Below are 72089 nucleotides of genomic sequence, written 5' to 3' on the forward strand. Positions count from 1 at the left end.
CACTCCTAGACCAAAGAAAGAGAAGTTGAAAATGAAAATGGCCGAGGAAGGTCTTGGGGAATATAATCTTAGCCAACTCTTTTGTGTTGGACAATTACTCACCTCCTCTAGAACTCATGGAAAACCTCAAAATTTGCTTCAAGAAACATAGGCCAAGCAAGCATGCACTTTTGTGCAATTCATCCCTGGTAAGAGTTAGGAGGAGGAAACCATGGATGAGGACCTGGCAGAATGGATCTACAAAGACCCTATCAACACAGAAAGCCCAAAGGCTAAGCTTCCCATTGATAAATATGGAAAAGGCCTCACTATCATGCAAAGAATGGGCTATGATTGCCAGAGTGCTTTAGGACATTGAAAACAAGGATGACACGAGCCCTTACAACCTGAGTTGAAACCCAAAGATAAAAATGGAGTAGGTTTTCAAAAGGAATCTCTTCCTAAGCTTATATTCAAAGGAAAACCTAGCAAACCCATGTATCAGTCAGCTACTCCAAGGAGGCCATCCTTGATTATATTTGCAACACCAACAACACCAACTACACCAACAAAATTGATAATCCCATCAGTATCATCAAATCCATCAGTAACATCAACAACACCGATAATCCCATCAGTAGCGTCAGTAGCACCAACTGCACCAATAACACCGATACTCCCAGCAATTGTACCAACCACACCCACAAAATTGATAATCCCATCAGTAGGATAAAAAACATTAGTAGAAAACCAATTGCAAACACTAGATATGGATGTTACAAAATCAAATTAGAAAGAATCACATTCATATCTATTATAGAAAAAAATCTATGCTATATAGAGTGAGTATCAGTCTTAAAAAATGTCATTTTTTGAAAAAAAACTAGTTTTTGAGGGAGATATAAAAATGGAAGCAAATTGACTCGAAAAATTATCAAAAAAATATTTTTAGAATCTACATAGAAAATGACACAAATCACTAGTTCACATCATCTACAAATTCCTTAGGGTTTAGAAGTAATAGGTGTCTGAATTTGAAGATTTTTCTGAAAATGATTATTGCAGTGTCAAAGTTGGCAAAAAAGTGTAACCCACTATTGTGGGTTCACCCGATTATAAGTGTGTTATAAATTTTGAAGGCCAACTATGATATTGGGTTGATCCACAACCCATTTGTTGATGATCTATCATGTTTGGAGCTAAATTGTGCCTTGTCACACATTTTACCTACTAGGTTCTATTAAGCCAACCTACTTGATATTTTGGGATGTAGAGATAGATATATATATAAGGAGGAATAAAAAATTTGTGGTGTGAGAAAATAATTAGTTTGATGGAGATGTGAGAGTTGACATGAAGTTTCATATTTTGAAAAATAAGACAATAAGATATCAAAGTTGTATGAAGTGTGCCAAATCAGAATGATGGACTAATTGTGGGCTATAAAGAGAATTGCATTATCAAAATTTCTGAGATGTTTCTTCTATAATAGTTCATCATATGATGCTCATTGTTATGGTACTGCATCTTACCTCGAAGAAGTAATCTTCAGTCTGTAAGTCATTGACAATGCACTTTAGTTTGCAAGTCTAGGTGACAATGAGCTTCCTTGGTAGCATGCCTAAAACTAACATTTTTATACTTATGTTATAGATTGTGAGTTAATCCTCACCATGGTTTTTCGCTCATTGGGTTTTCCATGTAAAAATCTTGGTGTTTTTGTGTAATGAATGCTCTATTCTATTCTTAATTTCTGCAAATTTGAATTTAATGTTCTTGGAGTTAATGAATGGATAAATTTTAGTTTATGTTTATTCAACACCCCCCTCTCAACATCTGGTGTGTGTTCAACAACCTATGTTAGTGTAGGTTTTTTTTTTCCTTATGTTAGGGGGTATTTATTTTTCCTATACATATATTATTAAGCTTGCTTAGGTTATTAGGAGTGGTTAATATGAGGACAAGTGGCGAAATACTTTAGCTACATGTGTAACTCTCCAACTCACATGGGTAGTCTAGTTACACACCCTTTTTTGGCTTGTTTTTCCACCTCTCATAACCAATATTTTTTCATTTCCTAAGTGGGTTATGGGGTAGTTGGTTTTTCTCAACCTCTTTCAGCTTACGTGCCACCTTTTATAACTCACTTTTTGTTTCATATTGGCATCACTCCCGCCTAACTATAATTCCCTCTCTCCCGCTATAACTGTAGTTGAGGACTAGACCGAGGGGGCTGGAACTAATCAACTAATTCCCCTATATGCAGGGGATGGAGAGTAGATGGAGACACCCCCAATAGTTGAAGGCAAGGGCTTGCCTATGGGAGGATTAAGACTTAACCATGGGTGGAGGACAATACTTGGATCTGGTGATGGAGCTCTATAGCCTCTAAAATAGAAGAAAATTTGGAATACATAGATAAATTCTCATCCTTACTCGTTCTTTAAATAAATATCAAAGATATGCCCCTCTATTAATAAAAATAACATATTCTAATAAATACGTAATAACCAAAATTCCAACTGTGATGCTCCATGCCCCTACCCAAGAACTTCGATCTCAAGTGGCGTCTTGGCCTTTTTCTACATGGGGTTTGGATCTTGTTGGTAAAATATATCCTCCTTCATCTCAAGGACATACCTTCATCATAACTACCACTAATTACTTTACGAAGTGGGTGGAAGCTATTCCACTTCGATCCACTATTGCTGAAGTAATTTGTCAATTCATTTTGGAAAACATTATTTCCCGATTTGGGATACCTTCCGCCTTAGTTTCAGTTAATGGAACGTCATTCAAAAATAAGGATGTGAATAATTTTCTTGAGAAATATTATATTCAACATAAATTTTCTACACCTTATTATCCTCAATTAAATGGTCAAGCTGAGTCTTCTAATAAGATAATTGAATAAATTCCTCGAAAGACTGTAAACAATCATGGTAAGGATTGGCATAATCAATTAACCTATGCTCTATGGGCCTATCGCATGAGTGTACACATTTCTACGGGATATACTCCTTATAATCTTGTTTATGGTGCTGATGCCATTATGTCTTTGGAGTTAGAAATTCCTTCTTTGAGAGTTTCTCTTAGGGGTATAGTGGATGATGATTCCTATAGAGAGAAAAGACTTCAACAACTTGAGATTCTCTATGAACGACGTATAAATGCCCTCGAGCATATTCAAGCGTATCATAAAACTTTCCAATGAAGATACAATGATAAAGTTATTCAATGTTCCTTCTCAGTAGGTGATTTAGTCCTTTACGAGAATCAACGTAACGTGAATACCTTACCTTAGGAGAAAGAAAAATTCAGCCCTAATTGGCTTTGACCATACATTGTTGTCGAGGCTTATGGATCAACTTCTTACAAGATAGCATGTGTGGAAGGTACGTCTCTCAAGGAACCCATAAATACTATGTACCTTCGTAGATACTATGTGTAGTTCTTTTTTTCTCTCTATTTTTCTCTCTTGTTAGTCTTCTTTATGTTCTTTCTCTATATCTTTTATTTCTTCAAAATTGGGTAATATGTTAGCGTGTTCTATTACTTTATTGTTTGTCTTGGATTCTTTTATGTAAATTATAATAGATTTACATTTCATATTGTAATGGTGGGAAAATGGTGAATGATAAATCAAGAAGGAAACTACCCTTTCCCTGAAAGAGAGATGAGAGTTTCGCTATCGATTACCATTCAAGCAGTTTTCACCATTACATTAGAAAGAGGAGAGGATAATTCACTAGATTCAATCTCTTGACACAAAGATGGTAGATTGAATTTTGAATGAATGGAGAATGCTAAGTTGATCCCCTCTTTCTTGTTTCATTTGGAAAGGAATTTGATTGAATTATGTAATGCAAAAGTGACAAAGAATTGATTATAACTTGAGATCAAAATATGGGATGAAGTTGTGCACCTAGATCTTGTAGTAATATGTCGAGACAAAGTCGCCCTATGAATTTGAGGAAAAGTTTCCTGGACTATGGCGGGAATGTACACGGCCCTTTGAAAAATCTGCGAAATGAAAAGGATTTTTCCGCCTCTGCAAAAGGAGCCCGAATTTGAAAGTACAGCTGCGCACCTGCAACCTACACACAAAAAAGAGAGGAAAATGGGTTGGGATTGGGGGTTTGGCTTTAGGTCAAACCCCAATTTTGGAATTAACCAAGTAATGAAAGAAAGTACTTGCAAGTAGATGTAAATGAAAGGCTGAATTGTAAATCACCTCAAGGGAGGTTGTAGTAGCAATGTTGATAGAAATGCTTGTGTGGAATTGAATGTTGGAATCAATCTCATCTTCAAAGGTTGAATCCTTGACTTGAATGCAATAGTTAGCCTTGAAGGTAGACTTGAGAATGCTTAATGCTGGAAAAGAATGCTTGAATGCTTGAATGCTCTTGAATGCTTGATCGCTTGTGAATTTCCTCCTCATCCCACTTATGAAAATGAGAGGATGACTGCCTCCTTAAATACATGTTGGTGGATTTGAATTTCATCATAGGCTGACATCAGGGGAGTTTCCCGCCCGAGGCACAACCGATAATGCAACCCTAGGAAGGTTCCTAGCCCAAAATAGGGCAAGGACATGATGGAGGACAAGGGAACCATACCCCTATCCAAGGGGGGACAATGGCGCCACGCCCCTATCCTACCCCTTTCTTCAGGGCATAGTGCAGACTGGGTGATGCAGAGGCCAAGGGAGAAGCTATTTCTACAAGCCAAGCAATCTTGGGTCTCCGATCAGGCTAGAGGATTCAAGTTCACATGTGTGAGGACCCTAATGCAGTTGAAAATTGCTAGGGTCGCAATTTTATTACACTGCATTTAGCCCCAATTTAGAGGGAGTATAAGCGTACACCAATACTATCGGTAAAGTAGAAGGAAACATTATTGAAAGACTTTTAACATGTCAAGGAGGCAAGAGGCGCCAAGCCCCCAGTGGACTTAGGATCTTACTACTTTGATTGAAAAAGTAAAAGGGAATATCAAGAAGGGGAGAACCATGACTGCAAGTAGCAAAGTTCCCTTCACTATGAGTCATGAAAGAAAGGATACAAAAGATTACAAAGCAAAGCAAGGTTCACTAAGTAATTCTAAGTATCACAAGAAGGAAAATATGAGCGGAGTGTATGCCCCCATGTTAAAGAGATCGCATGCACCTTATCGGGAGTGGTTGCTTTAAGTTAGGATACACCCAAATGAGAGAGAAAAGAGGGAGCATGTTATCACAAGGATTTAGCCCCCAATCAAGGAATAAACCTAAGGATAATGAACACAAAACATGAGGTAGTGTCACTTTCCTCGGGGTCAGTATGCTGTTTGATATCTCATGTATATCATGTATGTATATGCATATAATAATCGTCATTCCCCAAAGAAGGACACTACCTTAGAGGAAAGGGAAGAGAGGATGTCTTTTGAGTCAACATGAAAGAGACCAATAAAAGATCTCAATGCTTTGCATCTGCCCCAAGTAGACATTAAAAGAACAATAGAAGAACATGGATACACATAGAAGAATGGTCAAAAAAGAGCAAGAAAGGAGAGAGAGAGAGAAATATCTATAGTGCTAATATTTCTAATCTAGCATGACATCCGCCTCTTGATCTTGCTGATCACGACTTTGAGAAGGCGAGAAACATGCCAGAGGAGCGACATTGAGTGCAACAGATGGAGCTATCACAAGATCCAAACAAGGACTGTGCTCATGTTGTAAGTCACTTTGTTTGATTCGAGGAGCTAGGATTAGGGTTTGTGAAAACTCATTCGATAAATGCTTGTCCACATCAACATATTCATACTCACTATCAGAGGCATTAGGAGTTGTATTGCCATTCTGAATAACATTTTCACCCATTTCTTCATCAAAGTTTAGAGAAAGAGGAGCAAGAACATGAATAGGAGTACAATCATCACATTTTTTATGCAACTTATGATTTGGAGATGTTGGTTGAACATCTTTCTTAGGAGAAAAGGGAATCATGTCAACTATTGGAGTCTGAGGAGAATGAATATTTTGAGGGATAGCTTCACGAGCTCGAACACGGTGTCTTCGTCGACGTTCTCTAGCACAATGATTCCGTCGAGTCTTAGTGGAAGGCTGAGAATGAGGAGGAACACTTGAAAAAGTAGGAATGTTTCTCTCCTTGATAGTGGAAGGTTTAGGTTGAGGTCTTTTTGGTTGAACAATAGGAGAAGAAGGCCTCTTCTCTCGATAAGAGGAAGGAGGTGGAACTGCCCCATAGAATGGAGGAATATTAGGTGTAGGAAGGAGACCAGGTCCATCATGAGGAGGGGGTATAGCTATAACCTTACAAAGAATATTGGTGTTCTCCTTAAGAGAAGTTAAAGTCACATCCATAGGAGTAGGTGGACAATTTTCCTTTGGAGGGATATTAGTTCTATCCGAGAGGGGAAGAACCTCATCTTGAAGAATAATAGGAATATCAAGTGTTGGCGATCTAGGTTGACTTAAGGATAAGATCATATCATTCTTCCATTTTTGATAAGATTGAAAAAGAGAACTGCTCCTTGATGGAAGAGACTGAAATTGTTTAGGCCCAAAGAGATCAATAGGAACATCGAGGCTTCTTTCGGATGGACGAAATAAGCTATGGTGCACAGTTATGATTTTTCCATTATGAGGAAATTTAAGACACTTGTGGATTGGAGAAAAAATAGCCTTCATGGAAGATAACCAAGGATAGCCCAACTTCACACGGAATTGCTCAGAAGAAGGTATGATAACAAATTCAACATCCATGGACTTAGCATGGAATTCAATAGGAAGAGTGATAGAACCAATGGTAGGACAAGAGAAGCCATGAAATAAATTCACAACCACATTAGAAGTGTCATAAAGTCATTTATGCAATTGTAAAGTGAAAAGATACTCTTCAGTTATGACATTAACCATGCAAGACGGATCAATCAAGGCACCACTACAAGGGATATCCTTAACCTTTACAACTATGTATAAAGGGCCAGCGGGTGCTCTAATGGTGTCACTAGGGTCAAATGTACTATAAGGATCCTTAGGCATATCTTGTGTTTCTACCATATCAACCAAGTTTGGAGCCATAGAGGTGAATTCTTCAGAAGTGAGAGAATTAGGCACAATCTCAATAATGTTAGAGGTATGAGATGGCAAGGGATCAGTGAAAATATTAAGATTTTGATTAGGAGGAGCAATTTATTTATTCCCTTTATCATTCACACTTGCCACAAATATAGTATTATTATCAATCAAGTCTTGAACCTTATTTTTCAATGAAAAACATTTCTCGGTATCATGACCAGGTTGACCATGAAATTGGCAAAATGAATTGTTACCAAAATAAGGAGATGCAAGTTGGGAAGGATCAATTTGTTTTATAGGAGGAAGTTTGATAACATTTCTGTGCAACAAATGAGACATAATACTATGTAAATATTCATTCAAAGGAGTAAACTGTCTTTCTCTTCGAAAAAAAATAGAAATAGAAGGCACACCTATTGTAGCATTCACATGGTTGTTGTGGATTGGATCATCGAACTTGATGAAGATGTTTGTTGGTTTGAACTTCCCAAACGGTTGTTGAACACTCCCCCCCTTATCACTCAGAGCCATAGGAGTGGATTGCACCATTTGACTCACAACCAGTTGATAATTATGGAGTGTTGCGCACAACTGCGTAAAGGAAGTAAACTCAGACAAAAGAATATTTTCCCTGATATATTTTTGTAAATTAGAAATAAAAATTCTTTGAATATCATTATTAGGTACATGAAAAGAAATTTGAGCACACAAATGCTTATATCTTCCAATGAAATTAGTCACTTTTTCTTTAACACCTTGTTTACAATGCATTGAATCAGTCAAAGTGATTTTAAGACTAATATTGTTTTGAAATTGTTGGATGAAAGCATTTTCTATTAGACACAATGCACCACTGAGAGGGGGGGGGGGGTGTGAATCAGTGGTTCTCAAACTGTTTCCTTTTAACTGACTTATGTGAGTATACCGTGATAAGTTGAGACTTTGTCATGTTTTTATCATCAAAATTCTTAGGTTTTTGACTTATTCTGGTTTGCATAGTAGTAGTGAAGTATTGTAAATTGACTATATGTATTCCATGTGTTAAACCTGAACTTATGAAATCATGTTTGAACTTTGCTAGTCTATTCCTGCAGCCATGCCATTTATTCCTCCAGCCAAGTGATTTGTTCCTGTTGCTATGCGGATTATTTAGGGTAATATCATATGTAAATTAATGAATGTATTAATTAAATAAAATACGTATGCATGTCCTTGTATGTTGTTTTTGTTGTAGTGCAGATAATAATTGATGCTGTAGTGGATATTCTCCTTTCGCGCCTGAAGAAGGAAGAACCAAGTAAGAAATAATTGGAGATCAAATTGAAGAGGAGTCGAGCAAGCGCAAGGTATGGCATGAGCGGAGCAGCTAGGTAGCACTACGGAAGTTTAACTCTAGTGGTCATTGAATTCGCAAAATATCGCTACAACATACAAAGACTGTGGTTCGGTTTAGATCCACGTTTCCTGCAGCCAAGCTCCAGTTATCTTCTTCATCAGTCAATCATCCACCTCTTCTTCTGGGCATGATTTGAGTTGTCCATTGTAGTTGATCTTTGATTTTTAATAAGCTCTTCCTTTTTTCTTAGAGGGTAGACAAAATAGATAGGAATAGAGCAGAGAATTTTGATAAGCATTCTGGAGTTTTTCTTTTAAAACATGTAATCATTTTGAGGAAGCAATGAATAAAAGATATGTTGTTCTGAACTGCTAAAATTATTTTTATGGAAGCTTGATATCACTCATCCAAGGGGGCCCACTTGGTGAGTGATCCTATGTTTATGCTCATTGAAATTAGTTCTTCTTTAGTTGCAGTAGAAGGTCGTGCCTTGACTGTTCCTGCAGCCAAACCAGAATAGAGTGATTTATGTTATTTATATTAGATCATTCCAGCATTGTTTTTATAAGTTTTCCTGTAGCCTTCTATAATTTCCATTCTTGCCTTTCCTTTCTGCATAATGTTAGTTATTGCAACAATGCAAAATAGCCATTGAAGGAGCTTAGTGCATATATAGTGCAAACCCATTTCAAGTTTTACGTCCCTAGATTGATAACTAAATGAACACTAGCCATGAAAATAGTAACTTTACCAGATGAATGTCCAAACTTCGGGTTGAGATTTCAATTAGAGTTATTATTATTATAGTTGGAGTAGACATACTGGTTATTAGATCTAACTCAGAACAAACTTACCGGTTAGTGGGGAGATCAACACAAATGCAATCACACAAGGGGACATAACATAACACCAACATATATGAGGAAAACCCAAGATGGTAAAAACCTCGGTGAGCAATGCTGCTAGAGTCTACTGCTCCAATCCAGCCTCATAATCAAAACTATTACAATGTTTAGGGCACCAACCCAAGGAGCACCAACCCCTAATTTAGGGCACCGACCTAAGGAGCACCAAGCCCTAACTAATTTATGGGATACAACCCAAAGGATCTACAACCCCTGCACTGAGCTACAACTCAATGATCACAGTGAAAATGTTAATTACAAAAGTAGTTATCTTATTACAAGTGAATCTTGTAACCATTTCATATGCCTTACTCTGCCGGTGAGATACTTTCTCTACTACACCGGTACACTTCTCTTGCTACTCTCATCTGTTGCTTCACTGCTGGTAAACTCTACCGGTTCACCTCTACTCTCCTTCTTCTTTGCTGGATCTCCTCCTCATTGTTCTTCTCTTAACCAGTACTACACTCTACTGGTTCTATGTCTGCCTACTCTATAACGTCCTTCATTTTTTCTCTGCTGGTATGGACACTACCAAATCTGCACTGCTACCGGTTGAACACTTCAACCTGGTTCTCCCTCACACTTAGTCTCTTCTCAGATATTAGTTGAGCACTTGACTGATTTTCTATCACATGTAGAAGTGACACTTAATCACTTTGCAACAACACTATCTTCTTCTCTATAGTAGCCCTACTCTCTCATCGAGCAGAAACCATTTCTGATTTTGGCTTGCATTTTTAAAGACTGTTTTCCCACCAAAAACAAATTCAAACTTTGGGCGGTTAGGGTTTCCTCAGTTACCTAGAGGCAAACCAAATCCAATAAGATCTTGTCCAATCTGATCAACCAGACAACATACTGTACATTTCCGCCATTGTCACACCTTCCAATACACGTTTTCCAAATATAGAAAACACGACCCTTTTTCTTGACCCGTATCTGTCAAACTTCCATTAATACCTTTGATGTTTCCTTCTTGAGGTCTTCTCACAAACTGAATTTCTTTCTTTGATCCAGGCGCCACCAACTCCCTGATTTGTCTCTATTGCTCATTCATCCTTGAGCCACACTCTTCTGATCTGATCCACATATCACGGGATCCATATTGAATGCACAACAATAGAGACATCTATCTCTACATGGCACTCCAACGACCTTTGCATTCTCACCACCTAATCTCTTCGTGGCATCCAAGTCAGCATCCACCTCTGCTTGAGCCACTATGTTAGTATGAATTGGATCACTGACCAATTCCATTACTGAGTTTATCTACTAGTATATTAACCTTGTCGATTAAACCCTCAAACCAGTCTATCATCAACCTGGCACTCTTCTTCTCTTCTGGTGGACTACTCAATCAGTCAACACTCTTGCTAACTTGCCTTAAGCACAACTTCATTAGATGGAGAGTCTTCTTCATCTGCACCTTGTCCATATTACCGGTGAACATTCATACTGGTAAAACCTCATGATGACATCATGTCATCAACCCTCAACAAACTCTATCTTCAATCAAGCCATTGTCCTCTATCAACATCTTCTCAGCCTTGCCTTCTCCCTAATCAGCTTGGACCATATCACAACCAGTTTGTCAAAGTGACAAACACATCACTCTTCATCTATACCGACATCTCAACATGCCTTCTCAATCAGTCCAGTGCATATCCCTGATTTCATGCACTTGAGGCATTCCTTTGATTCACTGTTAGATCCGGTGTGAGACTTCAAACACTTGCCTTTACCTCTTCTTCCTTATCTCATAGAACTATAATGACCATTATGCATAATAGGAGATAAGTTCCACTTACCAGTGGAGTAACACCTTATCTTCTGCATCCTGTAATGCACTCATGTGACTGCATCTTCATCTAGTGGGATTCTTGCTTTTCTGCAACCTCACAACGTAACTAAAACTCCTTGACCATCTTGCTTGTACACTGGTCATGAGATTTTTCATGCTGACAACCACTCACTTGGTTGATCTGATTTCTCCATGTCAACACATCACTTACCAATTGACATCCTTTCCTTAACGTTGATCTGCAACACAAGGTGATATCAATTATATCTCATCTTGTACTCCTGCATGACAGTGTTGCACATACATCTCTCATACCGGTAGTCATCCCATATCGCTTGACATCAATGACAACACAATGCCAACAATCTCCCCCTTTGGCATTGCTGTCAACTCATGTAGTGTCTGACATACTACATAATCTCTCTCCCCCTTTCTTTAATCCATGGATTCAGATTCTCAACACATGTAGTATGCTGTGTACTAAAGACTCCTCCCCCTTTGACAATAATGGCAAAGGGCATTATCAGGATATCATTCCTCCCTGTATTTACTGGTCACTGACATAATTTTTTCTCCCCCTTTGTCTTTACCAGATGTCTCTCCTTGTTTGATACCAATTGTTGCATTTTGTTACATTTTCTCAACTCACAACACTTGAGATGGAGGACTCAACCATCAACTGACACCAATCGAGCATGCAAGTTTTATACCATTTGTTAAACTACCGAATTGTAGAGGGATGTGCCAATGAGCACTACTCACCCGCCAGTCAACCAACATCACCTCCTATTTGATCCCAAATTTCTTTAGGAATCAAATGTGATTGTACTACCAATACAACCAACCAACCAACTGACAAGTAGGAATCAATTGTGATTGTACTATGAATACAACCAAACAAATGACAAGTAGATGCCCCTTACAATGAAATTTTCTTGGGTATTCCTACTGTAACTTCCATCATCTGTAGTTTGGGAAATCAGTGCACTTAAACTTTCAAGTTCAAGCATGCCGGCTCTACATCATGAACACTTGAATTCCCCCTGAGTCATACATCTCAACCTCTCAAATCCAATTAGGTCTAATATTGGGGGCTCCAATCTTCTCCATATACCAGTTGAGCTGCATCTATGTGATCATCTGATGATTCTTCACCTCCATTGTTTCCACCACAACCTATGACATGATCCTAGATCTACACAATGCCATACAATGTCATACAATGTCATCATCAATCCATAAATCTAACCAGTTAGCCCATAAACATGCATGCCTACATGGTCAACCACTAGGCCAAGAAATGTCATTTAGGTCTTTTCCAATACCACCCGATACATGAAATCCACATTCCATGCTACCAGTTCTATTGTAATGATTTCCAACTTCATTGTCTTACATATCCTGCAAGTACCTATTTAGCATTCATGTCGATAACATCCTGTACATACCGGTTTCCTGTACTAGTCCACTATTACTACTGGAACACCTTCCCATGACTCCTGACCTTTGTCAACACTATATCTAATTCCAATTGTTATCTTGTCATATATTGATACAGCTGTAGTGATCCAATCTTTTATACCAGGAACAACATGTTCTTCCATGTTGCCTTCATCACTGAGGGGATGACTGATAGATTCAATGTGCTACTCCCCTTGAGGTCCTGCATCTCCTCTAAGCCTTAGAATATATCACCTGTACATTGAATGCACAGTGCCGGTCCATGATCTTCTTCCTCCATACCTGCTTAGTCTTATTCTTCTTCCCATTTTCAGTCTTGGGAGCAGGTCTTTCGTTCTTCTACTAATGGGTCCTTTCATTTTCAGATTCTGCATCACACACAAAAGTAGTTCTATAGTAGCACACAACATTCATCCCAACTTAATGATTGGGGAACCTCTTAACATACCGGTTTGACCATCTTCTCTTGGTCATGTTGTTGTGTCTAGCAACTGAAACTAGTGGACCTCTTGCTCCTGCACGAACATTTCTCCTTTGGTTCCATGCAGGTCTCTGACTTTCATATGCTCTGTATCCACCTTTTTGAAGAGCATATTTGTTATATTGACCTCCTTGTGACTGTAGGTTCCTCTTCCTACATTCAAACTCTCTATGGCCATATCCATTGAAGTTATAACATACAACATTCACTTTATTAGGAACAACAAATGGATTCTTTCTAGCATAACCGAGAGAGGGGGTATGCATGTATCTACTCCTGGATACATTTTGCTCATGTGCATGATTTCTATGAGATACTAGATTATTCCTTCTAGATCTCTTTCTACATTTTTCTGCCCAATGGCCATAAGCATTACATGCAAAGGAATAACCCGAGAAGGATGGCATATGACTTAGAAATTTATTTTTCCATCTATGGGGAGATCTTATTGGTTTAACATCCCCACTTTTCCTTCCTTGAGAATGGATCCTTGGTTGTCCATTCTGGGAAGCTCTTCCATCTGGTCTCTTCTTCTCCCACACTTGCTTTGCCCTATGGGTGGTAGCATTTCTATGTCCTCTGCCTATAGGAGGTCTTCTTTGCTGCTTTCTCATTTTCCTGCTTTGGGTGAAGTTGCCTTCTTCCATCTTCCCTTTACCTTTGGGATCTCTATTGTTCCTTCTTCTTGCAATACCACTCTTCCTTTTTGTCTGCAAGTCCTCACCAGTTGTTTTTAGATCAACCTTCTTCCGGGGAGCATTTGTCAACGTGAAGGTTTGGCCTTTGTTTTTTCCATTTGAGGAGACAAACAAAATATCATTGTGGGGGACATTCTTGCTAGTGGAGCATTCACTGGCACCACTTCCTAATCCTTCAGTGTCCTTGGCATGCTTTTTCTTTTTCAACATTTTGTCCAAAGCATCACTACTACCATCAAACTAGATTCTTACCTTGAGCTCATCCTAACACTTCTCAAGGTCATTTCGGAGAATCTCCATTTCTCCGACTAGCTGTAGATATTCTCCATTTTTTACTTCTAGCCTTGATGCTAGATCTTCACACTGAAATCCCTTGGTGCCTTCTTCTTGAGTCTTCAACTCTAAGATGCATTTCTCATATTCTTCAAGGCATTTGATTAACCAGTTCTGCTCCACTATAGCAACATTCTTGAATAGCTTGTATTCCTTTCTTACTCTATTGAGTTCTTCAAGTGCATTTACAAGCTCTCCTTCAAGATCAACTTTTGCTTCCTCTTCTTCTTCACCTTCACTATCACTCCCAATCACATCTTGTCGGTAGGAGTGTTTTGCATGATCATTTTTAGAAGTGTTCCTTTCATCTTCTAATTCTTGAGCCATGAAGATGTGGGTTCCTTCATCATCATTGCTATAGCTGCTAGCAAACCCGCCTTCATCATCTGCAGCTTCATGAGATGCATTTCTCATACTGTCTTCACAAGATGATCCTACAGTAGTAGGCTCATTTCTATAGATCTTCTTCAATCTCTCCCATAAGATTTTTGCTATTTTGCATTTATCCACCTGTGAGGAGACATCACTGGTGAGCCCACTGAATATAGCCTTCATGGCTTCTTCATTGCACAAGCAACTTATTTCTTCTTCAGATCCGATGGGAGGACTAACATTCCTAGGGAGACTATTAATAATCGCCGTCCAAACATCATAACCTAGGGAGGACAGGTAGACTTCCATTCTGCAACTCCAAATGGCATAGTTTGATCCATTAAGCACTGGAGTAAGGATTGACACTAAATAGACCATTGTGTTCTTAAGCTAGAATCTACCCAAGCTGGAGAAAGCTTGTCTAACTGGGAAACTACGCTTTGATACCAATTGTTAGACACAATGCACCACTGAGAGGGGGGGGGGGGTGAATCAGTGGTTCTCAAACTGTTTCCCTTTAATTGACTTATGTGAGTATACTGGTTATTAGATCTAACTCAGAACATACTTACCGGTTAGTGGGGAGATCAACACAAATGAAATCACACAAGGGGACATCACATAACATCAACATATACGAGGAAACCCCAAGATGGGAAAAACCTTGGTGAGCAATGCTGCTGGAGTCTACTGCTCCAATCCAGCCTCACAATCAAAATTGTTACAATGTTTAGGGCACCAACCCAAGGAGCACCAACCCAAAGAGCACCAACCCCTAACTAATTTATGAGCTACAACCCAAAGGAGTTACAACCGCTACACTGAGCTACAATTCAGTGATCACAATGAAAACATTAATTACAAAAGTACTTATCTTGTTACAAGTGAATCTTGTAACCATTTCATATGCCTTACTCTGTCGGTGAGATACCTTCTTTGCTACACCGGTACACTTGTCCTGCTGCTCTCATCTACTGCTTCATTGCCGGTAAACTCTACCAGTTCACCTCTACTCTCCTTCTACTTTGCTGGATCTCCTCCTCACTATTATTCTCTTCACCGGTACTACACTCTGTCGGTTCTATGTCTATCTACTCTACAACGTCCTTCACTTTTTCTCTGCCGGTATGGACACTATCGGTTCTGTACTACCACCGGTTGAACACTTCAACCTGGTTCTCCCTCACACTCAGTCTCTTTTCAGATATTCGTTGATCACTTGACTATCTTAATCACCTCATAGCAACACTATCTTCTTCTCTATAACAACCCTACTCTCTCATCCAGCGGCAACCATTTTTTATTTTGGCTTGCATCTTTATAAATTGATTTTCCTGCCAAAACCCAATTCAAACTTTGGGCGATTAGGGTTTCCTCACTTACCTTGAGGCAAACCAAGTCCAATCAGATCTTGTCCGATCTGATCTACCAGACAACCAACTGTACATTTCTGCCATTGTCACGCCTTCCAATACACATTTTCCAAATATAGAAAACACAACCCTTTTTCTCGAACTACATATGTCAAACTGCCATTAATACCTCTGTTGTTTCCTTCTTGAGGTCTTCTCACAAATTAAATTTATTGCTTTGATCTAGGCACCACCAACTCCCTGATTTGTCTCTTATGATCCATATTGAATGCACAACAGTAGAGACATCTATCTCTACACGACACTCCACGAACCTCTACATGCTCACCACCTCATCTCTTTGTGGCATCCATGTTGGCATCCACCTCTTCTTGAGCCACTATGTTGGTATGGATTGTATCACCGACATATTCCATTACCGAGTTTATCTGCTGGTATATTAACCCTTCTAGTTAAACCCTCAAACTGGTTTGTCATCAACCTGGCACTCTGCTTCTCTTCCACTGGACTACTCAATTAGTTAGCACTCTTGATAACCTGCCTTAAGCACAACTTCATCAAATGGGGAGTCTTGTTCATCTGCACCTTGCCCATATTATCAGTGAACATTCATACTGGTAAAAGCTCATGATGACATCATGTCATCAACCCTCGACAAACTCTATCTTCAATTAGGTTATTATCCTCTATCTACATCTACTCAACCTTTCCTTCTCCTTGATCAGCTCAGACCACATCACAACCAATTTGTCAATGTGACAAGCACATCACTCTTCATCTGTATCGACATCTCAACATGCCTTCTCAATCAGTCCAGTGCATATCCCTGATTTCATGCACTTGAGACACTCCTTTGATTCACCGGTAGATCCGGTGTGAGCCTTCAAACACTTGCCTTTACCTCTTCTTCCTTATCTCACATAACTATAATGACCATTATGCATAATAGGAGTTAAGTTCTACTTACCGGTGGAGTAGCACCTTATCTTCTGCATCCTGCAATTCACTCATGTGACTCCATCTTCATCAAGTGGGAGTCCTGCTGTTCTGCAACCTGACAGCATACCAGTGACCTGTTCATTCTTCTCCTCCGGTACTGATGTGATTCAGGTAACATTCTGCCTCTTCATCATAAACAACAACTCAAACACCTTGACCATCCTTCTTGTACAATGGTCATGAGCTTTTCAGGTTGACAACCACTCACTTGGTTGATATGAATTCTCCATGTCAACATATCACTTACCAGTTGACATCCTTTCCTTACCGGTGATCTGCAACACAAGGTGATATCAAGGATATCTCATCTTGTACTCTTGCATGACAATGTTGCACATGCATCTCTCATACCAGTAGTCATCCCATATCGGTTGACATCAATGACAACACAATGCCAAAATTTGTTAGTTGTTGAAAGGAAGTGATAGAATAAGAAGGTGGATAGCAATACCATTGTAAGGCCTTATCTCTTAGTGTTCTTGTAAACAATTTTGCAACCAATCGTTGATCATAAGAAAAATCAATACACAAGGTTTGAAATGTTTTGACATGCATAATAGGATCACCTTTTCCATTATAGAGTTCTAATTGAGGGATCTCCAAATGTTTGGGTGGAACAGATTTAACAATATCAAGAGAAAGTGGGCTCGCAACATTAAAGGTGGGCACAATAAATTTGGATTGACTCATGGAAGCAATTTGTTGTTACAAGGAAGACATGATTTGAGCAAGATTGTTGATTGTCATTTCCGTGGAAGAATTGACGTTAGACATAGGTGATTGAGAAGGTGGTGTGATGTTGTTGAAAGAAGGCATGGACTGAGAATAAGGTGGTGGGACATTATGATAAGTAGGAATTGGTTTTGACTGGGTAGGAAAAGGGACACTTAAAGGAGGAATAAAGTTGTTGAAAGAATTGCCCCCTTGTGTCACACTGATTGGTTGAGGAATAATAGGAACACTCATGGAAGACATGGGTAAAGATGGAGGATTAAATGAAGAAGAGGGATTTCCCACATGACTTATGGTTGTAGGATTGACTTTTTGAATTGAAGTAGCCATGATGTTAGATGTGAAAGTAGGAATACTAGTCATAGGATTAGTCAAAGGAATAGAGGAATTGACTTGTGTTGAAGGTTATGAATAACCTAGGGTTTCAGCACAACTCTAGATAGGCATGACTTTAGAATCAAGAATATGTGCAATATTACGCAATATATCAATTCCATTCTTATCACTTTGAAGCATGCATTTAAGACCTTCAATTAATGGAAGAGATTCACTATTAGGGTATTCTTGGGACATCCATTGTTGAAATCTGTCAAATTGATTGTCCAATGTAGAAAGTTGATCTAAAGAAACCATAGTTAAAGCTTCTTCTTCATCATGGGATTCATCAATGTGGTGAATAGGCACATGATTAGGATGAGAAGAATTAGCATGATCCTCATTAAAGAAGTCACCCAAATTAGGCTCCATCTCCTCGGTAATTAAATCTTGGGAAGCCTTAATTCTAATGCTTCATCTAACGGGGATAGGATAGGTAGGACTAATAGTGGCAAAACTCATGCACTAGAGGAAAAATTTGACTTTTGAATTTTGAACAAAGCTTACAAAATTGATTAATGCAAAATTTAAGAAAATAATGATTACACAATTTGAACTTTGTTGGGGGAAGAGGATGACACAATTTCCAAAAATGAAAGGAAATTAAAATTTTAAAATTAGGGCCAAGGAAATACCACTTAATTTTAAAATTAGAATTTTTATAATCAGGGTAGACAATAATTAACATCTGAATTTTAAATTTTTTCTTGAAAGTTGAAATGTTGAATTTTGAAGGTATTTCTAATTCTAGATGGATTAAAAATTGATAAAATTAGCCAATCTTCTGGATTTAGGCTATTAAATATAGTCATAATAGTCTCTCGAAATTTTGGGAAAAAGCCAAGGACCATGGTAGGAATGCACATGGTCCAACTAAATTTTCTCAAAATTTTCAGGGATGGATATTACAATGATTTTAAAGCTAACCCCAAAAAATTGACGAATTTTATGATCTTTAGATGGGTGAAATGAAGGCACAAATGTGAAAATAGGACCCTATTAGGGTTTTGAAGAAAAAGATTGCAATTTTGAAAATGGTCACCTTGGAAAATGTTTAGAACACTGAATGTAAATAAAATTGATTTGAAATTCACACAAAATCTAATTAATTTTAAAATTAGGATTTGATGACCTAACCACTTAATTTTGAAATTTGAATTTTAGGAAAAAAGGGGGGGAAATTGAAAATTTGAATTGTAGGATTGAAGAAAAATCTGAGAACAATCAGAAATCTGAAAATTAAATTGAAATCCATATTTTGCACAAGTTCAAGATGATATTTGAAAATTAGGGTATTAACAAGTAACCTCTTAATTTTGTAAATTTTAATTGAAAATTGAACAAGACAATGAGGAAATTGAATTTGACAAACAAAACAATTTTCAGATCTAAGATAACTACAAGCAATTTTTACAAATCACAAGTTCAATTTTAAATTTAAAAATTAGGGTTTTGAATGATTTAACCACTAAGTTTGCAGAAAGTTGAAACTTGTAAATGAAAAATATGCAATTTTGTTCAAAGGAAAGCATGCAAGATGTAGGGTTCATGAAAATGTAATGGTGGGAAAATGGCGAATGATAGATCAAGAAGGAAACTACCCTTTCCCTCAAAGAGAGATGAGAGTTTTGCCATCGATTACCATTCAAGCACTTTTCACCATTACATTAAAAAGAGGAGAGGATAATTCACTAGATTCAATCTCTCCACACAAAGATGGTAGATTGAATTCTGAATGAATGGGGAATGCTAAGTTGGTCCCCTCTTTCTTACTTGATTTGGAAAAGAATTTGATTGAATTATGTAGTGCAAAAGTGACAAAGAATTGATTATGACTTGAGATCGGAATATGGGATGAAGCCGTGCACTTGGATCTGGCAGTAATATGTTGAGACGAAGTCGCCCTGCGAATTTGAGGAAACGTTGCCCAGACCATGGCGGGAATGTACACAATCCTTCAAAAAAATCCATGAAATGAAAAGTGTTTTATTTCATCTACAAATGGAGCCCAAATTTGAAAGTACAGTTGCGCACTTGCAACCTACATACCAAAAAAAGAGGAAAATGGGTTGGGATTGGGGGTTTGCCTTTAGGTCAAACCCTAGTTTTGGAATTAACCAAGTAATGAAAGAAAGTACTTGCAAGTAGATGTAAATGAAAGACTGAATTGTAAATCACCTCAAGGGAGGTTGTAGTAGTAATGTTGATAGAAATGCTTGTGTGGAATTGAATATTGGAACCAATCTCCTCTTCAATGGTTGAATCCATGACTTGAATGCAACACCTAGCCTTGAAGGGAGACTTGAGAATACTCAATGCTAGAAAATAATGATTGAATGCTTGAATGCTCTTGAATGCTTGATCGCTTGTGAATTTCCCCCTCATCCCACTTATGCAAATGAGAGGACGAATTCCCCCTTAAATACATGTTGGTGGATTTGAATTTCATCATGGGCCAACATCAGCGGAGTTTCTCGCCCGAGGCACAACCGACAATACAACCCTAGGAAGGGTCCTACCCCAAAATAGGGCAGGGACAGGGGCGCCACGCCCCTGTATAAGGGGGCACAGTGGTGCAACGCCCCTATCCTACCCCTTTCTCCAAGGAAGAGTGTGGATGGGGTGATGTAGAGGCCAAGGAAGAAGCTGTTTCTGCAAGCCAATCAATCTCTGATCTCCGATCAGGCTAGAGGATTGGAGTTCGCATGCATGAGGACCCTAATGCAGTAAAAAATTGCTAAGGTCGCAATTTTATGACACTACACATGTGCTAGCATGTTATATAATTTCTTGTGTTAAGTAGAATTATATCATGTTGCATTTAATTAGTGTTAATTAAATCACATTAGTCATATAGTTCCTAGGCTTAATACATTCTTCTTTTACATTGTCAAAGTTGCATTTAATTAAATACTTAGTTATTTAATTAAATCACACATGTATTAATTTAGTCATGAAGCATTGAGAAATCAATCACACAGAAATTAAATTAGACATACATGTTAATCATTCAATATTTTATTTCTAATCTAAGCAATAAATATATTGTTTAAGCATTAAAATAACATATCAATGAGTATCATAATATATACATCAATACATCAAGATCATCTCCTATCCCTAGGACTAGTAGCAAGAGGATGGTGGCTATATGCCCCCTCCTGATTTGGTCTGGGGGTGGCCCCATGGGGGTGTATCGCGATATGGACCGCAAACTCCGCGAGGAGCTCCTGCGATCCCTCTCCATCATAATCCCACAGTATGTGGCTGCCTCTATCTGTGACACTGCTAGGTCATGCTCTATTTGTCTTAATCTCTCTTGTAGGACCTCCATCTTTGTCTGAATAGGGGAGAAAATGTCCTCGTGTCATCCTACATTCCTTTGGGATCTATACAATATCTGTGAGGAACTAGGAATGTGTGCAGTCATGATGAGGTCTGTCACTGCATTCTGAATAAGAGAACGCCACTCTTGGATGGTAGCTGCAAGAAAGAGAAATTTTTTATCAGTAACATTGTATATCATCAAATGTAAACAAGTAAGATGCATAAATTAATCAATAATAGGACACCTTACCTGGATCTCCATCTCACCAGTAGGGATCGTGGAAACCGATCGCCTAAGACTGGGACCCGCTAGGCTCTCTGTGCTCGTACTGTCTCTGTACAGTGGGTGTGGGCCGAGGGGGACTAGGATCAGGACCCCTTATAGGGTCCTTCTCCACCTCTAATGGGAGACTCGGTGGATCTAGGGCTATGGTATCCTCCCCGGAGTGATGAGGAACTGCATCTGACTTGTCCTCCTCCTTAATCTCCTCATCCTCCTTGTCCTCCTCCTCGTTGTACTTCTTTTTGTCATCGTCGTCGTCCTCCTCTCTATCCTCCTCATAATCTCAATCCTGATCTCCCTCTCTAGTGTCAGGATCATCTCCATCTCCGCCTGCCTCCTGCTCTCCTGTATCGTTAGCTTGATTATCTGAGCCCTCCTTGGATGTATCAGATCCCTCTCTGTTGTCGGACTGTCTCCATGGTTCAGGGTTCCCTCGAGGGAAATATGCTAGGAAGATGGCTTCAGGGTATGTCCTCCCCTACCATGTGATATACCATTGGTGCGTGCCCAAATCATCTCTGTAGTCTATCACAATGTCCTCATTTGACCTGTCCAAATGTGTGATGTTGATCTCATCACTGGTAGGCCTAGGAATGGCTCCTAGCCTCGGCATCACACGTGAGTGTGAGATGTACACGGGCACATCAATAGGAACACACTGCTCAAACCCAAAATGCCACCGGACTTGGTCAAAGTAGAAGGGAACGACTATGTGGCTGTATCGCCCCTCTAGTAGATGGTTCCTCTACATGCTGGACAACTGCCTATGTATCCCTACCTACATGTACATCCTGAGGTAGGGTCTCCATATGACTCTGCTTGCTATCAATCTATCTAAGCTCAACCTCCAATGCAAGAGATTGCTGAATTGCCACTCGCGGTTAAGTGGATAAGAAAATACCCTAGGTTGCTCTGGAACCAAGTCTATAGGGTCTCTAGTAGGCCTAGTGCAGGTAATATGCTCAAACATCCACACCTATAGTAGTGTGCATGTCATCAGGTTGCATCCTTGTCCGAAAAAATACTCCCCAAGGGCATGATAGAGATGCACAAGCATGCTCCAACCCCAAGAGTATACCCTTCTATGTCTCTCCATCGCCCAAATACTATAGATGAGTCCTCCATGCATATGTGTGTCGTGCCCATTAGGGCACATGACTAATGCAAAGGTAGCAATAATGAGTTGCCTCACTAATGAAACCTCGCCGGTAGGGTGTAGGAGCCAACTGACCATGATACGGCCCGTCATCTCGTCGAGTATCACTCTCCCCACATCATATACCTTCTCTCTCTTGTAATCCTCCTCTATCTGGTCTGATTGATATCTCACAGTCTCCCCCCTAATGGGAAGGCACAGAGTGCGGTATACATCCTCAAGGGTGACTGTCATCTCCCCCATAGGTAACGAGAACGTCAAGGTGTCTGCATCCCACCTCTCCATCAATGCCATCAACATCACATAATGGAATCTGATGGTCGACATAGTCATCACATCCCACAAGTCCACTGCATGTAGCAACTCCCTCTCTCTCGCTGTTAGCCTTGGGATCTATTCTCAAAGGCTCTGGAAGGTGGGACCGATGGTATGCACATGGATGTATGATAGTGTCTGCAAAACACAAAACATTCTATCATCAACACTCAATCATCATTATCATCCAATCAATGCAATCATGCTATCTATTTTAACATTCATCGCCTGATCCCATGTCACTGTTGGTCACCCCGAACATGGACCAAGGTTCCCTGAGTGGACCAAGGTGCCCTACTAGGACTAGGGCACCTAGATAGGTGCCCCTTGGGACCATGGCACCCTAGGGGGACTAGGGTGCCCTAGGACCCCTAGGTACCCAAAGAGGGGGCCTGGATTGGTCTTGGCAATGACATCATCATTCCTAAATACTATGAAAGCATGAAAAAGTCAAATGGATTCAACAAAAGGTCAACTCACCTCGTCAAGTGGTTGGCCAACGAGTATGGATTGGTGCAGGATCTCCATTTGCGTAGGTCGCTCAGGTCAGCGTCGAGGCATGATGACTAATATTTGGGATCCCTTGTAGTGAATAGTGCCAAAAAGTGAGAAAGTGACAAATGAAGGTGTCATTTCATATTTATGTGTTATGACCTTTTTCACTTTATGTTTTTTAGTTAAAACCCTAATTTCTACACTTTTTCTTCAATCCATCATATCTTGAGCTAGGAAGCTTTGATTCTTGCACTATCAGCGGCATTGGAATCGTGAGTTTTCCCTCTTTCTTTGCATTAGTTCCATAACATTATTGGATATGTAATCAAGCCTTGTTGCGAACTTTCTTCATCAAAATCTTTATTACAATTCACTGTGGTAAACCTGATACCCTATTTCACCTCACTAATAAGCAAGTCGAAACAGGGGGGGCATATAGCTACTTGTGAATTTCATCATCCTCCTTAGTAAGCATTAGGTAAATTTGTGATGTAACATGTGGTTTTGTAGGGTGTGGTTCTTAATTGTGTACTGCAGATACCACTGGGGGCTTCGTCCGCCAACTTATGGATATATCCTTTTTCAAATGATGTTTACTTTTCTGTACTTTAGCTTGCATATGCATGTAGTGTCATATGACTGCTAAAGTGGGGGCTAAATGTAGTGTCGTAAATTGTACACCCTTGCTAGAGTGGTACAATTTCACACTTAGGTTAGAACCCGCCTTAGTGTGTCTTGCATCTTACATTTCTAATTTTTCTTTAATCATTTAATTAATTAATTTAATTAAATCTAAGGTCATGTTTCATCACTTCACATGTTATAAAGTTGGGCCCTTTACCCTAAGCATGCCCCTTTCCATTTTATTCCTCCAATGAGTCATTTAATCATAAACCCTAATTATGTCTTATTTCGACTGTTTAGGCCTGATTTTTCATATCAAAATATCTCGAAATCAACTGTAACTTTGGGATGTGCTCTAATATCATCATATCTAACAGCCCCAAAAATTTAGTGAAAAGTTGGTCGGACTGTGGCGGGAATGCACATGGTCCTTAGTTTTTTCCCCGAAATTTCGGGAGCACAATTCTATGATATAATAATGCTTAATCCCAAAATATCAGCGAGAAATTCAAATCCTAGGCCAGCCTAAACATGAAATTAAGATCTAGGGTTTCATACTTAAGAGCTCTCTTTCTTCATTTGAAGGGGTCTTCTTCTAAGAATCTAAGGGCAAGTTTTCAGAGAATTAGACCCTTCTTTGTAGCGAGAGAGTAGATCTTTGAAGTCTTTAGCAACATTCAACATTCATCCATCAAACATTCATCAAGCATCATTTTATCAATTGGGAGATTTTGAAGATGTAGAAGAACAATAGGAGATCACTGACTGAGGATTGGCTTGTACCTCTCCCTTAGGGTTGGGTATGGTTTCATGTTGTTTTCATGTCTTTGCATAAGCTTCATTTTGATTCATATCCATGCTTTAGACCACTTTGCATTGTGGATTTAGAGCATTTACTTTGTCAATTATAAGTAATTAAGGTTTACTCTTTAGGGTTGCTCTAGATTGTTTGCTTTCATCTTAGGATCTTGCAAACACATTTTTAGTACAAAATCGGCTATTTGTGGAGGTGGAAATCATCAACACAGGGGTTTGAATAAGGCAAAACCTTATATAGCCACCCCAAACCCTATTTTTCAACTTTAGGTACAGGTTTGGATCCGAGGGTCGCTGGAAGTTTTAGGATTGAAAGAGCACACAGGGACAATTTTGGGTTGCAGATCTCAGCAAAAGCCCCAACGACAGGGGTGTGGTACCTTGGTCCTACCCAAGACAGTGGCATGGTGCCATGGTCCTTCCCTCTATCAACAGGACTTGGTAGAACAACACCTTGCAAGCTCCAGAATCCATCTTGTCACTTGCATCTCCAGAAGTGCAGAATCAAGACAGTGGCGTGGCACCCCCGTCCCGGACATTTCTTCTCAGATTTTAGAACCAGGTGCATCTATGATTTTGCCTTCTAATCTATAATTTTCATCAGTATATCAGTTGTTCTTTTATCTGCATTCTCAGATTAGATTTTTCTTGCTTACTTGCATTCTAGGTTGGATTGCATTTTTGCATCATTCCTCTCTCTCATTTACAACAAAGGAAGAGGTAATCCATGGCTCTCTCTTCCTCATAAGAAGTAGCCCAAGCGCGTTACCTCCCTAGGCTCTTTCATATTCCATGAGTGTGTATGAGAGTGGGATTAGGGTTTCCATACCCAGTCTCTCTTTTTCCCCTACACAGAAACAAGAAAAATGACTTTTTAGGGTAAGAGAGAAAATAGATTCACCTTTTATTCCACTTAAAACAAAGACATTTTAATTAAATTATTTTGGCTTTTTTAATGTTGTTGGTGTGGCAGAGTCTTGGGCTCGAGACTTGATGAGTTTGTCAAGTCTGACAGACTCAATGAGTCTGAGAAGACCCGACCAAACTCGGTTGAGGCCGAGTCTAGGGTCCTCTAGACTCGATAGAGGTGACCTACCTCAGGACTCGCCAAGTCTGGGCCAAACTGTGCGAGTCTTGTAACTCTAGTTCTACTTACCACCAAATGCTAGTGACTTACATGACGAAGAAGAAAAATACTCAAACTATAAAATACATATCTGGAAATTTTTCATCATGATATTATATGTATTTCAAGAAAGTTCTAAAAAAAAACGTAGCATCTGTTAGGATTCCCAAAGATACTGAGGGGGGGGGAGGTGAATCAATATCTAACCGGTATATCAAATTACTTGATTTAAAACATGAAAAGCATATTAAAACTGAGTATCGGTAAACCAATATAATGAAGTAAATAAGAACAATAACAACAACATGAGAAGCACACCATAACACAGTATTTTAACGAGGAAACCCGGTGTGGGAAAAACCTCAGTGGGATTTGTGACCCACAATATTCACTTGTTGGCCAATAAGGGAATATTACTCTTACAATAGGGGCCTGCACATGCAGGAAGGCCAAGTGCCTAGAGCTCATTGCTCAATTACAAAAGAAGTCACACTGATTTACAAAAATGGATTATACTAATCCAGTGTCTTGTACTGCTTCAAATTAGCATCTGCTATGCCAGATTCAATACCGGTTCAAGCTCTGTTACAACATAAACCCTTAACCAATAATTCACATGTTAGGTTTGCTATTACTTTTCCATACTTCGCATCCTATCTCTTGTCTACAAAATGATCTACAATGATCTCATACATATATGAGTCATATTACAATCCGCCATGTCGGTTTACAAAAGATTTTACAATTAATTACAAAATACATTAATACAAAATTGCTGTCGACTAGGATGCTAGTATTCTTCCTTTTTGCTGTCGGTGTTTTGTGTGTCGGTGTAGAGTCTGTCGGTGCCGGTGCCTGTGTCTGCCTGCCGGTATCACATGATTGCAAGGTTGCCATCAATGACAATACCTTCAATCACCTACAATTTCTCATTGGAGTGTGCATTTTCCAACAACATCCCCTGTTTTGTATTATATTGAACATATTACTATAAGTAGAGGTTATGTTAAAATTTAGCACACTCAATGCTATCATTGGTATGATCATTCTACATTTTAGGCAAAACATTAAACATTATCAGTAGAGATGAAATAATATAATTGTAAGAATGCCATACATGGTGCTCACTTAAACCAATAGATTCCCATATGACTTTAAAAAAAAAAAGAAGAAGTACTCTATGTTGTTTCTGCTGTCGATCTATACCCTACTAAAGCCCTGAGTCACCATGTCCCAATATAACATACCATATTATCTTTGAATGAGACAACATTTCAAAGTCTAAAACATCCACACATAAACAATGTGAATTGTGTGATTTGCGTAAGATATTTGTGAATCCCACTAGCTGAGTCCCATCACAAATATCTCTCTCACATACTCAAGATTAACTTCTCTTTTTATACATGAAAAAGCATTTCATGAAAAAGATCTACATTACTATTCCTTCAAATGCATTTCCAACAAATCCACTCTTTGAAAATATTGCAACTAGAGCATTCCACGAGAAGTTTTCTTTTAAAAACATTTTGTCAAAAGGTTTCATTGCTTTGTTTGTGTCTCCAAATCTTGTATGCATGTCTTCGACATTATCAACCTTATTATTCGACAAAAATCCACCTTCTATCATGCTTTGATGGATGCTCTTTTATTTTTATTTGTGATGTCTGATATAGTGTCCATTATTGCAGCGCAAGCCTATTGCTTTAGTTTTTTTCATTTAGCATAAGAAAAGATCTCTAGAAAAACATTGCCCATGTTTATAATGATGGAAAAGGGTCACTCATCTAATATGTTTGTCTGTGCTTTTTGTGCAATCATCTTGTCCCCATTTTTTTAATTCATATTGAATGATATTATAGCATTACATAACATAATCCTTAATTACTTTTTCCCCATCTTGCATGCCATGAAATTTCTTGCATCATAGAGGTATATAACTGAGGCAATTGGCCTATGCCATAAAAATTAGAGCATTACAGAGATACGTCTATATGCACTTTCAATGCAATTAGTTCTGTTACAGTCATCGATACCACTGTAATTTCTTAAAGTTAAGGAATTTAATCGGTCTCTCCTTCTATTGACATTCATAACGGCAATAAAGGTCAATCTTATAGTTTACTTTAGTCATCCAGGATTTCCTATCTTTGAAAGCATAGCAATAAGAGTTGAGTGAGTCTTGAAATTATTAGCTGTAGTAAATAGTTAGAAGCATTAAACTTGATGAGCCTAATTTATTATGGTTTTGGTTTTTATTTATATATTAAATAACATGATAGACACTTTCTTAGTTGCCCTCAATTTCGGTAGCAAATCATTTATTCTCATTTTTCCAGTTGTCAATATGAATCAATCTTTTGGTGTTTAGAAGTCAAGAGGCCAATGTATAAATCAATTTTATCATTTGTGGTCTTTGTTTTTTTTACTGTGATGCCCAATTGTCTTTTAGTCTGTATGATTTTCCCTTTCCATGTTTGTTGGTCTCTATGCTTTTGGACTGTCACATACTCTTTATCGTAGAAGATATACTATATGACTCTCCCTGACAGTGAAACTAGACTCCTTGAATCTTTGGACTAGTTTATTAATAACAATCCATGTGCTTTGTATTTATCTCAAAAATATGCAAATATGTCTACCAAAGAAATTAAAACAACATCATCTGAAAAATACCTCTTTCCCCATTCTATACTCATGCCCTGTTCAATGTTATTGTGCATATTTTAGCTCTGCCTTAGGTAGACTATAATTCATTTTCAACTTAGGTTTGCAAACTATCTTTTATCAATTGTTTCATAATTCTTGCAATCCTAACCCTTTGACAACATTTTTCTCTTGTAGCATTGTAATCTTCCATGTGCAAAACCTTATTCATGCTGCCTAAAAACATCCTTTGATATTGCCTGGTATAAGGCTCTTGTCTTTGTTATGAAACATTTATAGACTGTTATGATGTATTGAGTGGTCTTGGACATACTTTTTATGTTGTTTTAATTATTAAAACTTCTAACTTTGGCCTTTGGCCTTACCTATAATCTATTATCTTTATATCATGATACTCATTGTTACTTTTGCATTATCATGTCTTTAATGACCTCTATCCCACATTAATCCCTGTGAATGTCCTATATCAAAACATTGTACTCTGCCAAGATGCATCTCTTACTCTTCAACCAAGAATTATAATTTTTATTCGAACTCTATTATTGTTCTTTTGTATGCAAAAGAACTCTCATGCTTCACTTGGCATCACCAATAATCTCCACAAGAATATCGTCAAATGATGGAATCGGTTTGCATCTCTCACAATAATTTGTTGTGCAAGAATCTTGGAGATAAACTTGGTTTGCAGTGTGGCAATCAAAACATACTTGAAGGTTTTTAATGAATCTAATAGTTGTTCCAAGAGGTCTATTTAACAAGCCAGATACAATTGCCAGCCTCTCACTGTGGTGGCAGAGGAAAAAATATTTGTATTCCTCCTCCACATCATTTAGTATATGTTTCGAATATGGAAGATACCTTGGCACTTTCATCTCCCACGACAATTCCTCCAACTTTGCATAGATGTCCTGAGTCTGTGGGTGTAATATGTCTCCAACACAAAAAAGCATGTACCATTTTATGTATGTCAATCCAACTGTATCCAAGAATCTTTTGAATTCCTCTTATCTTTCATAGATCTTCTCACCTTTTGAACCTTGTTCCATCTGCCCATGTTGGCATATCTATGTTTGACAGAATATCATAAGATAAAGTGTTTTTTTGATCCAGCTCAGAAAGGTGAGTTGTCGTAAATACCCCTAACCTCATATTCTTATGTGATCTACAAAAACCATGCAAACACATCCACACAACTACCAGAGGGTTAATTGGCATTTTGATAATAAAGTTAAGAGTTTCCTTAAGATAGCCAACATGGCCAAGTAGGTCAACCATGCATGCATAATGATCAATTGTAGAACTAATGCAAACAAGAGTCAATCATGCCATTGAGGAATTTGCAACCCTCATCCACTAAAACTGCATGGCTGCATGCAAATAAAACAAAGTCATAGCTTCCATGGTCAAGGTGTATTCCAAAGTGCTTCATTAGTTCAAAGAATTTGAAAAAATCCTTGCAAAATCCATTTTGTGAAAATGTTGCAGTCATTGTATTCCAAAAGACCACATCTCACTGAGACATTTTATCAAACAATTCATGTGCCTTGTTATGCTTCCACATTTTGAATAAATATGTAATGGAGCATTTGCAACAACAACATCTCAGCAATATCCACTTTCAATGATACTTTGATGGATGTCAATACTCTGTTCCAAAGCTTCCATTTTGAAACACGCTGAAAAAAGTTGTGCAGTTTGGTTTTATGCCTGCCAATTGCATTTTCTTAAAAGTTTCCAAGGCCTCTTCGACAAGCCCATTTTGTGCATATCCTGAAATAATTGCAATCCATGAGACCACATCTTGTCGAGACATTTTGTCAAATAGTTCACTTGCCTTTTCTAAACTTCCACATTTTGTGTACATGTCTACCAGAGAACTCACAAGTACAACATCTAGTAGGAATCCACTTTCAATTATGTTAAGATGTGAAGAAATCAAAGGAAATACTAAGAGGGGGAGGTCATGAATCAATATTTCATATCTTTTGACAATTATAAAAGGAATAGAAAACTTAAACAATAAGTCAAAAATAAAGGCTCAAAATAGAGACAAAATTTCCCGTGGAAAACCCTTTAGAGACACAAAATTTCCCGTGGAAAACCCTTTCAGATAAAAATCACGTAATAATTAGTTCTCATTCATCTTTAAATGCATCAACCCATATTACATAATAGTGAAACAAAGAGCTCCAACTCTCCTCACAACACCTACTGACTACAATAGAGGCTCCAACCACTAAGTGGTCAGTGCCAACTCAAACTCAACACATAGTTCGTGAACAAAAAGTTATAAAAATAGTGCAAGCTCTTTGTTTTACTCAGAAATAAGTAAATCTCATTTTGCTCAATACATTGTCAAATTAATATTCAACACAGTCTGATTGAAAGTAAAGTTTTCTAAAAAGTCCTTTTGAGAAACAATATATCACTAGAGTTCTATAGCCCTGCACAATGTAATTAAATTTTCATTCCAAGCTCCAAATCTTTGCCTCTTCTTCTATCATATGAAAGTATGTAAACACAGACTGTTTCAGAATAAACAATATAATCTAAAAACTGCTCAATTAAAAAATCTGCTTGTACTGAATATCCTTCATTATAGTCTCACATCACACTTCTTGTATATCTTTAAAATCTCATAATGTCATAAGATGCAAAACACATCGTTACTACATTTCACCAAAGATGATAACAAATCCACACACAGTAAACAACACACCAAATTCCTTAACGTCATCTGATCACTTTTCTCATTCCCCAAAAACAAAGTCTATGTGCATCACCCGCATTTAATCTCCTCATGCCACTACAATTCTTCAAATTCAATCAAACCCAAGAAGGTAAGAGAAAAGAAAAAATGTTATTCACATCGAATCATCACACCAAAAAAAAATGTTACACCCAGTCATCCAAAAAGACACGTTATCACAACACCTCTGTCATCCAAAAATGTTACACCCAGACTGGAAGGATGCTGACAAAGGTTGTGGAGTTTGGTTTAACACCTGCTGATTGCATTTGCTTAAAAGTTTTTAAAGCTTCTGCAACAAATCCATTTTGTGCATATCCTGCTATCATTACATTCTATGAGACCACATCTCGTTCAGGCAGATTTTCAAACGGTTTGCATGGTTTCTTTATACTTCCACATTTTGCATACATGTCTATCAGGGCATTCATAACCATGACATCTGACAAAAAATTGTTTTCTATTATGCTTTCATGGATGTGCATACCCTGTTCCAAATCTCCATTTTTGGCACAGACTGGGAGGATGCTGGCAAAGGTTGTAGAGTTTGGGTTAACATCTGCCAATTGGATTTGCTTAAAAGTTTCTAAAGCTTCTAGAACAAACCCGTTTTGTGCATATCCTGCAATCGTTGTACTACATGAAACCACATCTTGAGGCATGTTGTGAAATAGTTGACGAGATTTGTGTATGCTTCGACATTTTGCATACATTTCTGTCAGGGTATTTGCAATTACGACGTCTGACAAAAATCCACTTTTGATTATACTTTTATGGGTTTCCATCCCCTCTTCCAAAGCTCCCATTTTTGCACAGGCTGGGACGATGCTGGAAAAGGTTGTGCAGTTTGGCTTTACACCAGCCAATTGCATTTGCTTAAAATTTTCAAGGCTTCTTCTACAAACCCATTTTGCAAATATCCAGCAATCATTGAAGTCCATGAGAACACATCCAGTCTAGTGATTTTGCCAAAAAGTTCATTTGTCTTATGTATGCTTCCACATTTTGCATACATGTCTACCAAGGCACTTGCAACTACAACATCTGACAAAAAACCACTTTCGATTACACTTTGATGGATGTTCATACCCCAATCTAAACTTCGGATTTTGGCACAGGCTGATAGGATGCTAGCAAAGGTTGTGGAGTATGGCTTTGAACCTGCAAATTGCATTTGCTTAAATGCCTCCAAACCATTTTCAATAAATCCATTTTGAACATAGCCCGAACCATCACATTCCGTGACATGACATCTGGTTGAGGCATTTCTTTACAAAGATTCAGAGCCTCGTCAAAAATACCATTTTGTACATATCCTGCAATCATAACATTCCATGAGACCATATTTTTCTGGGGCATTTCTTTGAAAAGCTTCAAAGCCTCAAGAATTCCATTTTGCGCATATCCTGCAATCATAGCATTCCAAGAGATATTTTGTTGAACAGTTGACGTGCCTTGTGTATACTCCCACATTTTGCATACATGTCTATCAAGGCACTTTCAACTACAAGATCGGACAAAAATCTGCATTTGATTATGCTTTGACTCATGTCCAATCCCTTTTCCAAAACTCCTAATTTGATTATCTTCGTATATGCAGATCTCTCTCATGGCAAAGGAAATACCATTTTACCATGTAAGGGTTTTCGAAGACTACACAAACCATAAATAACACGGAAATAAATTTGGAATTGAAGGTTCTTTGGACTTAAAGAAATGGCATTTCTTAAAGAAAAGCAGAGATTAATCAAGGCCACAAAATTCCAACTTTGCTTTAAGCACAAATATATTGGAGGGGGCTTGTTACAATAAGGGATGCTATTGGTTAATGAACATATATGACAATCTATTTTAATCATTGACCCACTTCTCAGTAATTCAGAGGTTTGCATTTAAATAATATAAGGAACTGGTTGACACAAGAATTCATTTTCTAATTTCAATGGCATACAACAAAGAGAGTTCATCTTGTAGATAATCACTTGATTCAATAATTGACTCAAGTCCAAGACAAACTGAAAAATTATAATCATGCAACATTCACCTACATACTGTAAACATTGTTTATATCTTTATAATTTTATAAAGTGTAAATGTTTTGTGGCCATACTATGGTGGATTGGCATTGAACGGTATATTTTCTGAGCATGAGTGAAGCATTTGTCACACCTAATTATAACTTTGCAGATAATCCTATTGACTTGATTAATATTTTTTCCTTTGATTGCCATTCAAAGCCAAGATTAACTAGTTGCATTTTAGCATCCTGTTAGCATTGATTTTCTATAGTTAACGGTTGTCTAATTTTCTGAATGCAACATTTGGGATCGTGGGAATTTAGGAGCAAAACTTGGTACCAAGATGATTGCAGGCATGAAGGATTTTGCAGGGCTCAGCTGTTTGCCTTGTTTGTAACTGAAGAACTAGACTCATGGCAGGGTAAAGGCAAGAGTACACCACTCTTCCTTAGTCTAGCATTAATAATTTTCACAAAGCCCTGTTCTGCCAAAGCAAATGTCATGTATTCACAAACAAAAACAAATCAAAACTATTCTTCTAGGCTTTGGCACGAACTTCGCTGCCTTGCAACCCTTGTTAAACTATCTGACAGTAGTGGAACATTGAATCCCTCAAGATTATTTAAACACTGCTTAACTGCGGAGAACTACAACAGGTAAACAATAATTGGAACATATAATTATATAATCATCTATTCAGTTAAACTGAATAATAACAAATTACATCAGCTCAAAGGAAACCAAATTACATACAAAGGGCATGCAATGGTAGATATATAGATTTTACATTGCAGGAGACATAACAATGTCAATGCCATGCATGCATATTGCCTCTGTCTGAGACGCGTCTTTCAGATATTTCATACACACAAACTCTAAAAATTGGAGATGACCTAATAACTAAAATTTCATATAGTCACTAGATTTTAAGCTTGGAAACTCCATTATCTAGTTGCAATGACAATTATAGCATCAAATAACTAAATTTTCAAACAGTGGCTGTGATCTAGCCTGATGATTCTAAAATATTTAAATAATTTTCAACATTCACACCCAAAGAAATGGCATTAACATCAGACCAAATGCTTGATAAACCATTTGAATCAGAACAATAAGTGAAATAATAGAATAAAGTCTATGCACACATCAAATCAAGTGCCCACCTTATTATTCTCAATGCTTCAACCATAAAATAGAGAAAATCGCAATTTCAACAGCAGCAAAAGCAAGTATAGTCCAAAGCTTCAGATCTGATGAGCATGTTGCAGCCTTAACTTCCATTAAAGATTCTATAGCAATGGGTTTCTTCCAATTTTTCTCAATGCCTTCAACATGGCCCTTGCCCACAACTGCTACAACTGATTTACATTCCTTTGCAACTTCAAACAATCTAGAGGCCATATACAAGTCCCTCTCATAAATGTATGTTTCTGCCATACTCGGAAATTTCCTTTCTAAAACTTGATTATAATTTGCAGTATTTGCATCCACATCTACTGATACTAAGGACATGGTAGCTAACTGTAATAGAGAGGTGAAAAAAAGCTTGGTTTTATACCAGAAGCTCATCTTTGACCATGTCCTTTGCCATGTTATCTGAGCAGGTCTGTCACCCAATACAACCTTACCACAATATTTCTTTGCTTCTCTGTATGCACTTTGGAACTCAGAACAAGGAACAACTCCAAGTTTTTCTCCACGTTTTCTCATAACCAAACATCGAAGAGTTGAAACAGCATTAGAATAGTTACTCATCCACAAAGCAACCATAACATCAGTAAATCTGGGTACCCTTGTAACCCGAGGGTCTCGAGGATTCAAGCAGTAAGCCCTTCTTTCACACAACTCTAGGAATACGACATCTGGTTTCAAGAAGCCAATGATTTCTTCAACATCCTTGCAAGATTGTGTAGAGATATGACATGTTCCAACAAGATAAACATTGCAGATACCTTCCATAGATTCACATTGCAAATTTACAACTTTCTTCCTCAGCTCTTCTGGAAGCTGAATCTGAGCAGGGTGTACAGTTTGGTCTTGGAGGAGAAATGGGTTTGAAATATTCTTTTCCATTCCTTCTTGTAAGATACTACAGCACTTGTATCTTTTGTGAAATTAGACTCTATCAAAACAGAGGATCCTGCAACCTTCGACGATATAATGATTTAGATTTACAAGTAATTTGTGAGAAAAGCTTTTTGTATGTGTAAATAGTGTTTGCTCTCTCTTCTAGACAGGCCGACTTGGGCAAGCATTTTCACACTCGTGTTTATATTCCATCTTAGAGATATAATGCATTTTAAAAGATTGTATGCTTGAATGTCATGCATAAAATTAAAATCTAGTAAAGGTGTATTGTTTTCAAGTGCTTATCCAAGTGGTTTTTCCCTTTTCTCACAAAAAGTTAGTAGTTAAATGATTATTGTGAGACATAAATTTGAAATGAATTAAAATTTGTGAATCTATTTTTTGTAATGATGAATTTAGTATTTTTATGATAATTTTTTTTAGTTTTGCGTCTATTTTAAAGAAATATTTTACTATATGTATATGATAATGGATTTTGTTTGCAGTTTGGTTAAATTATTTAATTATATCTATACACATTTCTATTTTGATTGGTTTGCCTTATTTTTAAATGCACCTATTTTTTATATATTCAATCTATTTGCCTAAATGTTAGAATTGGCAACTGAATAGATTTGCTCTATATTCTAAAGGTTGATCACAAGGATCTATAAATACAGATAATTCATGAAGAGTTGTGTCCCTTGCATGAGACATGACTATAACTAAACATGATTAAATAAAATTTATTTCTAACACCCCTCCATAAACTTTATTTCATCACATAGTTCAACTAAATGATGGGGGCATCCTAAAACAGTAGGATTGTTAGCTTACCCATTTACAAGTGATGAGCATTTGACACCAATACCTTCTCTAAAATAAACAAACTTATCCTTGCCTAAAGGTTTAGTAAAAATATTTGCAAGCTGCTCATTGGTTGGTGTATAAACTAGTTCAATTTCCTTATTAAGAACATGTTCACGAATAAAGTGATGGTGTACTTCAATGTGCTTTGTGCGAGCATGAAACACTGGATTCTTAGACATTTTCAACACACTTTGATTATCACAATATATAACTATTGGATCAAGTTGTGGATGTTGAAGATTCTCAAGAAGTTTTCTAAGCCATATTGATTCACAAGTTGCTGCAACAACTGCTTTGTACTCTGCTTCAGTGGATGAAAAACCAACATTAAGTTGTTTCTTACAACTCCATGAGACAATAACAGATCCAAGATTAAAACAATAACCAAAAGTTGATTTTCTAGAGTCTATGCAACTTGCCCAATCTAAATCAGAATAACCAATAAGTTTAAAATCTTCATTTTTCAAATGCTCCAAGCCAAATTTTTGTGTTCTTTGAAGATAACTTAAAACATTCTTTGCAGCTAACAAGTGACTTTGTTTAGGGTGAGCTATGAATTGAGATAAGATTCCAACTGCATAAGATATGTCTACCCGAGTAGTGGTTAAGTAAATCAAATATCAAACTCCTATGTAATGTTTCATTAATTGATTTACCATTAGGGTCTTCACTCGACTTAGTGTCTGTCTCCATTAGTGTTGTTGAAGGTTTACAGTCTTGCATGTTGAATTGTGTGAAAATTTTCTTGTTATACTTCATTTGTGAAAAAAATATTTTTTGAGGTGTTTGCCACATTCAATTCCAAGAAAGTAATTAAGTAATCCAAGATTTGACATCTCAAAATGGATCTTCATGTCTTCTTTTCATCTTTGGTATTAGTGATTGATTGTTTCCTGTAATGAACAAATCATCAACATATAGCACAATAAATAGTACCTTGTCAAAATTCTTAATGTATAGATTTGGATCAACATCATATTTTTGAAATCCTTTTTGAAGAAAGTACTTATCAATTTTTTAGTACCAAGCTCATGGAGCTTTTTTCAAATCGTATAGTACCTTTATTAATCGACACACGATGTGTTTCTTCCCCTTTTTAACAAATCTAGGTGGTTGTGTGACATATACCTTCTCTGTCAATTGACCATTTAGGAATGGACTTTTACATCCATTTGGTGAATTTACCAACTATGATGAGAAGAAAGTGATATCAACATTCTAATTATTATCATCTTTGCAACAAGAGAAAACTTTTCCTCATAATCTACCCCCTCAATTTGCTTATAGCCTTTGGCTACCAATCTAGCTTTCTGTTTGTCAATTGATCCATCAGATTTAAACTTGTTTTTAAATACCCATTTACAATCAATATCCTTCTTTCCAATAGGTAAAGGAACTAAATCCCATGTTTCATTTTGATGATTTTACTTTATCTCTTGATTCATAGCATTTTTCCATTTCTTATCATTTATTGCTTCATCAAAATTGCTTGGTTGATGAGCATCTAGAACACTTGATATTAATGCATAGTTTATCTCATAATCTTGCAACTTGATAGGTGTTCTCCTAGCCCATTTGGATCTCCTTAGAGGAACATTAGATTGTGGAGTAGATATTATGCTTGAATTTGGTTCATCAATTTCTTCTCCTTCTTCTATACATTCAAAAGGAATTTCTAATTTTAATTCATAATTTTTGGTTGAGGATGATAATGTGTTTCTATTATTGTTTTCTTCTAATACATAATCACGGTGAATGGGTGGAAGGTAACACTCTTCTTTAAATTTGACATCTCTAGAGATGTGAAGTTTGTTTGTTTTAGCATCATATAATCGATAGGCTTTACTGGAATCATCATAACCTACAAGGATGCATTTTTTACTCTTATCATCAAATTTTCTTCTTTTCTGTTGTGGAATATGCCTATAGGCAATTCTCCCAAAAATTATCAAATGCCTAACTATTGGTTTCCTTCCTGACCATGCTTCTTCTAGAGAGATTCCTTCTAAACTACTAGTCAAACTTCTATTGATCAAATAAGTTGTTGTATGGATTTCTTCTCCCCATAATTTGTCATCAAGATTACTAGCCTTAAGCATGGACTTAGCTTTTTCTTGAAGTGTTCTATTCATTCTTTTAGCTACTCTATTTTGTTGTGGAGTATACGGAGTTGATAATTACCTCTTAATTCCATTTTGCTTACAAAAATTAGTGAATTCATTTGAAGTATATTCCCCCCCATTATCTGATCTTAGCATTTTAATTTTTTTATCACTTTCATTCTCAACTTGATATACAAACTCTTTAAAACTATCAAATGCTTCAAATTTATTTTAAAAAAAATAAACCCAAAACTTTTGAGTGGAGTCAATGAATGTCATGAAATATCGGGATTATCCTATAAAATATCACTAATTATTTTTCCAATAATGTTGCAACTTCTTGTTTGAGAATAAAATAAAATCAGCAAAGACTTTTGTAGTCCACTCTACAATTATTTTCTTCAAACTCAGCAATGATTTTTGCAATCACGCTGCAACCCACTCTGATACCAAATGTTAGAATTGGTAACTGAATAGATTTTCTCTATATTCAAAAGGTTGATCACAAGGATCTATAAATATAGATAATTCATGAAGAGTTGTGTCTCTTGCATGAGACATGACTATAACTAAATATGATGAAATAAAGTTTATTTTTAACAATTATTATGTTTATTTATACTTAGATCCCTATATACTCTTTTCTTTTCATGATCTATCTTCTCTCTAATCTTAAGTTGAATTCACAATTACAAGGTTGTCCTTTTGAATGTGAACTTAAACTCACGTAAGTATAAATTTAAAAGTTTTAATATGATTGACTCATATACTTTACTTTTCCCACCCAAGGCTAGGTAAACACACATTTCTACAATTTGATGTCATGTGATAGTAAATGAATATCCATGAATATATCTCTCATCTCTCACATTTATTCTCATTTTGATTCATTCTAGAATAGCAATCAATAGTGACACATGTAGATTTGATGCTTAAGTAAAGTGAAAATAGGCATTCTAGAATATTTTTTGAACCTTGGTGGATGACATCAATATCTCTTACCATTATCCTCACCAATTGTGCCTAACCAATTCAACTACAACCCTTTGGAATTCTAGAATATTTTTCTTTTAATGTAGCAAAGATATTTATCGATAATGACAATCAATATATTCTAGAAAGAGATATTAGATAGTTAATATTAGATTGCATAGAGAATAAGATTAAAAAAAATCAAAAGTCAAGTTCAACAATACAAATTGAGTTCATTATCAGTGAAAACTAAATAAATAATATAAAACTTAATCAATAGTTTAGGCATCCTACATCCTTGGCTTTGAATACACACTTGGATGAGTTAGTATAAAGTTGATGTTGTTTAGTAATTTCTAAAATTTGATTTGCATGTTGCAAGTGTTCCTTCAAATTTTTAATCTATACTAAGATGCCATTAAAAAACAATAATTGTTTTTGATAAATATGACTCTAAAAGGGTCCATCAAACTTTAGCATTTTAGATCATTGTCTTTGTTGTGGTGTACATGGGTCGACGTGGGCCTTGGATTCAGGTTGGGTTGCAGGAGTGCTTTCTACAGGGATTTCTACTGTGAATGCTTTTATTTGGTGGCACCTCCCATGTAGGACCCCTAATTTCTGGAACATTAATCTTAGGATTTGGTTGTTGGGTGTTAGAGCTCCCCTTTCAGTGGGGTTTCTTGAGGTGGTGTCTCTTTGTGGGATACGTTCCTCTGCCAATTACTTGCTACTTGCTTGGGATCTGGGGCCTGTATTTTTGTTGTTTCTTGCCTTGTTCTAGGCTCCTCTTTTCATGGCTTCTATATTCTTCTTAAATGGGTCATGGGCTTTGTTTTGGCAATGGATTTTGTTTTGGAGATACTTGATGACCCTATTGCTAGTGTGTGGTGGACCCTTCAATATGGAGTTTAAGAGGTGTGTATCTTTTTTCTTGTTTTGAGGATTCTATGTTGATGTTTGCTCCACCTTGGGTGGGATTTGATTTGGGGAGTGGCTGAGGATTTTAGGGGCTTTGAGGTTACTACACTTTTCAGGGGATGATGGATTCTATTTTGAAAGGGGTTTGGTGCTATCAGGATTGGGTTAGATGTGGCTATATGCTGAGGGTTGGTTACCTTACGGATGACTAAACAAGGAGGGATATGCTCCCTTCTTATCTGTTTCTTTAATGGTTTCAAACTTTCTTCAAGGGATGCCATTTTCTTCTTGGGTTTATGCTTCTTTCCCTAGAGTCCCTAATCCTCCTATGATTTCTTTTGGGGCCTGCTTAAGTGTTTTCTTCTTTGCGCTTTGAGCTCCTTGTGGTCATCTCCCTTGTCCAAGAAATGTTTGGTTCAAGGAGGTCCTTCAAGTAAAAGTTTGTGAAAATCCTTTAAAAATTTACTATCTATTTTCTGTTCCCTGGGTTGTTTTGGTTTTAGTTTAAGGGATGTTGTTAGGAAGATGGTTAGGGGTACTTTCCTAAATCCCTATGTTTTGATTAAGTGATTTAGATTTGGAGGGAACTTTGTTCCTGCTAGTTTGGTGCTCTGGTCAAAAGCATCTTTTCCAAAAAGGTTAAATTCCCTTTTTTGTTTTTTTTGGTCTTGGTTGCCTCACTATTGGTGAGTTCCCTTTGTGCATTGGCTTGGTGGTTATGTAAATTTTTGTGCCTCTCCTGGTTTAATCTATTCAAAACTTTAAAATGTTGATGGTGGTTTTTTGGCACTATTATAAATTATTACAAAAAAACCATAGTGGCCCTTAAGGGTTTGAAAAGTTATCTTATGTACATAATCATCTCTAAATTTAATTTAAAGAAAACTAAAATGAAGACAAAATTTTATTAAATAAACAACAAAATTAAAATCATATAATAAATCATCAATTACTATAATAGAAAACTTATCTTTTAACATGTAGTTGTTGAGCTCTTTATAATCAAGGCACATCTTTAAAGTCTCATATTTGTCGAACACTATTACCATAGGAGAGGAGTAAGCATTCTAACTACACTAATAATACCCACCTCCAGTATATCCCATACCATCTTCTCAATTTGACTCTTTTGTATAGATAAACACCCATAAGATCTAATGTTGGGTGGTTGGCTCCCTAGAACTAATCAAATTCAACCCTTCCTATTATTGTGGCTAAGGATGCTCATGGTCAAAAAGATCATTTTGATACAATTCAACAAAATATTTTGTTTGGCTTAAAAAAATGAGGAGCTTTGGATGGCTTTGTTGGAAGCCTAAATTTCATAACAATACCTATGACATGATCACCAAGCTTTTGTGTTTAAAATGGTGAAATGTTGAAGCTATAGAATTTTTCATTTACCTAGTATACAATCCCACATATTGTCTCCATTATGCCCTCATGATATGTGAAAAATTCTTGGTAAATCCAAGAAAGATTAGTAAGATAACCTCACTAAGAAAAAATTTCATGACTATATTGGAGTAGCTATTCTGATCTGATAAATCAATGTTAAATACTGATACCAAGATAGCTAACTTGATCCAATAAATCAGTGTGGAACATGGACATCGAGATAGCAATTACGAACTTGAAGTCTTGATTGCCTGTTGGAATAACTACTAAAGGCAAAATAACAATTCTATGTGATTCTGATAGAACAAACTATCTCGATATCGCCATTTCGATATAGCTATACAGAAGCAAGCATGTGGATGTCTATCAAAATAGCCATCAAAGGCGGACAAATGGTATTTTGCAATACCGATAGAGTAAACTATTTTGACCCACACATTTCAGGATACATCATGTCGATACAAGTCTTGTCGAAATAGTATATGAGATCGACGTAAGTTCAAAAATTTATCCAGATGATGCAAGTTATCCCAATGAAATAAAATACAAGAGGATGCATTATGCAGGTCCATCGGAATAACTTATGAATTCGGAATAGTACATCAACAAGGTTCCGATTACCAAAGCTATTCTGATGGTGAAGAAATAGAATGACATCAGCGAAACTATCCTGATTATGCACTTATGACTGATGAATAGACATTGGTAACTCATCTTTTTAAACCATCCTTGACAACCCTTGAATCAAGGAGATTACCTCACTATTTGAGTGTTCCTAACCCATCCAATGTTCAAGATCTTCCAAAGCATGGACAAGCTTTACTACTTGGGTAGGAGACACACATGTTAGGCAATCCTCTTTATCATATGAAGTATGGCAAGAGCGATTATCAACAATGTTACTAGGAATTTCATATGGAGTTATAGAGGTTTCACCTAAATTTACATAGAAAATGTTGGTTGACTTAGGCTCTAAACCTTATAGGGAAGTCATAAGTCTGAAAAATCTTCTCATGTGGGATATTAGATATAGGGCTTAAGATCATAAAACTCATACACAAAGGAAAGGAAGGAATATGTAAACGATACAAACCCTTAAGAAATTGATCATTTAAAAATTGTATAAAAGAAATTGAATCTCTAAATGCATCAAATGTAATACAAATTAGATCTAGACATCCAAATTATAAGTAATGCAAATGTAAGAAGTGTCAAGTTCACCAAAATGTAAGGTGGAAGAAATAGTATTCTCAAGTTTATGCATGCAAACAAGGAAACTATTTCAATGCCCTACCTTACCATTGGAAGGAAGATGATCAAATAGGCTCAAGAAGGCTCAAGCACAAAGTGGATGCAATGATCCTTTGATGTGGGGTACTTGAAAGATGACTATGCAATAGTATATGAATGAAATTAACCAATTTTAAACATGCATAGAAAAATAGTAAACTGGAAGACTAATTTTGGAAAAGGAGATAGTTGAGTAGAATAAGATTCATGTATAGTCCAAATTTGAGGTAGAAATGAGAAAATTGGGTCAATATGATCGATATTAGTCCCAAGACTAGGTCAATCTGATTCATAGACTCTCGATAGTTTTGACTTTGATGTAATGTAAACTATAGCTCTCCTTTTGATTAGCCTTGTTTCTGTAGGCTCGCCACCTCTACACTCTACACCAATAAATAGTACAATATGCTTTATATCTATTTTACCAATTCCTATTTTGAAATGCTCTTTGTCTTCTTCTCTATTTGCACAACAAGCCACTAGTCTCTTTCTTCTAAGAGACCCTCCATCTTTAATTTTCAAATCACATTCTCTACTATTGAAATTTTCAAACTTAAATGGAGATGAACTAACCATGACCAATCACTTGAGCTTGAAATTGCAAGAAAACAAAACAAATTCCATTGTAGAAAAAATCCTATCACGCACTAAAAAAAAAAGGTTCACTCTCTCTATTCAAGCTTACAACTCTAATACCAAATGTAGAAACATGATATAACTTTACAATGAATGCATACTGAAAGGAAATACAAGAGCAAGGAAAGAAAAATAAAATCCAAGTAAGTTTATTGATGAAGTAAAAATTACCAAGAGAAATGCAGAAATCTTTAGAGCAATCACCCAAATGTGAAGATGGAGGCACAAGAACTTTTGAAAGGGGAAAAACAAAGAAAAACCACTTGTGTTATTATGAATGAGGCAATGCCTAAAATGAGAGAGAGAGGGAGCAAGAAGCTCTTTACAATATTGTCATTAAGAAGAAATGAGAGAGGAGACATCTCTTAAATAGAGATGAGGAGAGGAGTTACAAAGTAACTCCCAAATCTATGAATGCCACCATTCATAAAATGTGTGTGCCATGTGTCCACATCCTCTTATGGAGGAAATCTAATATTCCTTAATAAAGGAAAATAAAATAAATGACTTGTCCTCACACATGTACTAGAGGACAAATTACATGTAGGAATTCCAAAGGAATATCCTAAACTAAATATAAATAAACCTAAGCCAAGTAAAGATTAAATATTCTAACACCCCCCCTTAAGCTTTACTTGGGGAGTTTACATCAAACCCTTGAATGGGTTGCAATCCAAGATTTTTACAATGAAATTGGAACTTTTCTTTACAAAGTGGCTTGGTCAAAATATCAGCAACTTGGTCTTCCCCCTTGCAATAGAGTAGTGAAACTTGCTTGTCTTCAATTTGTTCTCTAATAAAATGGTGTTGGAGAGAAATGTGTTTTGTCCTTGCATAGAAAATTAGATTTTTAGCCAAGGCAATGGCACTTTGGTTATCACAATACAATTGAGTTGGTTCGTGTTGAGGTAGACCCAAATCTTCAAATAGTCTTCTAAGCCACAAGATTTCTTTGGAAGCATTAGTGTATCCCGAACCAACAAAAAAACAATAACCACAAGTAGATTTCCCATCATTGGGATCTCCACCTAGATCAGAATCAGTAAAACCTTTTAAAGTAAAATCAGAATTTGCATCATAAAACAAACCTACATTAATAGTTCCTTTAATATATCTTAAAATTCTTTTAGAAACTTTAAAATGTGTTTGTTGAGGTTTAGACATGAATCTTGAAACCAAACCAACACTATAAGCAATATCCGGCCTAGTAAGAGTTAAATAGTTCAAACTTCCAACTAATTGTCTATACAAAGTAGGATCAACAAGAGGAGTTTGCATATCAAGCATTATCTTAGTGCCTAATTCAATAGGAATTGAAACATGGTGAGCATCATTCATTTTAAACTTATCTATGAGATCTTGAGCATATTTACTTTGAGATAAGAAAATCCTTTAGAGGTTTTCCAAATTTGCATTCCTAAGAAATAATGTAAAAGACCTAAATCAGTCATTTGAAATTTTTGATTAAGTTGAAACTTAATATCAGAAATCAAAGTATTGGAACTTGAAGTAAGAATCAAATCATCTACATACAAGATAATAATGATAATATCATATTCACTATGTTTAATATACAAGTTAGGATCATTTTTACTTCTAATAAAACCTTGAGAAAGAAAGAATGCATTAATCTTTGAATACCACTCCCTAGGAGATTGCTTTAATCCATAAATTGATTTCTTTAATTTACAAACTAAGTGTGCATTACCTTCTTTAATAAAACCAGGAGGTTGAGACATATAAATTTCCTCATGTAAATCACCATTAAGAAAAACACTTTTAACATCCATTTGGTGAATAGGCCAATTCATCCTAGAAGCTAAAGCAAGCACAAGTTTAATTGTAGGCATTTTAGCAACAGGAGCAAAAGTTTCAGTATAATCTAAGCCTTCAATTTGAGAAAAACCTCTAGCAACTAATCTAGCTTTAAATTTACTAACTTGATTATTAGCATTCAATTTGGTTTTATAAAGCCACTAGCAAGAAACAAGATTTTTACCATGAGGCAAGGGAACTAAATCCCAAGTTTGGTTAGAAATTAAAGTATCATATTCTTCCTTCATTCCTTTTTTCCAATATGGTTGATTTTTAGCTTGATCAAATATTTTAGGATCATTAGAATTCATAATAGTAGTCATTAAAGCATAATTACAATAATTAACTCTTCTAGCTTGAAGTCTATCCATTCTAGCTAAGTATTCATCACTGTCTTGAATTAAAGATTTAAACCATTTAGGTATTCTTTTAGAAGTAATGGATTCATCACTAGAAGAAGAGTCATGAGGAGTAGAGTTATTATTATCATCATCACTATCACTAGAAGGAATAGAAAGAGATGCATTAGGAGTAGGGTTAAGAGAAGGAGGTTGGTCCTCCACAAGCACAACTTTGCTTTGAGCAAGTTCATCATCCTCCACTTTAGAACAATCATGAATGTCTTTTTTTGCAATACAAACATCTCTTGCAACTTTTACCTTGTTAGTAATAGGATTGTAAACTCTATAACCTTTAGTATTTTCATCACAACCAACAAAAATAAAAGGAGAATATTTAGCATCTAATTTTTTTCTTTTCTCCTTAGGTTTGTGAACATAAGCTATGGAACCAAAAATTCTTAAATTCTGCAAATTGGGCTTTCTACCAGACCAAGCTTCTTCATGAGTTTTATCCTTTAAGGTTTTGGTAGGTGTTCTATTAATTAAATAAGTTGCACAAGCCATAGCTTCAACTCAAAACTTGTAATCCATATTTTTTGCATGCAATAAACATCTTGCCATTTCCACAATGGTCCTATGCTTCCATTCCGCCACACCATTTTTTTGTGGTGTATAAGGAATGGTAAGCTCATGTTTAATTCCAAAAGATTTCAAATAAGCATTAAATGCATTATTGACATATTCTCTTCCATTGTCAGTACGAAGAATCTTAATTTTAGAACTAGTTTGCCTTTCTACAAACATATGAAATTCAGTAAACACATCAAGCACTCGATCCTTACTATGAAGGAAATATATCCATGTTCTTCTTGAAAAATCATCAACAAAGGTAAGAGCATACCTTGAACCTTGGATGGATGGATTCTCCATGGGACCCAAGAGATCACTATGAACTAAATGCAATTTAGTATATGCCCTCCAAGATTGACCATGAGGAAAGGGTTCCCTATGCATCTTATCACTCATGCAACCATTGCAAACAATTTGAGAAGGAACAATAGTAGGCAATCCATCAACCATGTTTTCTTTTTGCATCAATGAAATATAATTAGAATTGAGATGGCCAAGTCTTTCATGCCATATAGTAAAATCAACAGTAGGAAGCAAAGAATACTTTGGAGGAGAAAATTCATAGAACTTGAATAAGTTATCAGTATCCATTTTAGTAGTAGCAATAACATGATTAGTTTTTGGATCAATGATATAACGTATGCACCTATAAAAGTTAATCTTATAATCTTGACAAAGTTTATGAACTGAAATCAAATTTGATTTTAATTCAGGAACATAAAGAACATCATGTAATTTCCCATTAGGAACATTCACATCACCAATAGCTTCAACTTTTCAACTATGGTTATTAGCTAATTGAACAGGAATATTGGAAGTATTAGGATGCAAAGATTCAAAACATTCTTTATGAGAAGTAACATGCTGAGATGCATCAGAATCAATGATCCACTCAAGTGGTTGAGAAACATTATAAGTACATGTAAATGCATGACGAGATGAATTACCATTATTATTACCTTTCTTATAATGAGGTTTATGTTGTTGATTATTTTGATTATTTTGGTTCATGGGTTTTTTACCATTTTGCTTCTTAAAACAATTATTAGTAATATGTCTATCTTTCCCACAATATGTGCAATGGGGTCTTGTCTGAGAATTATTCCTTTGATTATGTTATGTATTATTATAATTATTATTATGAGAATTGTTATGATAGGATTTAGAATAAGATTGATAATTGGAAGATTTGTGATTATTATTATGATTATGATTATTATTATTGGATCTAAAATTATTATAATGATTTTGATTTTTAGACATAAAAGCATATTCACTGCTTTTAAGAGTACCAAATTGAATTAATTTAGCTTCCTCTTGACGTAATAAATTATGAAAAAAATCATAAGTTAATTGAGTAGTTAAACTAGGAATAGCAAATTGAGCATGAATATTCGTAATAAATTGCTGAAATTGACGAGGAAGACATTTTTTAAGAATAAGATGAATTAAACATAAATCAGCTAGCATAACTCCTAAACTGGTTAATTGACTATTAATAGAATCAAATTTTAATAAGAATTCATCCATGGTTTTAAAATCTGTATACCTGAGATCTTCAAGTTGATCTTGAAGCTGAATTTTTCTGAATTCATTTGAACTATCATAAGTTGTTTTTAAAATTCCCCAAGTTTCATACGCTTTTGTACAATTTCCAATTAGAACATACAAATCAAGAACCATTGAAATATCAATTAAACCAAGTGCTTCCTCATTTTGAGCCTTCCATCTATCTTGGTCGGCCTGAGGAGCAGTTGTAGTGGGCTCAAAGGTTTTATCAGTTGCAACATCCAAAAGATGCTTGAAATGAAAAATTAAAGAAATATGTGTTTTCCATGAATGATAATTAGAACTATTTAATTTAATTTCAGGAATTAAGGTAGACATGATAACAAAATAACGAACAAATTATGATTAGTATTGAAAAATAAATAAATACCCCTTTGCTTAAAAACAAAAAAATTAACCTCCTTGATTAAAATTGAACCAAATTTTTTATCAAAAAATCTTATTTTCAAAATGTAATAGCAATTTTTTAAAAAACTTAAATTTTAATAAAACAAAGTTTATATTAAAAAAAACTTTGAATCTTTATTAATAAAATAAAACAATTTATATTAAATCTTTATTAAAAAAATTCTACTTTATTAAAAAAAATTATAAACTTTTAAATTTTCAAAACTTACATAAACCTTTTTTTTAAGAAAACTTTGTAAATATTAAAAGCTTATAAACACTTACTTTAAGGAAAGTTGACTTTTGTTTTATATGCATGAGCTAATGAAAGAAAACTTTTTGTAAAACTTTGTTATATGTATGAAAGAAAAACTATATGCAGTTTGGAATTTTTTTTTAATATACGTATAATTAAAAATAGAATCACATAATCACATGAATCATAATGAATGAAATATGGTGGAGGCAATAAGTATAAAATAGAAAATTGCAAAGATGAATACGTTGCCAACAAATTAATCAGAAACATAATATTAATTGGTAGATAAAACAGAATAGTAACAAAATGCAGATGGTAGGAGAAATGACAAAAGGCGTTGGAAATATAGCTGGAAAAGAATAGAGACAGAGATGTTACGACAACACAAGTTGAAAAAAAATATGTGCAGAAATAGTTACAGAGACGTCACGACAACAAAAGTTGAAAAAAAATGTGCATAAATAGTTACAGAGACGTTACGACAACAGAAGTTGGAAAAAAAAAAGGTGCAGAAATAGTTACAGAGATGTTAGCATAGCGGATGAAATGACATCAGACGTTAATAGTAGATGAAGAAAAAAAAATGGAGGCCTTGCAAATCCTTGTTTAACAAATCTGCAGAGACAATGAAGCTTGCAAATGTGAAAGATTTACAGAATTATTTGAAGAAATAGAGTTATATTTTGTAATAACAAAAAGTAGATTTAAGATTTGAAAGGAAATACAATGTAGAACTGTAAACCAAGAGATTTATGCCTTTTACAGGGTAGAACCTGTAGAAAATGTTAGACTCTGATATTTTTTTTTATAGAGATTCAATGAAGAAACAATATGAAATTTATTTTTATCAAAAATATTTGCAAGTAAAGGAAATGTTAGAACCTGCAAACAAATAGAGAATGCAATTTAATAATAAATCAGATTTGGTAGCAAGCCGACCAAACAGATTAAAGAGGCTGAGTTTGGCGGTAAACCTTCCAAACTATTCACAATAAAAAAACTAGAAACTTTGGTGGCAAGCCTTCCAAAGCCACAACTTTAAACCAGAAAGAAGAAACTTTGGCGGCAAGCCTTCCAAAGATTTTTTTTTAAAATAAAAAAATACAATAGAAGATTAAACCTACAGGCAAACTTGTTAACAAGTTTGAAAAAAAAATTTAAAACTGAAACCAAAACCTGCACAATAGAAAATATTAGAGAAAGAACTTCTTCTCCTCTCAAGAATGTCTCCAAGAAGGCGAACTCCATAGAATGGTAACCTTCATCAATCTCAACTTGAAACAAGGATTAGAACCTACTCTGATACCATGAAAGGAAATACAAGAGCAAGGAAAGAAAAATAAAATCTAAGTAACTTTTGAAAGGGGAAAAGCAAAGAAAACCCCCTTCTGTTATTATGAATGAGGCAATGCCTAAAATGAGAGAGAGATAGAGAGGGAGCAAGAAGCTCTTTACAATATTGTCATTAAAAAGAAATGAGAGAGGAGACATATCTTAAATAGAGATGAGGAGAGGAGTTACAAAGTAACTCCCAAATCTATTAATGCTACCATTCATAAAATGTGTGTGCCATGTGTCCACATCCTCTTATGGAGGAAATCTAATATTTCTTAATAAAGGAAAATAAAAGAAATGACTTGTCCTCACACATGTACTAGAGGACAAATTACATGTATGAATTCCAAAGGAATATCCTAAACTAAATACAAATAAACCTAAGCCAAATAAAGATTAAATATTCTAACACATACTAAAAATATTCAGCATTGACATGCACAAACAATGATAAATAATAAATATAAAATTGAAATGATCACAAAAGAAATGTAAAACATAATACAAAATATATGCAATGAAACTATTGTATGGAAAGAACTCCAAACACTAGAAATTCAAAGCTTTTATTAATCTTTCAAATAAATATAAAATTGAAATGATCACAAAAGAGATGTAAAACATAATACAAAATATATGTAGTGAAACTATTATATGAAAAGAACTCCAAACACTAGAAATTCAAAGGTTTTATTAATCATTCAAATAAGTAACACCAATATAATTTGTTTGTCTAAATTCTGATAACACTTTGCACTACAACATGAAAGACCAACTTCTTTTTCTTTCAATTTGAGCAATGAATATATAAGAATGAAAAAAAGCACAAATCATAAATGATTTCTAAAACTATATGTTGAAAACTACTAGCTAATTTAAACATTATCACCCACACGACATAAATCACAACACCTAAATCAAAAAGAGTTTAACTATAATTTTTTTCTTTCAACTAAATCTTGTCAATTATAATCTAATACGTCTTTTTGATGATCTTCCTTGATCTCCTCCAACTCTACACTCCTCATCATGTTTCTTTTTTAAATTTCAGCAACTCTTAGATACTTGTAAAGTTATTACAGTTGCATTTATCAATTCCCATGATAATTAAGAGAACAAATCGTCAAATTACAAACAAATGACAATTAATATTAGTTTAAATTTATAGATAATTAAATATTGAAAAATTAATGACACATATCCAACAAACTATAAAAGACTATAACAAAGAGAACGATTTTTTTAATTAAAAGCTATTAACAAAATATACATTTCAAATTTGTTTGGGAATCCAAAATAAAAAGCCTAATGTAAATTATCATTAATTATCTTACAACTAAAAGCAGCATTTTGACATTTTGACATTATTCCTAATGTTATCATTACAGTTCACAATAATTCAAGCATATATATTATGTATTGAGTTATATTGAATACAAAAAAAATTACATAAGATCAGAGGAAATAAAATTAAGTACAAAGGCATACAATGGCAGATATAACCAGAGTTCACATCGCAGCAGAGAAGAATGGAGCAATAGACATAACAAAACAGATATAACGAGACATATACTTTGAAATTCTCAACGCCATACTTGCATAGTATCTCTGTCTGAGACGTGTATTTCGCCATAATATTAACATTATTTCAAATGATTGATACACTATTTGGCTAAGAAAGATAAGTGAAATACTAGAATAAACTCCGTGCACACAACTAATGAATTGCCCACCATACTATTCTCAATGCTTCAACAGAGAAAACGGCAATTCCAACAGCAACCATAGCAAGTGAAGTCCAAAGCTTCACAGCTGATGAAGATGGTGCAGCCTTAACTTCCATTGAAGATTCTATTGAACTGGGTTTATTCCAGTTTTTTTGAATGCCAGCAACATGGCCCCTTCCAACAACTGTTACAACTGATTTACATTTCTTTGCAACTTCAAATAATCTAGAGACCATATAAACTTCCCTCTCATGAATAAGTGTTTGTGCTATACTTGGGAATTCCCTCTCTATATCTTGATTATTTCCATCACTTGCATCCACATCTACTGATACTAAGGGCACAATAGCTAACAGTAATAGAGAGAAGAAAACAAACTTAGCTTTATACCAAAAGCTCATCTTTGACCATGTCCTTTGGTCAGTTATCTCAATAGGTCTGTCACCCAATATCACCTCACCACCATATTTCTTTGCTTCTCTGTATGCACTTAGGAACTCAGAGCCAGGAAAAACTTTAAGTTTTTTTGCAACCTTTGCCGTAATCAAGCTTGCAAGAATTTCGAAGGTATTAAAATTGTTACTCTTCCACATAGCAACCATGGCATCGGTAAATCTAGGCACCTCTAAAATTCTAGGTGTTTGAGGATCCATGATGTGAGATCTGGTTTCACAGAGCTCTAGGAATACAACATCTGGTTTCAAGAAGCCAATGATTGCTTCAACATCCTTGCAAGATTGTGAAGAGATATGACATGTTCCAACCAAATAAACATTGCAGGTGCCTTTCACAGATTCACATTGTAAAATTACGACTTTCTTCCTCAGCTCTTCTGGAAACTCATCCTGAAATTCGAGAAGAAATGGGTTTGTAATACTGTTTTCCATTTCTCCTTGGAAGCTACACCAGCACTTGTATCTCTTGTGAAATTCGACTGTAAAAAAACAGAAGATCTGGCAACTTTGTACATATTTTGTGAAAAAAGCTTTTGTATATGTAAACATTTTTCCTCTCCCTTCTAGACAAGCCGACTTGGGGAAGCGTATTTAGAAGAGAGTTTATATTCCAATCTTACAGATAGAAGGGCTATTGATAAACCTAGAATGTATTTTAAAATATTACTTGACCCCATGGGTGAATTATAATGGAAATTGGCTTGACCATTAAGAAAACAAACGAGTAAATAGCTTTACATCTAAAGGTGTACGGCCAAACGAGCCCACACGTTATGTTTGAATTTACGCATAAAATTAAAATATATTATAGATGTAACGTATTCAAGTGCTGGTCTAAGTGGATAATAGTTCATGATCAACGAAAGCTTAATAAATAATATTAAAGTTAATTAAGAATTAGGGTAATCCACATCCTTGAATTTGAAAATACACATGGATGGGTTAGCATAAAGTTGATGTTGTTTAATAGTGAAAAATTCGATTTGTATGTTGCAAGTGTTCTTCTAGAGTTATCATATATTAAAATATCATCAAAATTAAAATATTTTTTTATAGAAATGTTTAGAAGATCGAGTTTAATTTTTAAATGTTCTTGGTGCATTTGTAACATCAGTAAACATTACTAAAATATCATAGTGTTTCTCATGAGTTTGAAAATTTATCTTATGTACATCTTCATCTCTAAATCTAATTTGATGATAATTAGAATACAAATCAATTTTCATAAAACAAATAACAATATTAAATTCATATAATAAATCATTAATTATTAGAATAGGAAACTTATCTTTTATGGTGTATTTGTTGATCTTTTTATATTTTGAAAACACATCCTTGAAGTGTCATCTCTCTTGAACACCATTTCCATAGGAGAAAAGTAATCATATTAATAATAGCTACTTCTAGTATATCCCATACCATCTTCTCAATCTCACTTTTTAATACATACATATAGCAATAAGACCTAATAATGGCTAGTTGGCTCCCTTGAACTAGTTGAGTGGCATGATGACTTTGACTTTTAGGAGGTATTCCTTTTAAAAAATCACTAAAAACTACCTTATTCTTATCTACAACTTCTTGTAGATCTCATGGGGTAGAATTATTTCATTGAAATACATATCATGAAAATAATTGGACCAAAATCGCATCTAATCCCTTATTCGGTATTTTTATCTTTTGTGAGATCTTATCACTTTCGACGACTTTACACACAACCCTATTACTTCTACTTCTACTTTCGTATTAAATGTTTAAGAATTTGAATAGCTCTTGGAAGTTCATCTTAGTTGTCCCTACTATAATAAGCTAGTGTACTTCCAACATTACATTTACTAGATCAATGATATAAAAAATTGAGAAATCGAGAAGACATTCTCATGTGGTGATGTAGGAGCATCCAAGACTATCATGCAATCTTACATCCCAAATAAATATTTAAATCGAGAAGACATTCTCATGTGGTGATGTAGGAGCATCCAAGACTATCATGCAATCTTACATCCCAAATAAATATTTAATTTTGAATTTCATGTGATTTTTAACTACAAGTAGTTTTTGGGCACCTAGTTTAGGCTCGTGAAAGAAGTGAGATATATATTCATAATATATGGGGGAAATCTTTATGATTATTATATAATCACTTGGGTGAAATAAGGGGCTATAAAGTGCACTTCAATTGTCAAAAAATGTTAAAAAAATACAAAATGAATGCCACAAAGTTGGTATTTTATTATATTTTGATGTAATTTAGTGATGTAATTTTGGGTTATAGGAAGCTATTTTCAGTAGTTACAACACATTAAGAGTGACAAAATTTAAAGTTGGTATTTTAATATATTTTGAGTTATAGGAAGCTATTTTCAAGAGTTACAACACATTAGGAATTACAAAATTGAATGTGATTATTAGTTTTTTCTTGGCATGAGTCCATGTGAGGATTACAAAAAATTATTTGGGGTTGGAGAAATATATAATTTTTTCTGTTAAAAATGAATTAAAAATCATTTCTTAGGGTTGCATTGAATAAAGTTTCTATAGGAGGTAGAAATTCGGGTTTGAAGAATTCGATTGTAGAAAGTGAATTCCAATGCCCAAGTTGTTTGAGAAATCTTGGATCATCTTTCTAAGCTGATTAAAATTATATTTTTCATTTTTTTGTAATGAAGAGGAACTCATGAATTTATAGTGTAATTTATTTATGTTTTTGATAAAGATAAATGGGTTTTACAAGGACCCGAAACCTAAAGTTTTACAACAACTGGCCAACAACCAAACCGACAAGAAACAACATCAAAATAGGGGAGCAAACCCGAACAGAAACAAAAACAAAGGAAACACAGACAAACAAGGCAAAGCAAAAGAAAAAGCTCTCAGTTAAGCGAGAGCACCAGATTCTTGTTCTTTTGGATGGAAATCTTGTTGATTTCCTCAAGCTCCTCCACGATGAATCTAGAGGGACCCTTGTTGCTGCTTCTACTCCTGGTTCTCGAACTGGGTCTAGTGGTTTTACTGTCTTCAACAGCCATATCATCTCCTCCAAGATCTTTCACCGGATCACTGTGATAGGATCTATAATCAACAACGATGTCATTAATCTTTTCAAGCCCCTCAATGCTGTTGTTCATGGCTTCTTTACTAATGTCGACCAGGTTCTTGAGATTTTTCTTAATCTCAACCATAGATTGTTCAACCTTATCAATCCTTTGTTCGTGATTGCATTTGATCACCTCAATTTATTTATGTTAATAAAAAGTATTTATGGAATATTCTTGTAGCTGTATTCATGTGTTGTTGGCTATGAGGATTGAAATTTTTTAATATAATCATTTTTTTGTTTTGAAATTTCGTGAGAATGATCTTTTTTAAGTTGTCTATTTGGATGGATGATTTGATAAAACTCGAATTGGAGTTTGTTCTACATTGCATGGACAATTCAATACAATAGCACTTCCTTGAATAAATGACAATATCCCAATCTACAATTAGGACTTGAAATATGGGACCTATATATAAACAAATTTAGATAAAATACTAACTTTTGTTGATGATGTTGTGAGTTCATCTTGATTATATAAACAATGTCACTCTTTTTTTAAAAGAAATTCACCACCTTGAGAGTTTGAGGGGTGATACTAATAGAAAGTGCATAAGGGGAAAATGATGGTCGGTGATTAGTTCATACTTCATTTAGCTCATTTCAAAACTTGAATATCTATTCTTCATTATCTTCTTCTTCACTTAATCTTCCATAAATAATAATTTATTTTATCCACATTTTTGTCCTTTATTGAATTTTCTATCACAATTAAGACATAAACTTCTTTTTCCTTTTTGTTCTTCAATTTTTGGAGAATTATTCTAGTGGATTAATATAATGATTGTGTTAATAAGGATATTTCTCCATTATGCCACTAAACCCTTTCCATCTAGGAATTTAAAACTTTCCCTATTCTTAATATGCTAGCATGAAAAGATTAACTAGAGATGTAGTGCTAAACATGTCTACCTCATGTTGGGTGTGATCCTTAAGACCACCCTAGAATATTTATTTCAATTTTTATTTTGGAATTGTATGTACAATTACGGATATAATTTTTATAAATATATTCCTTGAATGATCCTATTTATTGTAGTTTAGTTAACTAACTAAATTATTTATTTGATGCAATGTTATTTCTATAAAGTGACAATTACTCCTCTATAAAACTAACCATGGAATAATTGTATCTATTTTTTTCCTTTGCCCACTTGGCTATCAATATTAAATTTTTCTTTGGTTCTAGATATAAATAAGATATTGCCACTTTTTACTTGCTTAAAATTTGAGGCACTCCAAAAAAAAAAAAAATTCCATTTGATTTATCCAAGCTAGTAGATTCTTTCCTTCAAACATGTCCACATACACCTTTGATATCAATTTTCTAGATCTCATAGGAGTGTTGACATTTGGGTAATGCTCAACTTTTCCTAATGCTCCACTTTGATTGTAATGATTTTGGAGTTTTCTATGTTGTTTTGACAGTGGTATCTTTTGGATTGACTCTTGGATGAATTTTACTACCCTTCGCAAATGTTCATTCATTACAAGCATGATGAGCCATTTCTTCTTTTAACTCATTCTACATAATGTGTACCATCCTCCACCTAGCTTACTTTTTCATCCCATGGTGGAGGAGTTATTGCTAGGGCCTTACCTAAACCGAACTCCATGAATACAATCTTTTTTTTGAGCTCTTTCCAAGTGCACAATAATTATTGACCCTATAGGTAGTTTGGATTCTTACCATGATGAGGTTCAACTATGTAAAATATTATATTTTATAAAACAAAACTTGATCAAACCATATGATTTTAATTATTTTAAGCTTTACATTAAAATAAGTAAAATGATAGAATTATGTTTATACACACAACAAATCAAGTGAAGTACTATAACAAGGCTTACATGCACCAATTCAATTGTAAGGAATATAAATAAGATCACATATAATTAGATAAAATAGATATAGTATAAAGTTAGGTTTAAATAGGTTCTTAGGCAAACAAACATTGTCAATAATTTAATTAATAAATAAAATTAGAAGTACTCTTGTGACAACTTCACAAAAAGACTAAATGAAAAATTTGAATAATAATGAAAATTAATAAAAATTTAAAGAAGTTTAAATATTAAATATATATTTATCTCTAATTTTACTTTAATCAAGAATTTCCATATCATAAGTTTGAATTTTTTTTGAGTTTCTAACTATATTTCAAAATAATTGTTTTTATGATTGAAATTATTTTTTATTTAATTGATTAGTTTTACAATTTATTGATAATTTTAAATTTTAAATTTGAATATTTGTTTAATTTTTTTTCAATTTAACTTTGATGATATTAAGATGAATGTTTGTTTGCTATATAAATTATTCATATGACTTCATACAATATTATGAATGTTATTTGATACTTAATTTACATCATGAAGCACAAACAGTCCACTTTCACATACAAACTCAATAGTGGGTATACTCATGGAAGTTCTTCCCACCACTCACTCATTAAGTTGCTATCATCTTTGTAGGGTGAATGGAAATGTGTTCCGCATCACCTTTCATTTTAAATTTTCTGCTTTTTATTCTTACACAATGCATTATCAACACAATGCATTATCATGTGGAGTGGAACAAAAGAATAGTTTTAGTATATGCACCTGCTGAATACAAAAGAAATAGCATTTGCCAAAAACTATAGTCTCAAGCAGAGACTAATAGCTGAACTTTCATATACTGACTGGAGTTTAAGCTTGATAACTCCATTATCTAGATGCAATGACAATTATACCATCATTCCCAAATGCTGGTTGATATCCAAGCCTTATAATTCCCTAAAACTAAAATAAATATTAAAATTTTAAATAATTATATTCACCGTTCATGGCACAAGAAATAGAATATAATATTAGCCCAATGATTGATAAACAATCTGGCTCAAAAAGACGAGTGAAATACAACAATGAAGTCCCTACACAAAACAAAAGTGCCCACCATACTATTCTCAACGCTTCAACCTTGAAACAGAGAAAAAGGCAATTCCACCAGCAGCCAGAGCAACTGTAGTCCAAAGCTTCATAGCTGATGAAGATGTGGTAGCCCTAACTTCCATTAAAGATTCTATAGCAATGGGTTTTCTCCAATTTTTCTGAATTCCAGGAACATGGGCACTTCCCACAACTGCTACAACTGATTTACATTCCTTTGCAACTTCAAGCAATCTAGAGGCCATATACAAGTCTCTCTCATGAGTGAGTGTTTCTGCCATACTTGGGAATTCTCTATCTATGACTTGATTATTTACTTCCATATCTAGTGATGCTAAGGACGTAGTAGCCAACATTAATAGAGAGATGAAAACAAACTTAGTTTTATACCAGAAGCTCATCTTTGACCACGTCCTTTGGCATGTTATCTTAATAGGTCTGTCACCCAATATAACCTTACCACCATATTTCTTTACTTCTCTGTATGCACTTTGGAATTCAGAGCCAGGAACAACTCCAAGTTCTTTTCCTGACTTCTCCATAACCAGGCTTCCAAGAGTTTCAAAAGCATTAGAATTGTTTCTCTTCCACATTCCAACCATACCATCAGTAAATCTGGGCATCTCTTGAAGTCTAGGTGCTTGGGGATGCAAGAAGTGAGATCTGCTTTTACACAACTCTAGGAATACAACTTCTGGTTTCAATAAGCTAATGATTGCTTCGACATCCTTGCAAGATTGTGAAGAGACATGACATGTTCCAACCAAATAAACATTGCAGGTGCCTTTCACAGATTCACATTGTAAATTTACAACTTTATTCCTCAGCTCCTTTGGAAGCTCAATCTGAGCAAGGCTTACAGTTTGGTCTTGGAGGAGAAATGGGTTTGTAATAGTCTTTTCCATTTCTTCTTGGAAGATGCACCAGCACTTGTATTTTTTGTGAAATTCGATTGTACTTAAACAGAAGATCCGGCAACCTTGGACGATATAATGATTTATTGTTAAAAAGCTTTTGTATATGGAACTAATTTACCCCCACAACCCTTCTAGACCGGCCGACTTGGGCGAGCGTATTTACAAGAGAAGGTTTATATTCCATGTTATAAATATGATAAAAATTAAAAATGGATCTGACAGGAGTACTTGGCCCCATAGGCGGGTTTGGGTTGAAGCTATTATTCGCTTCTTGAAGCCAAATGTGATTGCCCCACCGTCCCTTAGAGCAAAGCAATAGAAAGTAGCCTTGATCATTAAAATAAAACAAATGGGTATATAGCCTTACATTTAAAAGTGTATGGGCAAAGGGGCTCACACTTTATGGTTGAGTGTTATGCATAAAACTAAAATATACTAATGGTATGATATTTACAAGTGCTTATTAAAGTGGGTTTTTCTTTATGTATTCATTATGATTTTACAATGCAATGATTGTTTGTAATGGTGGAATTAGTATCTTTATGTTAAATTTTTCATTTATTGTGTTTTCACAAATTAGATGTTAGTTATTCATATATATTGATTCTCAATTTCGTACAATGCTTGCTCATTTCATTTAAATTCAAGAAAATGTAATGTTTAATTCATTATTATCCCAAATTTTAAGACATAAGCATAAATTATTACAATATTGGGTAATTCAAAATTTCATGCTATAGAAGCTACAAGAAATTTTATAATATTTTAAACATACTCAAGCGAGTTTAGATGTAAATTCTCTTCATTATATTCTACTCATACACTATTTAAATGTGGTGGTGATCAAAATGAATCTTTCCATATATAAAATCTATTAAAATTCCTTTTTAATCATGCTTGTATATATGTATTTTGCCTTCTTTCAAAACTCTAATTAAATGCAAACAAATAAAAGACTAGTTTTCATTTGAATTGTCACTTAACATCCAATTATTGACAATATCTATGATATAACTATTACTTATAAATCCTCTAAGCCTCTTAAAATTTAATCTTTTCAGCCACAATAGTGGATATCTATAAAATTAATAATAGAGTAAAAGGAGAAGTATAATTAGCTTAAAAAATGATGTCAAAGAATTTGATAGTGTGAGCACTAAAATATGCCTTTTATTGCCTTGGATTCCCTTTCCTTTACAAAATTTGGTTCCTCAGTTGGTTCTTTCTTAAATTCTACTTCTGGCCTCTCTATAATGCTTCATGTGGTCCATTTTTATTTTTCGTTCTCATGCCAGCCACTACCTAAGTTTCCTCCTCCAAAATAGTTCAGTCTATTTCCCCTCAGTCACCCTGAAAGGAAAGCAGACGATTGGAAACAACCTTCCTAATGCAAAACCCCAAGAAGAGTGAATGCAAATTTCTTTTCGAACCCCCGAATAGTGTTATAGATAAAATAAAAATAAACACAAATAAACCTCAGATTTAACATAAACACATGACACAAAATATTTAACGTGGGAAAACCTTTTCGGGAAAAATCCCACCACACCAAAGCACAAAACAATTGTATTACAGCAAAAAGCTATTACAAACAATATGCAAAGTCTATGCTCTTGCAGGTATCTTCAACTATGATATCTAAATCTAGAAATAATTCTGACACCTCATAACGACGTCTTTCAAAAAATACTTCACTCTAGTCTTCTTCTACAACACATTGTATTTATAGAGTTTACAATTCAAAAGGAAGTGGCATCTCAAAAGCGTCCAGATTCAATTACAACCTACTACATATTTATAGAAACTTCTTTTTTTCCACAACTCTTTCATAAATAATATTTGTCGGCTTGTTACCTAACAATATATATATATATATATATATATATATATATATATATATATATATATATATATATATATATATATATATATATATATATATATATATATATATGTATGTATGTATGTATGTATGTATGTATGTATGTATGTATGTATGTATGTATGTAATACAAATATTATGTATTCCACAAATGCAAGGTGTCAAATAAAATCAAGCCTTTTTGCCAAAATAGAACTTTCTATTTTGCTCCAAGTCTGTCCATGTGGAAGATTTGGTCCCGGTAAAAATCTTTCCAAAAATGTGCACAAGAAAAGGAAAACAAACTACAAAACCACTTGTTGCAACAGTGAATATTTGAAGAGATCCAAAGAAAATTCTTCTCAAAGTTCCTTGCTTGTGGCAAGTGTCACAATTCCACTCCCTCCTCAACATTTGTTGCTTGCACTTTGGAAATATATATTATAACATTAAATTAAGTAAAATCAGCACATAAGACCAATTAAATAATTAATTAAAAAACCACTTGGGACTCCTAAGGTTGAGGCACCTTAATCCCAACACACCCTACTCTCCCCCCAACTTGAGATTTCTCAACCTGTTATGCTTTTATGGATGCTCACAACCTTCAAACTAGATTTTCTTGAAAGTTTCTAAAGCCTTTTAAATAAATTATATTTTGTGCATATCTTGTGATCATGGTATTCCTTGAGATCTCATTACTTTTGATGGATTTGATTCCTCCATAATTCCCTCTCCCTATGTCCTTTCTTTCTCACATCCTAAGTGTAATATATATCTTTGATTACTCAAAATGATGCCTTTATGAGCCATTTCCCACAAATTGTAATTGATTCTCCCTATATTCCCCCTTTTGTTGATGCCTCCTTACCTTTTCTCCCCCAAATGTGTAGATCTATATTTTTTTGGTCTTCCCTTCTTAAAAAAAAACTATTTTCTTCTCCTTGCATCCTAATTTATTCCTTTCCCTTCTCACATCCCTCTCTTCCATTCTTGTTCCATTTCTCCATTCTCTACTATTTCATCTATTGTGTGTTATCCTCCATATCACCCAATCCTTCTCCTTGAATCTTAACTTCTTCCCTTCTCACATCCCTCTCTTCCTTTCTTGTGCCATTTCTCCATTCTCTTCTTTGTGCTCGTTTTCATGCCATACCCCATATCATTCAATTCCTCTACCTCTGCATTTTTTTCACAAAAAATATTATGATTTTTACCTTTAAGATTCCTCCAAGATCGTCTCCCTATAATTTCTTATCTTATGTGTTTTTAATGCCTCTTAAACTACTAAAAATTACCTCCATTTCTATTTCCCTCTTCCATGAACTCTCTCTATATTTCTTCCTCCACACCATCCTTGCATTTTCTCGCCTTTTCTCTATTGGGATAGAGCTTCCTCTGATAGCAAGAGGGGTTGTAGGGGGTTCAAAGATTTTCATGCAATTATTTTCCACACAAACCAAAGATTCTCATCATCCATGGAGAGGGATGCCATGCTTATTAATGGCATGACTCCCTACCTACATATCATGCTCCTCTTACTTTTATTGTAGTTTTTCTCCTCACCATTTTTAAAAATAAATTATTTTTCTCCTACGGTGGTTGATGTGGGGATGTGATTTTTTTAAAACTATTTATGGTACTCTACATATTTTTCTTTATGAATAGGATCTGTATTATCATTTTATAAAATAACTTTAAATATATTTATAAAAAATGTGAATGGAAAATTTCTCACCCCTAAAGTCCAACTAAGGTACCATCCGAGAGCAAGACAATTGAAAACATAGAATATGTTAATAAGTGGCTAGGTGACAAGTAGGAGGAGGAGGGTAATCATATTCTTTTAGTTTGTAAAAATTTTAAACAATTAATCTCATCATATTGAAACATTAAATTATTTCTCTAGTTATATCTGTATTCTTTGTCTATAATATTTGGGTCTCTTCTTAAACATAGCAATCTCCAAAACTAGATTCACCTCTACAAAAAGAAATATAAGAAGATGCAAAAGAAGATATAGTACCTCTAGACCTCAATACCTAGTTTATTTTCTAGAGACACTTAAATATTATAAAAGTGCTTATTCTTTTGAAAATGTTTAAGAAATTATATACTTTTATTTATTGCTAATTTAAAAAATTAGTTAGAATTGAAATTATATCTAACTCCAATTATTAAAAAATGAATTTGTTTCCTAAATATGTAGAAGAAAAGTAGTTAAGAAAGGGATAGTTGGGCTTAACTATTTTTATGGCATATGTGGGGTACACTCAACCTTGTGTTTCTCTTTCAATTTTCCACTATACTCCTCTAACTCTACATTGTTGAGGATGATTGAGATGAACTAATCATGGAACTTCAATTTCACAACAACAAATCTAGAAAGTTTAGGAGAGATTATTTATTAGCTAGTAGATTTCATAGATGATAAAAGTTAGGAAACATCAAATATCCCATTGACCAAAACAAGTCTAGTTCATGAACAATGAAGGTTCAACAAATAACATAGAATTAAGAGTTATGGTACTCCACATTTTTTTTTATCAATAGTGTTTGTATTACCATTTTATAATATATTGTTACTTATACTAACAAAATACATGGATGGAGAAGTCACAACCCTAAATTCCAAGTAAGGAACCAACCTAGAGAAAAATAATAGAAAATATAAAATAAGTTACTAAGTAGATAGATTAGAAGTAGAAAGAAGAGAAAATAGATCCTATTCATCAAACTTGTCCCATTATTTTTTAATTTTAGTTTTAACTTGTGAGAAATTCAAACAATTAATATCATCACATTGAAATGAAAAAACATTTCTCTAGCATTAAAGGCCTTCTATGACTATAACATTTGGTTTCTCCTTAAACATTTAAATATACAGTACGATGTTCATCTCTAGAAAAGCACATAGAAGATGTAGAAGGGGTGGGGGTGTGCAACATGGCCATTGAGGAATTTGTTTCGATGCCAAGGATTTGAAAGTAACTTAATAAACTTAGGTGCAATAGTTTTACACAATTAAACAATGTTTAAGTAACCTTAATTAAATGAGATATATTTCCAAAAGTAATTCGTGTCTCCAAATTTGCAGCAAGGATATTCAATGTTCCACAATTGCTAGATAACTTAAGAATTTTAATCTTCGCAGGATTCTAATTCTTGCAAAATGTTTCTAATTGGTTATAAAATATAAATTACAAAGCCAGATACTATATAACTCTAGACAAAATGCATACAAGGATCAATATAAATTTATGAACATTCATGAATTTTTAACAAATGTATCTCTAAGTTCTTCTATTATTCATGATCATTTATCTATGAATTTTTCAACATATTTATTATTTTTGTAGGTAATAAACTCCCGAATAAAATAGAGTCTAATACTCTAATGCCACTTTCATGGATTTAAACTTCCAGAATACAATACATAGAGATATAGCTCTATTTGTCAAACAATTGGCAATACAAACAAAAACAAAATCATGGAGATTCCTACAAACAAATTTCAACATTCTATTTGAAATAAATTAACATTTACAGAATAAATTTCAAACTTATATTACAATATTGATTCTAAACCTAAACTTTTACAATACTTTGGAGCTAGAAGAAATTAATAACTTCTAAATAATCTGGAGTTTCACCAATCTCCCTGTTATTCTACTCATTTGGACCTAGACACTATCTACTTCATTTGACTTGAGCCACCTACCATTATATTGCACTCTCTTTTATTATCTACTACTACTGCACATTCCCTTGTCTCTAGCATACATAGAGAACTCTATAATTGTGTATAATGTTCCTTGATTTTGTCTATTTCTATCACTAGGAAAAGTTCCTACAATTTATAAAATTATAAGTTACCTAGTTATATTTACTTAAGGACCAAAAACACTATTGTGATACTCCTGCCCTAAAAGGTGGAAAAGGGATATGGATCCCAAGATGATATCCAATGACTTTCTCTAATAGGTAGGTGGCTGATTGGAGGACTAAGGAGTAAATTGAAATAATCCCCCTTAGTCCTTAGACATCTTCAATGCCCAAAGTGCAACTAAACCAATAATGCCAAAACTATTTCTTAGGCATTCAAAAATTTCTACATTCACTGGTTTTGTAAAAATATTTTCAAGCTACTACTTAGACCTAGAACACTTAACTTTTATGTGACCATTTTCAACCATCTTATGAAATGATATCTAATTTCTATGTGCTTAAAATTTATACATGAAATAATGAATTCCTCATTAAAGATACTAATGATATTTTGTCACAAAAAATAGTTTTACCATCCTCTTGTTCTTCCTTCAAATGACCTAGGATTATCCTTAGCCAAAATGTATGAAATTTTCTTGTATTTTCTATTATATAATTAGCCAAATCTATGTAGGTGTAGTATGGATTGTTTCTTGAAAGCCCATGAAATAGCTCCCTATCCCAGATGGAACACATATCTCAATGTACTCTTCCTATCATCTATACTTCCTACCCAATCACTATCCACATGTCTAATTAGTCAGAAATCGTTATCTATAGTATAAAAAAATATCATATCTCTTATTTCCATTAACATACCTCAAGATTATCTTACCTACTTAATAGTTTTTTTCCTTTAGATTCTTCATAAATTTGGAAATCAAGCTTATTTCATGCATGGTAAATACATTAAAATTCCAACCAAAATTTAATACATAGTGGCATTCACTTTTCTACCACAATATTCTTCAACTTTAGACATATGGATATGTATGTTTGTGCAAGATTACCATTTTTCATTTTAAATCTCTTCAAAATGCCTATTGTAATCAGGAGTAGATCCATTTGATTTACTTGTATTCCTATAAAATACATTAAGAGACCTAAATTTGTTATCTAAATCTCCCTTTTTATGTCCTTTTTAAAATAAACAATAAGAAAATGACCATTCTCTATGAAACTAAATTAGCTACATACAGGAAAATAATCAAAATATTACTAGATGGTGCTTTAAGTTGCTTGTAATAAATTTGAAGCATATGGAGAGGGCACGCAAAGGATCTAGGGTTTGGGGATTCGACATAGAGGAAGGAGAGGATTGGGATCTAGATTGGGATGGTGATTTTCCCCTTTTGTCTTGGCTTTTGCTTGCTTTGCTTGGGGGATTTTGTGCAGTGGCTCGTGGCAACAACTAGAGAGGGCTTTTTCTTCATGAGGATGGGGGTTCTATTGAAGATGATGGTGTTGAAGATCCTGGTGATGCGCCCTTGTTTCTTCCTTTTCTGGGTAGAATTTTTTGGGGTTCTTCTATTATGGGCTTCCATCTTCTCCAAGTTCTACTATTTTGGCTGGACCTTTTGTGGTTGCATCCATGCATTGTGTTCTCAACACTGTTTTTGGTTCCCTATTTCTTGTTTTTGTAGAAACAGTTGTGGCTGTGGGGGTTTTTTCCTCCTTGTTGGGTTTTCTTTTCTCTATTCATGTGCTTTCCTTGTCTTTTCTTCTTTTCTTTTGAGAAGATTTTTTGGTGCAAGGGATTTTTGTGTCTCTTTGTTTCTTGGTCTAGTTAGATAGTTGTTGGCAATTTTCAAGGGCCTCAACTATCCACATTTAATTTGTGGTTATAGTTTTTTTCTCTACAGGTTGTTCTTGTCCCCATTGTTGCTTGGTGATTTATGCTTCTTCTTCTCAAGTTGGCCTTTGTTGTTTTAGGTTGGGTTCTTCCACAAGCGGCTCCTATCAAGGTGGAGCTTTCTCTTGTGGTCATGGTGAGGGTTTGGCTCATTTCTCTCTCCTCTTCATCTTTTACAACTCCTCTTGAGGTGGAGGAAATACATATGGAGGTGGTGTTTTTCCTAGTGAGACAAGTTTGTTGTATATCTATGTGGTCTACTTTTGTCTTTGGCTACTTGGTTGTGGGGTTGAATTAGGTTTAACTCTTCTAGTTATTAGTGTATTTCTGTTCTACTCCTATTGAGGTGGGTTTCTTTTCTATTGAGGTGGAGAGGAGTTTATTTGGATGGGAGATGACTTTTTGCTGGAGAGTCTTGCTGGTTTCAAGATGATGGTTTTGGGAGCTTGTCTCAAAACTGAATTTGAAGGTTCCGGGAGCCTTTCCAAACCCACTAATTCATATATTGCATTTGTTTTCCTAGAAGGTTCAATTATTTATAGATTGTTCTTTAAAGTTTATCTTTATGACTCTAGTTGTTATGGTTTTGGGAGCCTTACTAAAACCCAATGATTAGGTTAAGGGTGCTTGGAAAAACCCTTGGATCTTGATATCGGTCAAGGGTACCTTGGTTTACCATTGGATCTTGGATCTTTTGTTAAAATATTATGGGAGCCTTGTCAAAATTCATGTTTTAGGTTATGCGAGCCTTACAAAACCCTTATCTCTAGTGTTGTTGATTCTCTTGTCTGATGGCTTAAGCCTAGTGGGTGGCTTTTCTTGTTTTTAGTTGCATGTTGATGTTTGGTTGACGGTTGGTTGTTGTTAGTCCTTTTTTATATCTTGTTGAAGCATTTTGATTATGGGTTTTCGATTCCCGTTGATTCCAAAGGGTTTCAGGTCCATTCAAAACTTGTTGTAAGGGGTTTTAGGTCCCCTCAAAGGCTATTTTATTCTTAATAAAATTCAATCAAAATCTTACCACCAGCTCCCTTGATGCAAAGAGTGGGCACTCCATCACTTTTTCTAAAGTCATTGTTCAATAAGTATCCATCAATCCTATTATATGGGTATATGAGCCAAGATGGTGCATAAAATAGGGCTCAAAAGTGGCCATTTTTAAAAAAAATGAAGCAAACCTAAACTTGGAGGAGTAAATTGAGATTAGTAAACTCAAAAATTGAATTAACCAATAGAAAAAGAATTGCAATACTCTAAATCTAGTTTCTAAACTACTAAAGCATTTCAAATCAATTTTTTTCACACAAAGACATATTTCTATTTTTTTTAGTAAAACATAACATAGTGCTTGATTTACGCCCTTCAATTTTTAGTTATGTTTAATATTTTGAAAAACCCACAAGTAGAAATATAGCTAAGAATTAGTAATACGAGATTTTTTATTGTTTTTTAAACTTTTAATTGAGTATTTTCTTTTAAAAAATTTCAAAGTGGATACATTCTAAAAATCATATCACTAACTGTGTGCATCACATAACTTGTACCAAAATAATTGAAGATACAATTTTTTTCAATGTGTAAAAATTGAAGTGTAGAACAATCTTATATAACATATTTCAAATTTTGACTATTGGATCAAATATTATAAAGAAAATGTATTTATATGTCTCTAAGAAATATAGAAAAATCAATAAAATAAATTACAATTAAATATGTTAATGTGGCTCATTGATATTTTTTTAAAATATAGTATTAAAAAGCTAGGAAGATGTGTAACATTTTGGTGATAGTTTTATTAAATACCGTTACATAATATAGGTTCATAATGACGTGCAAGTTGAGAAATGATAATTAATGTCAAAAACTTTTAAAATAGAGGCAAAAAAATAGTTTAATCCTTTAAGATTGTTATGCAAACATATATAAAAAGCAATGAAATGAGGGAAATGTTTTAAATAAAAAGCTTGTGTGCATTTTATGAAACATTTATAAAATGTACTCACATTCTGGTTTTTACAAAACATGCTCACATTTTATGAAACATAAAATGTGAGCACATTTCATATTCTGCATCATGCAAGTGAATTTTTTGGAGTATAAAATATGATGTTCTATAAAATAAAAAAGCATCTCTCTCCACTCATTTTCTCACAAATCTCTCTACTTAACCCTCTTTTGGATATCCATATGCTCTAGCTATGACAATGTTCTTGTATTTGTGTCTTTGAAACTCTCTAACTAAGAATTTGAATATGGAATCATTTTAAAGGTTTCTTAAAATTACTATCCTCAGGGAAATGGTTTAGTTGAGTCCAAAAATAACGATATTCTAAGTGTGATTAAGAAATCGTTAAACAAGAACACAAAAGACTGACAAAATTTACTAAAATTTTCATTGTGGGTAGATCCAACATGACTCAAGACATCTGATGATACCTTGTCATACCACTTATTGGATGGATTAGATCCAGTCTTTCTCATTCAACTAAGACGTCCTACCTTGCAATTGTTGGGAAAATGGTATCTCAACCTTGTATTTACATGAGGTTACTATTTATAGTAAGTTTTCATTTGAGTAAGAAATGGTGTGGAATTATTCTCGAAGCTTTTGGTTGTCTAGATAAGCATTTCGATTAAGTTACGTCACAAGATCACAACTATTTTTGAAGATATTAAATTTTCTATTTTGGAGGGGTTCAATGAAAGGTTTAAATTTGATTTTGAGGACTTTTGAGTCCCTAAAACACCCTTAAAAGAGGACAAAAACATAATATAAATTTACAAGGCAATAGAGCACTTCGTAAGCTTTCTGGCACTTCAAACAGTTTGTCAATAGGACACGGTTCTCAAGTTATGGCCTCCGAAAGTTTGTACTCCTGAAATAGGAAATATAAAATACATCAGACACATAAATGAGCTGTAAAAATGGAGGGACACATCATAGGGCATCTAGAAGGGAGATAAGGTCGGCTACACCTTATTGGGTGGTTTTAGCCCATGGTTTTGTAATGCCATTTGATGGTTTCTTGTATTGTATCTCCTATATATGAGGTGTGTGAGATAGATGTTGGGTGTAAGAGTCTTATGGCTATTGAGTTATCTTTGAATATCTGATTAGTGGTACTCTTGTGAAGAGGTTTCTCTGCAAGTATATTATAATCTATTTTTATTACTGAATAATATATTGGGTAGACTTTGGAGTGTGGGATTTTTCTCTCGAAAGGGTTTTCCCCACATAAATCACCATGTTATAGTTTGAATGTTATTATATCTATTTTTATTTTTTGTAACTATTGTGATGATCTATAAAAAAATTTGCATTACCCTCCTCTCAACATTAGTGTAGGAAGTTGTTCTTCTACCTGACTTCCTTACAAGTGGTATCAGAGCTTGATCACCTTTGGTTTCAGTTGTGGGTTGTTGGGGTTTTTGAACTAATCAAGATTTGAGTGGGAGCTTGTGTAGAAGACACTTTTTATCTTGTTGCAAGAATTTTCAGATGGCAAGTTCGTCAGAGAAAATAGTGGTGGATAAATTTAATGGAACAAATTTTGAGATGTGAAAGCTGAAGATGGAAGATATGCTAATAGATCAAGATCTATGGGATGTTGTTGATGCGAATGTCCAAACGGCCTTAGATCCTAGTGTGACGACTTAGTATGATGTTATGGACTGAAAAACCAAGGGTCTAATCAAACTATGTCTGGTAAACTCTATTATGATCATTGTCCATAAAGAAAAAACTACAAAGAAGCTATGGACTAAGCTTGGTGAAATGTATCAAGCGAAATCTTTATTAAATTAGATTTTCTTGAGGAAGAAATTATATTCCTTGAAGATGGAAGAGGGTGGACGAGTTGTAGACCACTTGGAAGAATTCAATATGTTAGTGGCTCAATTAGTATCTATATGTGTTAAGATGAACAAAGAGGAGAAATATCAGATCTTTCTTTGTTCTTTGCCTGATTCATGAGATTCTCTTGTTATGGCTATCGGTAGTACTTCTGTTATTTTGAAGTCTGAAGATATGGTGGGTTCCCTACTTGGTGAAGATATGTGGAGGAAGGTATCCCATAGTTTGAAGGAAGCCCTAACAATTTGTGGAAGACCTAAGGAGAAAGGCAAGAAGAATGAGAAGTGCGATAAGTCCAAATCGAGAGGGAGATTGAAATCTCCTAGAAAGTTCAAAGTCATTTTCTAGAATTGTGGTAAACCACGTCACATCTATAAGAATTGCAAAGAAGAAAAGAAGAAGAAAAAGAAAAAGGTCAACTCTGATTCTAAGTTTGAGAAGGAAGATGGTGATGCATTTATTACAACTTTGGTGACTCATGCAAGTAATGATGCTTGGTTAATTGACTCAGGTGCATATTTTAATATGACTGCCAATAGAGATTGGTTTACTGAATATGAATAATTAAATGGAGGTAAGGTGTACTTGGGTGATGATTCACATTTAGACATTGTTGGTCGAGGTAAAGTTAGAATCAAGTTTTCTAATGGTAGAATAAAAAAGATTAATGGTCTGCTGCATATCCTTGGTTTAAAATGAAATCTGTTATCTGTGAGAAAAATAATAGATGTGGGTGTGCAGGTAGTATTTTCTTAAGAAAGATGTAAGATGATTAAGGGTGCTATGGCAATTGCTAGAGGTGTTGAAGGTTGAACACTCTGTATAAGCTAGACACATACACTGTTGAGTGTAATAGCACTTCTGTAAAAAGTAAATATGTGGAAGATTTTAGGGTTTCACCTTTAGTAGATGGAAATGGATTTTGGGTACCTAAGGGTGCTTTTTATTTTGAAGCAAAGTTACCTATAGAGAAGACTATGTTATGGCACCAAAGGCTTGGCCACATTGGAGAAAAGGGTCTAAGGACCTTTAAAAATAAAAACCTTGTTGAAGGTTTGAATGATTGTAATATTGAATTTGATTTCTGTGAGTGTTTCATTTATGAAAACAAAACCATGTTCATTTTTACTCGAGTTCTCATAAAACTTGTGGTGTTTTGGATTTTATTCATTCTGGTGTGTTTGGTCCTATAGATGTTTCTTCGATTGAAAAATCCATATATTATGTTTCATTTATTGATGATTTTAGTAGAAGGACATGGGTATACTTTCTAAAGAGTAAATCTTAAATTTTCAATTGATTTAAAGAATTTAAAGCAATGGTTGAGTTGTAGACTGGAAAGAAAATTAAAATCTTGAGGAATGATAATGGTGGTGATTTTTTCTCTAATGATTTTGATAGATTATGTAAAGAATGTGGGATTAATAGACATAAGACAACTCCATATTCTCCACAACAAAATGGAGTTGCAAAAAGAATGAATAAGACACTGATGGAGAAGGCTAGGAGTATGTTGAGTGGTGCT

At 34.8% G+C, this 72089-nt stretch overlaps 4 protein-coding genes across 4 annotated transcripts; all 4 read right to left on the minus strand.

Moving 5' to 3' along the window:
• Positions 1-480: 480 nt before the first annotated feature.
• On the minus strand, positions 481-32299 carry LOC131079231 (pentatricopeptide repeat-containing protein At2g33680-like). The gene is made up of 3 exons (XM_058017132.2): positions 31981-32299; positions 30391-30637; positions 481-742 (listed from the first exon to the last, which is right to left on the minus strand). Exons 1-3 carry the CDS (start codon positions 32297-32299, stop codon positions 481-483), a joined length of 828 nt encoding a protein of 275 aa, XP_057873115.2.
• Positions 32300-34431: 2132 nt separating this feature from the next.
• LOC131079232 (uncharacterized) lies at positions 34432-35757 on the minus strand. Its single transcript, XM_059219537.1, has one exon. The coding sequence runs from the start codon at positions 35582-35584 to the stop codon at positions 34685-34687; it is 900 nt and encodes a 299-aa protein (XP_059075520.1). The 5' UTR covers positions 35585-35757; the 3' UTR covers positions 34432-34684.
• A 16063-nt stretch (positions 35758-51820) lies between these two features.
• Positions 51821-52717, minus strand: LOC131079227 (uncharacterized). Its single transcript, XM_058017128.2, has one exon. It carries the CDS (start codon positions 52715-52717, stop codon positions 51821-51823), a length of 897 nt encoding a protein of 298 aa, XP_057873111.2.
• A 5613-nt stretch (positions 52718-58330) lies between these two features.
• LOC131079221 (uncharacterized) lies at positions 58331-59218 on the minus strand. The gene has a single exon (XM_058017122.2). It carries the CDS (start codon positions 59216-59218, stop codon positions 58331-58333), a length of 888 nt encoding a protein of 295 aa, XP_057873105.2.
• Between the last annotated feature and the right edge of the window lie 12871 nt (positions 59219-72089).

This window comes from Cryptomeria japonica, chromosome 4, assembly GCF_030272615.1.
Source record: "Cryptomeria japonica chromosome 4, Sugi_1.0, whole genome shotgun sequence".
In the NCBI taxonomy this organism is placed as follows: domain Eukaryota; kingdom Viridiplantae; phylum Streptophyta; class Pinopsida; order Cupressales; family Cupressaceae; genus Cryptomeria; species Cryptomeria japonica.

Coding starts and splice junctions, on each gene's coding strand:
- LOC131079231 (XM_058017132.2), bottom strand. CDS start 32,299: ATGGGAGCTTTGGAAGAGGGGATGGAAACCCATAAAAGTATAATCAAA. Junction 30,638..31,980: donor AAATGGAGATTTGGAACAGG/GTATGCACATCC, acceptor GATTCCTACTAG/ATGTTGTACTTGTGAGTTCT. Junction 743..30,390: donor AATGGAAGCTTTGGAACAGA/GTATTGACATCC, acceptor ATCCATATCTAG/TGTTTGCAATTGGTTTTCTA.
- LOC131079232 (XM_059219537.1), bottom strand. CDS start 35,584: ATGGAAAAGAATATTTCAAACCCATTTCTCCTCCAAGACCAAACTGTA.
- LOC131079227 (XM_058017128.2), bottom strand. CDS start 52,717: ATGGAAAACAGTATTACAAACCCATTTCTTCTCGAATTTCAGGATGAG.
- LOC131079221 (XM_058017122.2), bottom strand. CDS start 59,218: ATGGAAAAGACTATTACAAACCCATTTCTCCTCCAAGACCAAACTGTA.